This window comes from Artemia sp. Qi Xiang Cuo, chromosome 20, assembly GCF_049724085.1.
Source record: "Artemia sp. Qi Xiang Cuo chromosome 20, ASM4972408v1, whole genome shotgun sequence".
Taxonomy (NCBI): domain Eukaryota; kingdom Metazoa; phylum Arthropoda; class Branchiopoda; order Anostraca; family Artemiidae; genus Artemia; species Artemia sp. Qi Xiang Cuo.
This window is the reverse complement of record NC_142813.1, coordinates 30,108,061-30,169,202: the sequence shown is the minus strand read 5'-3', so window position 1 is coordinate 30,169,202 and position 61,142 is coordinate 30,108,061. Positions and strand designations below refer to the sequence as shown.

General features: G+C 34.5%; 2 protein-coding genes across 2 annotated transcripts; one reads left to right on the top strand and one right to left on the bottom strand.

The window, feature by feature from the left end:
* Positions 1-627: 627 nt before the first annotated feature.
* On the top strand, positions 628-28,068 carry LOC148940075 (protein-lysine N-methyltransferase SMYD4-like). The gene is made up of 5 exons (XM_089106069.1): positions 628-825; positions 19,275-19,516; positions 21,296-21,511; positions 24,319-24,449; positions 27,826-28,068. Exons 1-5 carry the CDS (start codon positions 628-630, stop codon positions 28,005-28,007), a joined length of 969 nt encoding a protein of 322 aa, XP_088962195.1. The 3' UTR covers positions 28,008-28,068.
* Positions 28,069-30,805: 2,737 nt separating this feature from the next.
* Positions 30,806-33,542, bottom strand: LOC148940074 (formimidoyltransferase-cyclodeaminase-like). The gene is made up of 2 exons (XM_089106262.1): positions 33,426-33,542; positions 30,806-31,201 (listed from the first exon to the last, which is right to left on the bottom strand). The coding sequence occupies exons 1-2, from the start codon at positions 33,486-33,488 to the stop codon at positions 31,004-31,006; spliced, it is 261 nt and encodes an 86-aa protein (XP_088962388.1). The 5' UTR covers positions 33,489-33,542; the 3' UTR covers positions 30,806-31,003.
* Positions 33,543-61,142: the final 27,600 nt, after the last annotated feature.

Genomic DNA, 61,142 nt, shown 5'->3' with positions numbered 1-61,142 from the left:
TTAATGCATTGGTCAGAAACTCCAGTCAATTCAATTTATCCAGTGACGTCACACATTCCACTAGGTTACAGATACTGAATAAATGTTTAAATAGTTTATGAGACGTAAAAGCGTTCTCACTATTTCGTAACTACTGAAAGAATTCAGTGTCAAAATAAATCAGAATAAAATCCTTTACCGACAACTAGTTCAAAACTGGGATTAATCCTTTTTAAAAGACGAGGTAAACAGCTTTAAAGGATTCATCCAGTTCAAATAGTTCAGTCTAAGGATTGCGTCTGGTTTATTTACGGGGTTGAGACACGCAAAATAGGTCACATTGACACAACGAGATTAGAGAGATAAGCTACGTAGTTTAGATGGTAACTCTGACTGATACGCGGAATGCGCTGCGTGTTTTTACAGTCAATAGCAGCATACTAAGCCAGCTAAAGGACATCGGCAGCCCAATACTCCATCACTACTGCACGGTAAACGGGTGTGCCTGCACCAACTCGCTGTTGGCTAGATATAGCTCTGATTTTGATTCTTGGGTAGGTGTTGAAGACATAAACAGTGTCCAATGATTTCTATGTGACATTCATGTCCAATGTATCCGATCCTCTCTAGGGAGATTTGAATAAAACAATGGATTTTTTGGTTAAACTTTCCCCTGCCATCAAATTTCAAGGTAGATATGAAGTTGCTCTCGTCAATTGTATTATCAATAAAACATATCATGTTATAAGAAAGGAGAACCCATCTGAGACTAAAGTAATAATCGTTGACTTCTGTGATGATGGTGGTGTGTTAACTTTGGACTCGGATGATAACCCTATTGCTACCGTACCTTACAGGGAATACAACAATATGCATGAGCCGTGTCGATTTATCAACAAAAAAATTCCAAGTCGAAAAAATGATGGTTTCATTTTCAAGTATTCGAAAGAACAAAGGAGAATATATATCACCAATCCTTTTGATAATAAAAGAAATTTAATCAGTGAGAATTTACTTGAGGCTCTTGGTTTTAAAGATCTTATTATTAAAGCAGAAAATTTCAGTGGCAAAAAACATGTTATCTATGCAGACTATGCACCTAGTTTCTCCTCTGATAGTTGTCTATTGATTTACAGTTAATATGTGGAACCGTCAAGAATTGATAACTCATATGTTCCCAATCTACGTGTTCTAGATAGAAAAGGTGTTGAAATCAATGCTCACCACTACAATATAAGACATCTCCGGTATGTTCTCGTAAACACTTCGTATTTGGAACTCTGTTAGTTTACTCTAAGAAGTGAACCCGGAGATCTTTTAGCTATAACAAAGAGTTTATGTGTCATTACAAGTCACTTTAGACCCGTTGTTTAAGATGAACAATAAAAGAATTCTATTTATCTGTCCTGACATTGATTGTTATGTTGGTGCTCTGAGTTCCCGTCAAATAGGTCATGGATTAGACTATTACGAGGAGCGTATTACAATGTCTGGCTGTGGTCTTGGTGGGTGGTTTGCTAGGCTATTTCGTTCTGCAATACCCTTTGCCAGAAAACATATTACCTACTGCAACAAATTTTGCTGCTTCAACACTACAGGACTGTGGCTCGGGTAAAAACGTCAATGACAGTCTGAACGAAAATATAAGATCTTCAGCAAGAGCTGTCTGAGAACAAATTAAAGCTCATTAAAATGGGAAGGAATTAAAGAGAATGCGTGATCGTCATTCACTCATCAATCTCACCCAGGTGGAAAGTGAAATAAATCAACAACGACCTTGAAGAAAAAAGAAAAAGAATAAGAAAAAAAGCTTGTTCAATCAAAGGAGGATTTCTTCTCTTAAGATGACCTGTATCCCCCACAAAGAATCCTATCCATCAAGTACCTCGTCGTTGAATCTATTCAATCATTAAAATTTTGATGTCAGTGTTAATCATGGCTACTATGAACAAGTTAATCCTCAACAACCCCTGTCTGAAAATTTATACTTTCAAATATTTTCCAGTGAAGATTTTTTCATCATATTATCATCAACATTTATTGATTTAAATATTGTGGTGAAGAAAAAGTCAGACAATCAATCTCCCATTGCTACCGACGGTCTATCCTATAAAAACTGTATCCTACACAACTTGCTCAAAAAAATTATTGTGACCATTAACGGAACATTGATTAGCACTAGCAATAATTTATCAAACTAAGCATGCTTCATACAATTTATGTTTATGACTTGAAAATCATACAAAGAGTTGAGAGGACAGGCACTGGGCTATGAATATAAATCGAATGTTGATACTGACGATGATTTAACTGCTGCAGTGACCCAAGATTATCATTTAGTTAGAAAATAAAATCATGAAATATTTAATATACCACAATGGTTGCCTCCCAATGTTAAGATTGACATAAAGTTACAACTAGCTCCAGCAAGATTCATTTTGTGAAAAACACTTGCTGCAGCACCTGATGCAATGTCAATATCACTTCAGCGATTCTTCATGTTTAAAACAACAGGTTATGAGCTCTGTTACATTGGCAGTGGAAAAACTGAGAGCCGGTGGTAACAATATCAAACTTTTTGTTCCCCCTACAGTCACCAATCAACGTCACATTGCCACTGACTCTCTTAATAGTAACAATCCATAATTTATAAATGTATAAATCTCCTAAAAACTCACTTTGGGTTTTTTGAATAGTAATTGAACAAAGGGGAAACGTCCAAAAAACATAAATTAGTCTTAATTAAAATCAAAACATCAGATTTAGCATATAAAAGAACCCCTGGTTAGAGGTTTAAAGCTCCTCTATACAATAATACGGAATTTGCAATTTTTTTCACAAAGATAAATTCCACATGCCTGTTCAGGTGCTTATTTTTTTTCGCAGGGGTGATTGTAACGAACCAGTTACTCTAAAACGTCAAAATAAGGCTTGTTTGATGAGAAATCAAAAGTTCTAGTGTCCTTTTTAAGTGACCAAAATATTGGAGGGCAGCTAGCCCTTCTCCCACCCCCCTTTTTCCCAATGCTGTATGATCATATTTTGAGATATTTGTTTTGTTTTGTATAGTTGAAAGATCGAGTAACTATGTCTAAGGATAACTGACTTTCCTCCGCAGAGGATGGGCTGCAAGCTTTGACCGTCCCACTTTATTACATATAGTGTAGGCTATTTTGGAGTCTAGAGATATTTTTCGGGGGAATCTTTAGGGCGGGGGGGGGGAGGTTTATATGATAGGATTTATTTTTGTCTATTTTTGGCTTAATATAGCTCTTTACTTTTCTTTGAAAAACGTATTTTGGGGGAACTCCTGAAGGAATTACAGGTTCAGCTATGGGTGGGCCTGGAAAAGGGTTCCAGAAAGAACAAATTGGAACTAGTGTTATTCAAAGAGACGATGTTGAAAGAAATCAATAAATTAAAAATGATTTATGGTGTTTAAAAAGTGCTTTATTGTTCTTTCCTGTTTTAATAAATTTTTGGCCAAAATTTTGTTTTGTAACCTCTGCCCTTTTCACCTAATTTTTACCATATACAAAAAGAAATTGGCATTTATCATATTGCATTAACTATTTGTTTTTTTTTCCTTTTTTATTTAAAAAGAATTCGTTGTCTCTGTTTTTGTTTCATATCGTCATTTGTGGATAAATTAAAAAGATATTTTTGATTTTAGTAAACAACTCTGGAGTGAAGTTTAGATAGTCAGGTTTTGTTTATATTCCTTGATATATTACGGCTATTTTAAATGATTAAGTGAAGCAATCGACTTTTGGACAAACTTTCTTTCGTATTTTAAAGATAAGCAGTTGAGCTACGTGAACTAGACTTGCAGGAATTTTCACGGCCTGATTTTTAAGTGGAATCTTCCAAGTTTCCATTAACCCAGCTTCAATATATTCTTCAAAACATCAAAGGAAGCTTTCCTGGAAAGGGGTTGTTTACCGTTTAACGTTTTGGAACTGTTTGAAAGACAGTTGATGTTGGCGAGTTTCCTTGCTTAAAAAACGGTGAAAGTCAGTCTATTTCAGATTACACTCCGGAGCAAAATTTCCCATGAACTCGGGAACTAAAATATGTAATTCTAATGTAGTTTATGATAGAAACTTGTTCAGAAAGTTCCCTTCACTAACTATTTTTTTACCCAAACTTCTTAAAACGTTTCGTCCAGCTTGTAACTTGATGGTTTTAGAAATTTAGAACAGAAAGATGGAAGAATGTTTTTTTTTAATTCACAAATTTACATATATATTAGTAGTATCTATATGCACAATTTCAACCGTACATTCAACTGTACATTCACGCCTATAAGAATATGGTCAAAAGTGTATACAATATGAACGGTACATGAAAAAATACATGGAAAACCCACGCGTGTGACATTAGAGCTAGACATGGAGATTTTATTCCTTGGCACCTTTTCAGAGATTGTACTCGTGGATACCTTTCCAAGCAACGTGATTAAACACGCTGTTACAATCGGAATTGTTTGATTGACATTTGCAAAAAAGGGGTAATTAGTGACTGGATAATTTTTAACATGAAATCTCTGAATAAAATATTTTTGGAGGGATGGGATGATGGGAGCGAGGTGTCATAGAGCACTTATAATGGTGTTATTTGGGGAGATTACGTTCCTTGGCACCTTTTCAGAGCATGTACTCATGAATACCTTTCCATGCAACGTGATTAAACACGCTTTTACAATCGGAATTGTTTGATTGACATTTGCAAAAAAGGGGTAGTTAGTGATTGGATAATTTTTTAACATGAAATCTCTGAATAAAATATTTTTGGAGGGATGGGATGATGGGACTGAGGTGTCTTAGAGTACTTATAATGGTGTTATTTGGGGAGATTACGTTCCTTGGAACATTTTCAGAGCATGTACTCGTGGATACCTTTCCAAGCAACGTGAGTAAACACGCTTTTACAATCTGAATTGCTTGATTGACATTTGCAAAAAGGGGTAATTAGTGATTGGATAATTTTTTAACTTGAAATCTCTGAATAAAATATTTTTGGAGGGATGGGATGATGGGAGCGAGGTGTCTTGGAGTACTTATAATGGTGTTATTTGGGGAGATTACGTTCCTTGACACATTTACAGAGAATGTACTCGTGGATTCCTTTCCAAGAAACATGATTAAATACGCTTTTACAATCGGAATTGTTTGATTGACATTTCTAAAAAAGGGGTAATTAGTGATTGGATAATGTTTTAACATGAAATCTCCGAATAAAATATTTTTGGAGGGTTGGGATGATGGGGGCGAGGTGTCTTAGAGTACTTATAATGGTGTTATTTGGGGAGATTACGTTCCTTGGCACCTTTTCAGAGTATGTACTCGTGGATACCTTTCCAAGAAACATGATTAAACACGCGGCATCAGTGTTGTTAGCAGAATTTCAAAAGGATTGTTTATAAGTGCTGGCATATCTTATGATATAATTTAGGTCGTATTATAAATTTAATTTATTTTTTATTGCTGTAGTTGTTCAGTAGGGACACACGATATCATAAAAGTGTTTAATTCAAAGTATTAAATTTACACTCGAGGTAGTTAACATAATTTAAGAAGTAGAGTTTATGAGTGCTGGCATCTCTTATGAAATAATTTAGGTCGTATGAACAATTTAATTTATTTTTTTTAATGCAGTAGTTTTTCAGTAAGGACACTCGATATCCTAAAAGTGTTTAATTCAAACTATTACCTTGAGAATTGATGTTGTTAGCAGAATTTCAAAAGGAGCGTTTATGAGTGTTGACGTATCTTATGAAATAATTTAGGTCGTATGATCAATTTAATTTATTTTTTAATGCAGTAGTTTCTCAGTAAGGACACTCGATATCCTAAAAGTGTTTAATTCAAACTATTACCTTGAGAATCGATGTTGTTAGCAGAATTTCAAAAGGACCGTTTATGAGTGCTGGCGTATCTGATGAAATAATTTAGGTCGTATGATCAATTTAATTTATTTTTTAATGCAGTAGTTTTTCAGTAAGGACACTCGATATCCTAAAAGTGTTTAATTCAAACTATTACCTTGAGAATCGATGTAGTTAGCAGAATTTCAAAAGGAGTGCTTATGAGTGCTGGCGTATCTGATGAAATAATTTAGGTCGTATGATCAATTTAAGTTATAATTTTAATTAAGTAGTTTTTCAGTAAGGACAATCGATATACTAAAAGTGTTTAATTCAAACTATTACCTTGAGAATCGATGTTGTTAGAAGAATTTCAAAAGGATCGTTTATGAGTGCTGGCGTATCTGATGAAATAATTTAGGTCGTATGATCAATTTAATTTATTCTTTTAATGCTGTAGTTTTTCAGTAAGGACACTCGATATCCTAAAAGTGTTTAATTCAAACTATTACCTTGAGAATCGATGTTGTTAGAAGAATTTCAAAAGGAGCGTTTATGAGTGCTGGCGTATCTGATGAAATAATTTAGGTCGTATGATCAATTTAATTTATACTTTTAATGCAGTAGTTTTTCAGTAAGGACACTCGATATCCTAAAAGTGTTTAATTTAAAATTTTACCTTGAGAATTGATGTTGTTAAAAGAATTTCAAAAGGATCGTTTATGAGTGCTGGCTTATCTGATGAAATAATTTAGGTCGTATGATCAATTTAATTTATACCTTTAATGCAGTAGTTTTTCAGTAGGAACACTCGATATCCTAAAAGTGTTTAATTTAAACTATTACCTTGAGAATCGATGTTGTTAGAAGAATTTCAAAAGGATCGTTTATGAGTGCTGGCGTATCTGATGAAATAATTTAGGTCGTATGATCAATTTAATTTATTCTTTTAATGCAGTAGTTTTTCAGTAAGGACACTCGATATCCTAAAAGTGTTTAATTCAAACTATTACCTTGAGAATCGATGTTGTTAGCAGAATTTCAAAAGGAGCGTTTATGAGTGCTGGCGTATCTGATGAAATAATTTAGGTCGTATGAAAAATTTAATTTATTTTTTTAATGCAGTATTTTTTCAGTAAGGACACTCGATATCCTAAAAGTGTTGGATTCAAACTTTTACCTTGAGCATCGATGTTGTTAGCAGAATTTCAAAAGGATCGTTTACGAGTGCTGGCGTATCTGATGAAATAATTTAGGTCGTATGATAAATTTAATTTATTTTTTTTAATTCAGTAGTTTTTCAGTAAGGACACTCGAGATCCTAGAAGTGTGTAATTCAAAATATTTCCTTGAAAATCGATCTAGTTATAAGAATTTCAAAAGGAGCGCTTGTGAGCGCTGGCGTATCTGATGAAATAATTTAAGTCGTATGATCAATTTAATTTATTTTTTAATGCAGTAGTTTTTCAGTAAGGACACTCGATATCCTAATAGTGTTTAATTCAAACTATTACCTTGAGAATCGATGTTGTTAACAGAATTTCAGAAGGAGCGTTTATGAGTGATGGCGTATCTGATGAAATAATTTATGTCGTATGATAAATTTAATTTATTCTTTTATTTATGTAGTTTTTCAGTAAGGACACTCTATATCCTAAAATTGTTTAATTCAAAGTATTACCTTGAGAATCGATGTAGTTAGCAGCATTTCAAAAGGATTGTTTATGAGTGCTGGCATATCTGATGAAATAATTTAGGTCGTATGATCAATTTAATTTATTTTTTAATGCAGTAGTTTTTCAGTAAGGACACTCGATATCCTAAAAGTGTTTAATTCAAACTATTACCTTGAGAATTGATGTTGTTAGAAGAATTTCAAAAGGATCGTTTATGAGTGCTGGCGTATCTGATGAAATAATTTAGGTCGTATGATCAATTTAATTTATTCTTTTAATGCTGTAGTTTTTCAGTAAGGACACTCGATATCCTAAAAGTGTTTAATTCAAACTATTACCTTGAGAATCGATGTTGTTAGCAGAAATTCAAAAGGATCATTTATGAGTGTTGACGTATCTTATGAAATAATTTAGGTCGTATGATCAATTTAATTTATTTTTTAATTCAGTATTTTTTCAGTAATGACAATCGATATCCTAGAAGTGTTTAATTCAAACTATTACCTTGAGAATCGATGTTGTTAGAAGAATTTCAAAAGGAGCGTTTATGAGTGCTGGCGTATCTGATGAAATAATTTAGGTCGTATGATCAATTTAATTTATTCTTTTAATGCAGTAGTTTTTCAGTAAGGACACTCGATATCCTAAAAGTGTTTAATTCAAACTATTACCTTGAGAATCGATGTTGTTAGAAGAATTTCAAAAGGATCGTTTATGAGTGCTGGCGTATCTGATGAAATAATTTAGGTCGTATGATAAATTTAATTCATTCTTTTAATGCAGTAGTTTTTCAGTAAGGACACTCGATATCCTAAAAGTGTTTAATTCAAACTATTACCTTGAGAATCGATGTTGTTAGCAGAATTTCAAAAGGAGCGTTCATGAGTGCTGGCATATCTGATGAAATAATTTAGGTCGTATGATCAATTTAATTTATTTTTTAATGCAGTAGTTTTTCAGTAAGGACACTCGATATCCTAAAAGTGATTAATTCAAACTATTACCTTGAGAATTGATGTTGTTAGAAGAATTTCAGAAGGATCGTTTATGAGTGCTGGCGTATCTGATGAAATAATTTAGGTCGTATGATCAATTTAATTCATTCTTTTAATTATGTATTTTTTCAGTAAGGACACTCGATATCCTAAAAGTGTTTAATTCAAAGTATTACCTTGAGAATCGATGTTGTTAGAAGAATTTCAAAAGGATCGTTTATGAGTGCTGGCGTATCTGATGAAATAATTTAGGTCGTATGAAAAATTTAATTTATTTTTTTTAATTCAGTAGTTTTTCAGTAAGGACACTCGATATCCTAAAAGTGTCTGATTAAAACTTTTACCTTGAGCATCGATGTTGTTAGCAGAATTTCAAAAGGATCATTTATGAGTGCTGGCGTATCTGATGAAATAATTTAGGTCGTATGAAAAATTTAATTTATTTTTTTTAATTCAGTAGTTTTTCATTAAGGACACTCGATATCCTAAAAGTGCTTCCACTTTGTTCCTACTAGATTTCTGCTCCGTCTTTTTGAAAATCCTGAAAATTCCGACACCCGACCACAGAAAATCCGACAATTTTTCCGACACTGTGGAAGTCCTAAATCCGACAAATGTTTGACTCGAACCGAAAAATCTGACAAAAGTCCGACTTCAAGAATGAAGCTTCTCATTTTCTACCTTATTTATAGACCTTCAGAACGGCTCAAAATGGTTTCTCAAACGCCTTCTTCTGCAAATGATTTTGGCAATTTCAGCTTGCTATTGTGTTAGGCTGAAAAGGATGCAGTGAGTCGCCTATTAGTTCCCCGATCCGATCCCACTACTCCCGCTTTCATCCTTTTTGCCCTTCTTTTAGCACGCAGCCGCGCTAGAAATTCCTTGCGCTGACGACGCAGCTATTTGCGGTTCAGACGTCGTGGACCATTAGCCAAGACACTATGTCTTCAAAACGCCGTCAACCGCTTCAAGAAGAAAATGTTTTCTTAGGTGTTGTCCTGGGGATAGCATGATTAGCTGTATTTATTAGTAAAGATGTCAAGGCTTCAGATGCACGGGAGTTGAGTTGCACGAGGGTTCAGTTGCACGGGGATTCAGTTACATGGTTACAGGTCGTCTGATCAATTTAATTTATTTTTTAATTCAGTAGTTTTTCAGTAAGGACACTCGATATCCTAAAAGTGTTTGATTCAAACTTTTACCTTGAGCATCGATGTTTTTAGCAGAATTTCAAAAAGGATCCTTTATGAGTGTTGGTGTATCTGATGAAATAATTTAGGTCGTATGATCAGTTTAATTTATTTTTTAATTCAGTAGTTTTTTCAGTAAGGACACTCGATATCCTAAAAGTGTTTGATTCAAAATTTTACCTTGTGCATCGATGTTGTTAGCAGAATTTCAAAATGGATCGTTTACGAGTGCTGGCGTATCTGATGAAATAATTTAGGTCGTATGATCAATTTATTTTATTTTTTAATTCAGTAGTTTTTCAGTAAGGACACTCTATATCCTAAAAGTGTTTGATTCAAACTTTTACCTTGAGAATCGTTGTTGTTTGCAGAATTTCAAAAAGGATCGTTTATGAGTGCTGACGTATCTGATGAAATAATTTAGGTCGTATGATCAATTTAATTTATTTTTTTTTAATTCAGTAGTTTTTCAGTAAGGACACCCGATATCCTAAAAGTGTTTGATTCAAACTTTTACCCTGAGCATCGATGTTGTTAGCAGAATTTCAAAAAGGATCGTTTATGAGTGCTGGCGTATCTGATGAAATAATTTAGGTCGTATGATCAATTTAATTTTTTTTTTTTTAATACAGTAGTTTTTTTTAGTAAGGACACTCAAGACAACACGCACACAGAGAGAACACACACACACAGATACGAAACACACATAGAGACGACACATGCATAGAGACAACACACACACACAAACACACAGACGACACCCATACAGAGACGACACACACACAGAGAAGACACGCACACAGAGACGACATACTCAAAGTGACGACTTACACATAAAGACGACACACACACACACACAGACGAGAGACGACAAACACACAGAGACGAGACACATAGAGAGACGAAACACACACACAGAGAGACGGCACACACACAGAGACAACACAAACACACAAAGAGAAGACACACACACACACAGAAACGACACACAAACAGGGACTACAAACGCACAGAGACGACACACACACACAGAGCCAACTCACGCACAGAGAGGACAAACACACAGAGACGACAGACACAAAGAGACGAATCACACACAGAGAGGACAAACACACATAAATGACACACACACAGAAACAACACACACACATAGAGACCACACAGACACAGAGACAAAACAGACAAAGAGACGACACAAACACAAATACGACACAAACACAGAGACGACACATACACAGAGTCGACACACACACATAGAGCCGACACACATACAGAGAAGACACAAAAACAGAGATAACACACCCACATAGAGACGACACACACACACAAAGACAACAAACACAGAGACAACACACGCACAGTTACGACACACGCACAGAGACGACAAACACACACACGTAAAGACAACATGCATAGAGACAACACACACACACAGAGACGACACCCACACAGAGACGACACAAACACAGAGACGACACACACACAGAGACGACATACTCAAAGTGATGACTTACACATAGAGACGATACACACACACACACACACACACACACACACAAACACATACACACACACACAAACACACACACACAGACGACAAACACACAGAGACGAGACACATAGAGAGACGATACACACACAGAGAGGACGACAAACACACAGAGACAACACACACACAAAGAGACGACACACACACACGAACATACACACACACAAACACAGATACGAAACACACAAAGAGACGACACACGCACAGAGACGACACACACACACAGAACCAACTCACGCACAGAGAGGACAAACACACAGAGACGACAGACACACATACACGACACACACACAAATACGACACACACACAGAAACTACACACACAGAGAGACAACACACACATAGAGACGACACATACACAGAGACGACACACAAACACAGAGACGAAACACACACACACAGACGACACATACACAGAGGCGACACACACATAGAGACGACAAACATACAGAGAAGACACAAAATCAGAGACGACAACCTCACATAGAGACGACACACACACACACACACACCCACACTCACACAAAGACAACAAACACAGAGAAGACGACACACACACAGAGACGACAAACATACAGAGAAGACACAAAAACAGAGACGACACACCCACAGAGATGACACACACATTGAGACGACACACGCACAGACACGACACACAAACAGAGTCATAGTGAGAGAGATATCCAAAAAGTTGGGTTGATCTACGTTCACTTAGAGTGGCGCGCCACTCTCACTATGACTGTGTTTGTGTGTCGTGTCTGTGCAAGTGTGTGTGTGTGTGTGTGTGTGTGTGTGTGTGTGTGTGTGTGTGTGTGTGTGTGTGTGTGTGTGTGTGTGTGTGTGTGTGTGTGTGTGTGTGTGTGTGTGTGTGTGTGTGTGTGTGTGTGTGTGTGTGTGTGTGTGTGTGTGTGTGTGTGTGTGTGTGTGTGTGTGTGTGTGTGTGTGTGTGTGTGTGTGTGTGTGTGTGTGTGTGTGTGTGTGTGTGTGTGTGTGTGTGTGTGTGTGTGTGTGTGTGTGTGTGTGTGTGTGTGTGTGTGTGTGTGTGTGTGTGTGTGTGTGTGTGTGTGTGTGTGTGTGTGTGTGTGTGTGTGTGTGTGTGTGTGTGTGTGTGTGTGTGTGTGTGTGTGTGTGTGTGTGTGTGTGTGTGTGTGTGTGTGTGTGTGTGTGTGTGTGTGTGTGTGTGTGTGTGTGTGTGTGTGTGTGTGTGTGTGTGTGTGTGTGTGTGTGTGTGTGTGTGTGTGTGTGTGTGTGTGTGTGTGTGTGTGTGTGTGTGTGTGTGTGTGTGTGTGTGTGTGTGTGTGTGTGTGTGTGTGTGTGTGTGTGTGTGTGTGTGTGTGTGTGTGTGTGTGTGTGTGTGTGTGTGTGTGTGTGTGTGTGTGTGTGTGTGTGTGTGTGTGTGTGTGTTGTGTGTGTGTGTGTGTGTGTGTGTGTGTGTGTGTCTCATTTCTCCGTATGAGTCATCTCCTTGTGCCTTTCCTCTCTGTGTATTTGTGGCCTCTGTACATATCTTTCTTCTGTGTGTGTGTCGTTTGTGTGTGTGTGTCGTCTCTTTGTGTTTGATTTATCTGTGTGTGTGTGTGTCGTCTCTTTGTGTGTGTGCATTGTGTCTGTGTTTTTCATATCTGTGTGTGTGTGTGTCATCTATAGATTTTTCTCGTCTCTGTGCTTTTGTCGTCTGTCTGTGTGTGTGTGTGTGTGTCGTTTCTATGTGTAAGTCGTGACTGTGAGTATGTCGCCTCTGTGTGTGTGTCGTCTCTGTGTGTGTGTCGTCTCTGTATGGGTGTCGTCTCTGTGTGTGTGTGTGTTGTCTCTATTCATGTGTCGTCTCTATATGTGTTTCGTATCTGTGTGTGTGTGTTTTCTCAGTGTGCGTGTTGTCTTGAGTGTCCTTACTAAAAAAAAAACTACTGTATAAAAAAAAAATTAAATTGATCATACGACCTAAATTATTTCATCAGGTACGCCAGCACTCATAAACGATCCTTTTTGAAATTCTGCTAACAACATCGATGCTCAAGGTAAAAGTTTGAATCAAACACTTTTAGGATATCGGGTGTCCTTACTGAAAAACTACTGAATGAAAAAAAAAATTAAATTGATCATACGACCTAAATTATTTCATCAGATACGTCAGCACTCATAAACGATCCTTTTTGAAATTCTGCAAACAACATCGATTCTCAAGGTAAATTTTGAATCAAACACTTTTAGGATATCGAGTGTCCTTACTGAAAAACTACTGAATTAAAAAATAAATTAAATTGATCATACGACCTAAATTATTTCATCAGGTACGCCAGCAATCATATACGATCCTTTTTGAAATTTTGCTAACAACATCGATGCTCAAGGTAAAAGTTTGAATCAAACACTTTTAGGATATCGGGTGTCCTTACTGAAAAACTACTGAATTAAAAAAAAAAAATTAAATTGATCACACGACCTAAATTATTTCATCAGATACGTCAGCACTCATAAACGATCCTTTTTGAAATTCTGCTAACAACATTGATTCTCAAGGTAAAAGTTTGAATCAAACACTTTTAGGATATCGAGTGTCCTTACTGAAAAACTACTTAATTAAAAAATAAATTAAATTTATAATACAGCCTAAATTATTTAATCAGATACACCAGCACTCATAAAGAATCATTTTTAAGATTCTGCTAAAAACATCGATTCACAAGGTAAAAGTTTGAATCAAAAACTTTTAGGATATCTAGTGTCCTTAATGAAAAACTACTGAATTAAAAAATAAATTAAATTGATCATACGACCTAAATTATTTCATTAGATACGCCAGCACTCATAAACAATCCTTTTTGAAATTCTGCTAACAACATCGATGCACAAGGTAAAAGTTTGAAGCAAACACTTTTAGGATATCGAGTGTCCTTACTGAAAAACCACTGAATTAAAAAATAAATTAAATTGATCATACGACCTAAATTATTTCATCAGATACACCAACACTCATAAACGATCCTTTTTGATATTCTGCTAACAACATCGATGCACAAGGTAAAAGTTTGAATCAAACACTTTTAGGATATCGAGTGTCCTTACTGAAAAACTACTGAATTAAAAAATAAATTAAATTGATCATACGACCTAAATTATTTCATCAGATACGCCAGCACTCATAAACGATCCTTTTGAAGTTCTTCTAACAACATCGATTCTCAAGGTAAAAGTTTGAATCAAACACTTTTAGGATATCGAGTGTCCTTACTGAAAAACTACTGAATTAAAAAAAAAAATTAAATTGATCATACGACCTAAATTATTTCATCAGATTTTCTCAAGCTTTTGGCTTTTGATTGACAACACTAAAGTTAATGAATCCTAGATCTTTGGAATCAGCATAAGAAACCCATTCTTTTGATGAGCCTATTGATTACAACTGAACCCTTACTTACAATTTTTTCATAATTTCTTGAATGAAATTTCTGCATTGTGTATTCAAGAGGTGAAGAAACTTTTTTTTTATAATTTAATTTCTGATCGCAGGGGGCGGCCCATGGTTGAAGTTGTTTTCACGTAAAAATACCCGAATGAAATTTCTGCATTGTGTATTCAAGAGGTGAAGAAACTTTTTATAATTTAATTTAATTTCTGATCGCAGGGGCGGGCCATGGTCAGAGTTGTTTTCACGTAAAAATACCCTCCCCTTTTTCCATGGAAAATTTCCCCCAAAACAATTCCATTCCTGTCGACTTTTGGAGGGTGTTTCCCCATTTTTCAAAAATTAGTCAATTTTCTCAAGCTCATAGCTTTTGATTGGCAACACTAAAGTTAATGAATCCTAAATCTTTGGAATCAGCATAAGAAACCCATTCTTTTGATGAGCCTATTGATTACAACTGAACCCTTACTTACAATTTTTTCATAATTTCTTGAATGAAATTTCTGCATTGTGTATTCAAGAGGTGAAGAAACTCTTTTTTTATAATTTAATTTCTGATTGCGGGGGGCGGCCCATGGTTGAAGTTGCTTTCACGTAAAAATACCCGAATGTAATTTCTGCATTGTGCATTCAAGAGGTGAAGAAACTTTTTATAATTTAATTTCTGATCGCAGGGGGCGGGCCATGGTTGAAGTTGTTTTCACGTAAAAATACCCTCCCCTTTTCCATGGAAAATCCCCCCGCAAGACAATTCCATTCCTGTCGACTTTTGGAGGGTGTTTCCCCATTTTTCGATAATTAGGCAATTTTCTCAAGCTCATAGCTTTTGATTGGCAACACTAAAGTTAATGAACCCTAGATCTTTGGAATCAGCATAAGAAACCCATTCTTTTGATGAGCCTATTGATTACAACTGAACCCTTACTTACAATTTTTTTATAATTTCGTGAATCAAATTTCTGCATTGTGTATTCAAGAGGTGAAGAAACTTTTTATAATTTAATTTAATTTCTGATCGCAGGGGCGGGCCATGGTCGGAGTTGTTTTCACGTAAAAATACCCTCCCCCTTTTCCATAGAAAATTCCCCCCAAAACAATTCCATTCCTGTCGACTTTTGGAGGGTGTTTCCCCATTTTTCGATAATTAGGCAATTTTCTCAAGCTCATAGCTTTTGATTGGCAACACTAAAGTTAATGAATCCTAGATCTTTGGAATCAGCACAAGAAACCCATTCTTTTGATGAGCCTATTGATTACAACTGAACCCTTACTTACAATTTTTTCATAATTTCTTGAATGAAATTTCTGTATTGTGTATTCAAGAGGTGAAGAAACTTTTTTTTTTATAATTTAATTTCTGATTGCAGGGGGCGGCCCATGGTTGAAGTTGCTTTCAAGTAAAAATACCCGAATGAAATTTCTGCACTGTGTATTCAAGAGGTGAAGGAACTTTTTATAATTTAATTTCTGATCGCAGGGGGCGGGCCATGGTTGAAGTTGCTTTCACGTAAAAATACACGAATGAAATTTCTGCATTGTGTATTCAAGAGGTGAAGAAACTTTTTATAATTTAATTTCTGATCGCAAGGGGCGGGCCATGGTTGAAGTTGTTTTCACGTAAAAATACCCTCCCCTTTTCCATGGAAAATCCCCCCGCAAGACAATTCCATTCCTGTCGACTTTTGGAGGATGTTTCCCCATTTTTGGATAATTAGGCAATTTTCTCAAGCTCATAGCTTTTGATTGGCAACACTAAAGTTAATGAATCCTAGACTTTGGAATCAGCATAAGAAACCCATTCTTTTGATGAGCCTATTGATTACAACTGAACCCTTACTTACAATTTTTTCATAATTTTTTGAACGAAATTTCTGCATTGTGTATTCAAGAGGTGAAGAAACTTTTTTTTTATAATTAAATTTCTGATTGCAGGGGGCGGCCCATGGTTGAAGTTGTTTTCACGTAAAAATACCCGAATGAAATTTCTGCATTGTGTATTCAAGAGGTGAAAAAACTGTTTATAATTTAATTTAATTTCTGATCACAGGGGGCGGGCCATGGTCGGAGTTGTTTTCACGTAAAAATACCCTCCTCCTTTTCCATGGAAAATTCCCCCCAAGACAATTCCATCCCTGTCGAGTTTTGGAGGGTGTTTCTCCATTTTTCGATAATTAGGCAATTTTCTCAAGCTCATAGCTTTTGATTGGCAACACTAAAGTTAATGAATCCTAGATCTTTGGAATCAGCATAAGAAACCCATTCTTTTGATGAGCCTATTGATTACAACTGAACCCTTACTCACAATTTTTTCATAATTTCTCTTTGGAAACAACCTCTATTAAAAACTTTGCCAAGATGTCTCGAGTTACGCATTAATCTCTAAGATAACACAAGCGTGCGATGCCCTTTTTTCCAAAAGGGAGCATTTCTCTAATTACAAAGATAGATTCCTTTTATTTACATCGGAAAATATTTTTGAAGGAAATAACTATTTCTATCGTTTTTTTTTTAATGAGCACCAAGTAAAGAAAAAACACACGGAACCAGGCAACAGAGTCTCTCAAACCCCGTAAAAATGACTCAAACCCCAGTGCAACTGAACCCCCTTTAACTGAACCCTCGTGCAACTCAACCCCCCCCCCGTGCAACTCAACCACATTTAACTAAACCCGTGTAACTGAATCCGCATGTAACTGAACCCCCGTGCAACTGAACTCCCGTGCAACTCAACTCCCGTGCAACTCAACCCCATTTAACTCAACCCCCGTACAACTGTCCCCCCCATGTAACTGAACCCCTGGACAACCGACCCTCTTGCCCCCTGACCTTTCAGACGACTGACCCCCTGTACTACTAACCATGAGTGAACATCGACCCGATTTAACTAAACCCTCGGGCAACTATAACCCCTGTAATGGACCCCTCGCGCAACTCAATCCTCCGTGGAACTCAACTCCCGTGCAACTCAACTCCCTAGTGTTAGACTTTGACTTTTCATCCCAATTTAATTAAAAAAATAAGCATTTTCAACTAGAAATAAGGAGCACCACTTGTGTGGGGAATCCCCGTTCATACTGCTATCTTTTTTGCAATGTTTAGGAACAGGTGGGGAATCCCCGCTCGTTTGGAATGGTACCAACAGGGCATAAGCAAATAGCATGTAGTTTCATAACGTGTTTAATCACGTGTAGAGGTCCCATAGAATAACAATGGAAGGGACATAGAATAGCATGGAAGGAACATAAGCCAAGCAAATAACATGGGAATTGCTATGGGCGTACGCAATATGGTAGGTACTACTCTAATCATAATAGGTATCCACAGAATAGATAAAATCAAGTATACTTAAGTCTTCCTGTCAATTGAAATTTGACTAAGCAGTCCAAGCTAGAAACATGACATTTTTCGGAACAGCCATGGAAGCATGAAATGTGTTATAAGAAAACAAATCACCAAAAAACATAAAAAAAATCGTAATTTGTAAGAATCACAAAAATTTTGTTGACTTAAGGTGCTTTTGCTTGGTTTTGGACAAAGATGTAACATTTATTAATGTTAAATTGCTCTCTTTTGGACATGATTTTTTGACTATTGGATTGAATTCATTGTTTTGTCCTAGGTGATTGGATATATGAATAAGGTCTGGACCTTGTCCAAGTGCTCATTTATCTCCGTTACTAAATTAGGAAGACAGTTTTATTTTATTTTTTTTTAACAAAGTAATTACCTGTAAAATACTATAATGGAAAAATCAGGAAGAGATGGCTTTGAATGATTATAAGATTTCTATAGTGAAAACTGTTGGTAAATTGGAATAGATCAAAACAGGCCTGATCCGGGAGACAAAGGAAGCGGAATTTCAGTGTAAACGAAGATAATTTTATTGCTGATCAGTATTATTGACACCTATGCATGTTCAATTATGACTATTAATGGCAATATATTATAATTAGTGTTATGTGAAGCGACATTAACCGAAAGTAAGGAGCAACATTAAAAGTTAAAACGAACAGAAATTATTACGCATATGATGGGGTTGCCCCCAACTCAACTACTCGCTGTTTACGCTAAAGTTTGAATTTTGTCCTAATTCTTTAAGATCGATTCCTGAAATACGAGGCTCATCTAATTGGAAGAATCATAAGCTTTTTTAAAAGTGCTACAAAAATTTAGCGTGAAGAGTGAGGTGTCGAGGAGGGGGTAATCCCCATCATATGCGTAATAATTTCTGTTTGTTTTAAGTTTTAATGTTGCTCCTCACTTTCAGTTGAAAAAACTTGTTTTTTATTTTACACATACCTAAAACTAGTGCTAAAATTATAAATATTTATTACAGTGAGCTTTACATCGAAATCCGATGTTTTAAATTTCTAAACTAGTTTTCCTTTTACTTTTTGAATTTTGTTTGTCTTTTTATAAATGTGACTTTCTTTTATTATGTTGATTCGAATTCGTTATGATTTTCATTACCTGTTTTACCTGAGACTATCAAAATAGTCAATTAAATAAATTTAACTTAATATCCTGCCAAAAATAACGAAGTTTGGATAAATGTTGATTTTGTAGAAGTCAATGTAATGGAAAACTCAGTTATATACTTTCTACTTGAACAGACTTCAATTTTATTTGTTTCCCATTTTTTCACAGAAGTGCCTGATTTAGATGAAGATGAACTCCTTATCAGCTCACTACTTCTTAGAAATCTACAGATTCTTCAATTCAACGCCCACGAGATCACTGATCTTGTTTTTATAAATGGCAAAGGACTTAATAATGCAAAGACACATTCAGTTGGACTTGCGATCTACCAGATAGCTTCATTGCTAAATCATTCCTGTTATCCTAACGTTGCAAGGTAGATCGATGTTTTTTCTTTTTTTTTTTTTGCAGCGATGTGACAGATTTTGAGACATTACCTATTCGATATGTAGGTACCATTGATCTTAATGTGTTTTCAACGAAGTAGATCAACCAGGATTTATTTGTAATAATGATGAAATTGTAGTTTAAATGAGGTATGATATACCACCGTAGACATAGGGATAGATCAATGGTAACCCATCAAGGATGGAAAGACCTCGTTAAACAAGGTCACCTTCTAGATTCGTGTCTAGACACGAATACCGTCACTCTCCAAACCAAAGGGCATATTGCACGTTTTATTATTTTATGGGATAACGAAAAACGCCGTAATTATTAAGTCAACAACTAGTAACGATAAATAATTATTTGTGTTTATTTGCGTTCAAAAAAGAACAGATAACGCAAAATTATAAGCTACCTATATTATTATTAGGTGCAGAAATACTTAAATTTATCCCCCTTTCATGTATTATAATCTTTTTAGGCATTAAACTTGTTAAATGCCATTTTAGGTAGAGGATAATAAATAATAATTAACGGTTATTAATGATAGTTGAGTCCTGGAACACAGCTTAAATAAAAGTAAATGTGGCGAAAATTACAAACAAAAACTGAATTTTGTATCTGAATTATGCAGAAAGTATAAGAAATTAGAAATACACTGTAAAGTCATCAGATTTGGGGGAGAACCCACCCCCCCCCACCTCCTTACTTAGATATTTATCTTGCCTAAGAGAGCACTGTATTTATTTTGGGATTTTAATTTATTTATTTTTCTGAGCAAACTTCGTGCAATTTTGAATATCCTAAGTGTTTCAGTTTTTTGTCTGTAAAGTGGTATGAAAAATGATAAAAGTAGTTCTTCCCTAGTTTGGACTTATAAATATTTGAATTGAGGATATAGGCACGAATGCAAGAATTTATTTCAGAGAAAAGTCAGGATTTGAGGGAGAAGACTATTTGTGAAAAATACAAATACCGATCGATTGCATAGCAAGTAAGAGAATTTTGGGAAAAGAGTGTAAAATTCAAGATTCCTGGAAAGAGAGTATCCAAAGATCAATCCTCTGGCGTACTCACATGCACCAAAACTGATATCATGTTGCAAAGCTTAAACATAAAACTGAACCCTTTTGGTTTTCTAGCGTATTGGGGCAAGAAAACTTGCTGAGTTTTACGGTAGTGCATGAGAGCTTTTTAGTTTTATCGGTTTTATAAAATGGATCTCTAAAATATAGAGGATCGTTGGTAGTACCTTCGGCTAGCAGGTCTAGTCATAAAGGGGGGAAAAAATGAGAAGATTAGCGATTGCTTCTCGACTCCTTTTTTATTTGCTATAGATGCTATGAAACTGTGGTAGAAAATTATTTTCCTGTGTGTAATTATTTGCCTAAGTCATTAACTCCGAAATCAAACTATAGAACTTTTTTTTAGAAAAGGGGGGGGGGTTTCATAACACCAAATAGTTTTTTGCTGAAACGATAGTATGTTTTTAATAAAGAGACAAAAAACAATCCCAAATGTTTCAGGATTCGTTCTTAAAGAATCGGGACTGAATTCAAACTTTAGCGTAAAGAGCGAGGTGTTCAGGAGGCGGCACCCCCTTCATGTACGTAATAATTTCTGTTCGTTTGAAGTTTTAATGTTGCCCCTTACTGTCAGTTGAAAAAACTTCTTGTTTCATTTAATTTTTGATCGTTTTTTAAATAATGCCAGGAAATCTGGCCCCATGAACAATCCAATGTTGCATGACCAACTTTCCTTTACTTAGGTATTTCTCCGGCACAAAGCTTGTCATTAGAGCACTTAGAAAAATTCCGTCAAAAGAGCCAATCCTAGATAACTACGGTCCTCTTTTTACTCATAAATCTTTGAAGGAGAGAAAAAGAACTACAAATGGAAGATATTGGTTTGACTGCCAATGTGACGCCTGCTACCATAATTGGCCAACTTACAGAGAGCTGGAAGTAGAAATTCGAAGAATTAGGTTTGTATAATGTATTAAAGGTAATTATTTGGTTAAAAAAAGAAGAAGAAGAAAACAACTGTTTTCCTACTTTATCAATTGAGATAAACAAGCACTTGAACAAGGTCTTGACCTTACTCATCTATCCAATCACCTAGGAAAAGCAGTATAGCCCAACAGCCAGCAAAATAGAAATGTTTGTATGTAAGACTGTTTATTTTGCTGAAAAAGAACTCAACTAAAATCCACTGAAGCTAGTTTCAAGTTTAAAGTTCAACTGAAGACTTTTTTGGATTAAAAATAGACTAATTAAGTTCTTCAAGTTCATTTAGTTCTTCCATTTAGTTCTTCTTGCTTTGTAGGGGATGAACCTTGTGGAAGTTTAATTTTTCTTCTTGTGCGATATTCGTTTAGTACATCTGGCGTTCCATTCCATGTCTAAATTTGTATTCTATTGTTTGAATTGTCAAATAATCCAAGTGAATTTGACTTCAAGTATTGTATTTTCTTTTTCTTTTACATAAAATATCCTCTTAATATGATTTGGCTCTTGGGTATCCTTTATATTTGTATTTTGTATATCCTTCTTTTTCTATTTCCTTCGTTTAAAATGATCTAACCTGATACTGAACGTTTGTTTAGTTTTGCAATGCAAAATTAATCATAGGGAAAATTGGGGATGCCCGCAGGCAGCGATTCGTGTTTCTTCTCCTTGCAAAAACCTTCCATAAATATCAATCAGGCCTAATATAGAGCGTTTTGCTTTAAAAAAAAGCAATTAGTCCTCCTTTGATGTAGTAAGCCACTCTATACTGTGAAAAATAGCTGTGAAAAAACTCAATCGTTCCCAGGAAGACTACCTTTTCCATCATTCGAAATAACCAAAAAAACATATTCAATTATTTACCTTGGGATTCCGAAAAAACATAGGGATTTTAAATAAAAGTTCCATTACTTGGAGATAAAAAGGGTCGTTTGGTTTTAATCATACTCTGTATGAATTTCTTTGTCTTAAACTATAATCTTCGGCTATTATCTCAATATCAACTCCCAACAAACGTGGTTTCATAAGTATTTTTCCCAGGGAAGAGGAGGGGGGCAAAGGCTTGGAAAAGTAATTTTTGAAAAAATAAATATTGTAAAAAGTTGTCTTTTTAATTTTTACATTTTGCATTCAAGGGGGTGGGGTACCAACCTAAACTACTGGCTTAAGGAAAACAGTTTTAAGTATAGTATTAAATAAAAAAACTAGTTTTTTCAACTGAAAGTTAGGAGCAACATTAAAACTTAAAACTAACTGAAATTATTATTTATATGAAGGGGGATGCCTCCTCCTCAACACCTCGCTATTTACACTAAAGTGTTTTTAATATTTTTAAAAAAGCTTCTTACTGTTCTAATTAAACGACCATTGTGTTTCAGGAGTCGCTCTTAAAGAATTGGGACATAATACAAACTTTCACGTAGAGAAGGAGGTGTTAAGGAGGGGGCAACCCCCTTCATGCACGCAATAATTTCTGTTCGTTTGAAATTTTTATGTTGCTGCTGACTCTCAGCTGAAAAAACTTGTTTTTTCATTTATTTTCTGATCGTTCTTAAATAAGGCCAGAAAATATGGCCGCAGCTTCACGAAAAAATCCCCCTACCCACGGAAATATCCTCTAGACAATTAAATCTCAGTGAAAATTTACCCCGGACAATTACCCTTAACAACTCCACGCGTCAAATTGAGACGGAAAAGAGAAAGCAAGACTTCTACAAAGAATTTCGTATAGGAATTCTGGCAAATTCCCCCAGCATAAAATTTCCCCTCTGAATTTCACCCACTGGAAAATTCCCTCCCCATTGGAAAATTCCCCCCTGGAAAATCCCCAGCAGAAAATTCGTCCCCCACCCGAAAATGCATGCATACTTCCCAATAACAAATACTATGCGTAAACATTGGGCAAATTTTATAAAATAGACCCTTCCCCTGGAGCTGTGCGGGGGTGGGGGGGCATGTTACATCCAAAGGCACAGCTATTGGGCCTTTCAATGATGCTGAACAAAATGACTATCTCAAAATTTTGATCGGGCGATTTTGGAAAAAAGGGCGGGAGGAGGCTTAGTTGCCCTCCAATCCTTTTGGTCACTTAAAAAGGGTGCTACAACTTTTAATTTTCGTTCTAATGAGCCCTAACCCGATATCCCCGGTGATCTTTCTTCCGGAAAAATTAGAAAATTCCACATTTTTGCAGATAGGGGGTTGAAACCTCTGAAATAAGGTTCTCTGATACGTTGAATCTGATGGTGTGATTTTCGTTAAGATTCTTTGTATTTTAGGGGGTGTTTCCCCCTTTTTTGGAAAATCAGGCAAATTTTCTCAGGCTCGTAGCCTTTGATCTGTGATACTAAACTTAATGAAACTTATATATTTGGAATCAGCAAAACTATTAAGCCGCGTCATTCCTTACTTACAGTTCGTTACCACAAACTCTTTGATTATCGGCAGTTGAACATATAGGACGATAAACCAGTCGTAACAGTCATAGTTACTGCAAAAATTGAAGAAAAAGTGATTCACACACGAAACTTTAACTGGTACTTGAGAAAGTGCTTCTTTTCTTTTATTTTGTGTTTCGAGGCATGTTTTTGTATTTGCTCTTGGACTTTAGCTACTTTTTGGTCTTCTTTTAGCACTGAGGATGGCTAAGCGGAACTCTCGACGACAATATTTGGGCTTTCTTCTTTTCCACTGGCTGTGGATTACCATATTTTTCTTTAATGTGTTACGTTTTCTCATTTTGTCTTACTCAGCCTGTGTGGTCCCATGAATTCTTTACTTCTAGCTGCTCAAAGTGCAGAAACATAATTTGTGGAAAGGATACTGAGGCAACAATCAAGTGTACAAGGTGCGGAGAATCAAATAATTTGAAGGAAAAACTCGAACAAATCAATCAAGCCAAGATTCTGTATCAAGGTACTAATCATAAAAATTTCACTTTTTCAGCTCAAATACTGGACTTTTCTAAGTCAGCCATTTTGTAAGAAGCTTACTTTTGTGCCATATTTGTCTGCCAGCTTTTCTAAATTTTCAACTTTTGTTTTGCTTACATAAGAAGTTTAACCAAATCTCCTTAATAACCCAGATTAAATATCTTCACAAATGTTATTTTATGCGTCATCAGTTTACTGAAGTAATTAAATCGGTTTTGAAGTAAAACTGTTCAAACACTGAAGTTCGAGAGTTTTTCTTGTATTTGCCCACCTTGATTTCTGATCTCGGATACTCGTTAGTCACTATTTTTAAGAGCAAGATTTTTAGTACCCTGGGGCACATATTATGCTATTTTAGGCAGAAAAAACCCTTATGAATGCATACTAGAAACTAAAAAGAGAACAAACAGAAACATACTACATACTACATAGAAACAACATAGAAACATACTACAAACTAACATAAAACATACTACAACATATAATACTACAACAACATATAATACTACAATATAAAACATACTACATAGAAACGAATACTATCAGAAACAAACACAAATAGAAACATAAGAAACCATATTACTGAATGAACAACGGAAAAATAGTTACTTCAACATCCATTTGTATAGCCGCACACGATTGTTTTGAGATAAGTAATTGGCCGGGAGTAACCGGGGCATTACAGATTATATAGGTATATTCTTAAATCCGTAAGCAGACACCAAATAAACATTGAAAACATTTCAAAATGTGATACCTGTATTCAGATCAGGACCAGCAATGAATCTTCTTTCGGGATTTTCTTCGTTATTTCTTTTATGCAGTTATTCATACTAGATTCAGAATGGCTCGCAAAAAAACATTATAAAGACAAGACATACCCTATGCCGCTGCACTGAAGAATAAACTAGTAACCTATATTCACAGCGATCAAGACGCGCATGAGGATATACTCCCCTCCCCCCGCCTTGTGAGGTCAGTCAGTCACTAAAAGAAAAAAATACAAAATGAAAACTTCTAATTTTGACGAGTGAGCGATTTAACCAATTTTGCTGTGTTTTATCAATTCTTACCGAAGTTTTGATTCTGCTTCACAATTTGCGTCAAGATTTTTTTTTATTCTGCGCCAAAGTTTGCGTTCAGATTTTGGGATCTAAACACAGGATTTGATGGCGGAAAAAAAATTTAAGAAAAAAATTGTAGAATTCTTGCTATCAAAACCCGTATCAGACACTAACAGACTTAAAAAAAATCATCACAAGGGATAGATATAATGACGCCACCTTCCCACCAAGTGATCTCGTGTTGAAACAAGCGAATCATAAATATTGCAGGAAATTTGGTATTTTGATATATTTGACTGTCTATTTTGAACGTTTTTGCAAAGTAAATGTTGGTAAAATCACTAATTTGCTGACTTTAAACAACGTTAGTAAGTAATGTACTGCGCTTTGAATAGAGTAATAGTAGGTAATAGAGAAGATATGGCGACTTCAAGATTACTGAAGTCGTTAAGATACTGCGGATTTTTTTCATTCTGTTTTCCCTGAATCATACGACAACTCCTATATCCGGCATTTGATGGTCCTATAGCGAAGGTATATTTTTTTACCTCTTATTTTAGTTGCAGGTATATTGAATAGGTAGTACTTTTCTCAACCATTTGTATTTTTTTTAATAAAGCTATTGTTAGCTTTTAGTTTTCAAGCTGTTGACACATTTAAAACCCCAATGAATTTTGACTATCATTATTATGGTTATTCTGAGTTGTTTAAAATATAATAGACTGCCAAGTCAAAAGACTCCAAAATAGATGTGCAAAACATTAACATATACTCTGGAGTCTTGGGAGCCTTTGGGCTATTGGTAAATCCTTTTCTTTAGAAGATTTACACAAATCAGACTGAGCTGTTTTAACCTCCTGAGACTAGGTGTCCACGTCTGTGGCTCCCTTACAGAGACTTTTTTGTTGCAAAGGATGTCTAACCGAGTTTTGAGTGCCTTAATGTGTGTTCTTTGTACCTGAAATATTATCTACAATTTTTTCAGAAGACTTCTGTGCCTTTAAGTGCCTATTTCCCTAACTTAAAAACCCTCAATTTGGAGATTAAAAAAAGCGAGGAAAAAGATAAAAAAAAAAAAAATGGAAATGTAATGAATAAGTAATAACAAAAATAATGTGTTGTATTTAAACTAGACTTCACATAGACAGCTTTGAACAGATGGCTCTTGTGGAGCCTCAAAAATCACCCTGTCCTCGTTTGCAGACACTGAGTTCCAAGCGAGTAATCTAGAAAGCTAAAACTAATTGGCTTCGGAGCCTGCTGAATTTTCGTTTTAGTTAAATATAATAATGATTGGTCGCTTAATTACTTTTGTAAGCTTTTTCTGCATAAATTTTTAATTGAAATTTGCTCTTAATTAGAAAAGTAGATTTCAAAACAATCTTCTGATTTCAAAACAAACTATCGTTTCAAGATATGTACAAAAAAGTGGACTGTGAGTCTGTTTCATCATTTTGTAGATGCCGCACTAGAAAATGCGCTCTACGAATTGAAGTGTAATGACCCATAAGTTTCTGGTAATATAAACAGCTCATCGAACTTTGTTTCTGTGTTGTCGAGTTTCTGCTCAATTCTGGAAGGGTCATGAGGTCAAGATTATAAAGTGGAAGAATTCCCAGGTGAAACTGGTAATCGTGTCTTGAGCATGAAAAACAGAAAAGTCCCTCCACCACAAGGAAAAGCAGCATTGTGCTTACAGGAATTCTGTGGCTTGAAAATGCCACTCCCCGCAGACGGCCAGAATGTTGTAAAAAGTTAAGATGGTTGGGTTCACAGTGCACAACTAGTCTTTGATTAAAAAAAGACAGCATTTACTTAAAAAAATAATGAGGAAGAGGGAAGTTTTATTTGACAAATCTTTTTTAATGCACGATTTTTTTTTGTTTCTATACTTTCAATTAGATAGGAACCGAATGTCCACACCTGTGGACTTCCTTCAGGGCTGTAATTATAGGGCCAGACTTTTTTCAGCTTATTAGCATTAATGATGATTTTTTTTAAATTTCATTACAAAGAAATCCACAAAACAAGAAAAGTGCTTCTGTGTTCAAGTCTCAGGAGGTTAACGATGGAGTCTAGCATTGCCAGTTCAGTCTAACAACTTTCAGATTAGGGTAGAGTCGGGCTTAGGTAATGATTTATTCCGTTATACTAATGCTTCTATTAATACACCGAAGTCAGTTTATATTTCCGGAAATAAAAACAGACCTAGAGTTTCAGTTTCCCGATCAACTGTTCTACCTAACATATTCAAAGTGTCCCGGCTAAATATTTTGAGAGACAATATAATTTCAGATGCTTTTAAAGAGATGGACGCAAAGAACATTAAAAAAGCAATACCACTACTCCAAGAAGCAATAACGCTGTTGGAAGCAAATGTTTGTCCTCCAGTTAAAATTCTGCATTTGGCCCAAGACAAACTTAGATTGTGTTTTAGTGCACTTGGATCTACATGGAATTACACTGCTAAGAAATAGATTATACTGGTTCTTGAATAAAAGAGTGTTTTCAGCTATTTTGTTACTAGGAAGGTTTAAATAAGTAGCCAATGAATGTACTAAAACGTTCCTGATGGATGCACAAAGAAATTGCCATTTAATTTGTTTATTACAGAATAATCGAAAAGGGATAAGAATAATAAAAAAATTGTTGGTGCTTGGAAACTGCAACTTCTTAAAATATTATCTGATTTGAGTTGATTAAGAAAAAAAATTCTAAAATATATGTATATGTAAAACATATAGTACGATAAGTGTTGTGGCTGTTGTTAAGCCTTCAAATATTTTTTCAAGATGTTTTATTTACTAATTGAAAAGATGGTTTCCTTACAAATTTCCTTTTTGATTTAATTAGAAATTTGATCATGTCGAAAAAGTACAACCGAAAACTGATTTATTATTTTTTTTTTTATAGAATAATATTCTATGGCACGTGCGTAGATATAAAACCCGAGTTCATTTTCAGTGACACATGTTGACGACTTGTAGAAAAAAAAAACAGGGAAAAAACGAAAGAAACATCTTCAAAGCTTTAGCCTACGAATACTTTTATTAATAAAATAAAAATAATGACCATCGTGTGACAAGCACCATAGTTCATATGTCTCAAAAGCTCACCATCGTTGTGACATATAAAATTGAATTTTGAAAATGGAAACAAAAATGAACTGAACTGGAAACTCCATAGATCTTGGTTTGAATGCACCATGCTTGGCAATATGCTCTAGCACTTTAATCACATACCGCTACAAAAAGATAAATATATAATCAAATAGAAAAAGTACAGATATAAATTGTTGCAATGAAAAGCACTCTAGCTATTTCTCAGTGAACCAAATCATTTCAAAGGGTGGTATCTTAAAGATATTAAATAAAAAAAACAAGTTTTTTAAACTGAAAGTAAGGAGCGACATTAAAACTTAAAACGAACAGAAATTATTCCGTATATGAAAGGGGATGTCCCCTCCTCAACGCCTCGCTCTTTACGCTAAAGTTTTTTATTGTTTTAAAAAATAATGTTGTGAGAAAGTAAAACTTTAGCGTAAAGAGCGAGGCGTTGAGGAGGGGACAGCCCCTTTCATATACGGAATAATTTCTGTTCGTTTTGAGTGTTAATGTCGCTCCTTACTTTCAGTTTAAAAAACTTGTTTTTTTTATTTAATTTCTGATCGTTTTTTAGTTAATGCAGCTTTTATTTTGGCTCGCCGTCATTGAATAAGTAAACAAAATTTGCATAAAAATTTTACTTTTCTTTTGCTAAATGGCTGTCTCTAAATTTGGTTCTGACGTAATTTACAAATTAACTTACGTAACGAACTTCTATATTCGTATATTTTTCTTATGGAAAAAAATACAAATTTGCAGATTTTTGCAGATATGAGCTTGAAACCTATGTTATAGGGTTTTCTGATACGTTGAATCTGACAGTGATTTTCATTATTTATTTTTCACTTTTAGGGGATGTTTACCCCCTCTTTAAAAAATCAGGTAAGTTTTCTCATGCTCGTAGCCTTTGATGAGTAATACTAAACTTAACAAAATTTGTATATTTAGAATCAGCATTATAAGCCCATTCTTTTGATGTATTTATTGACATCAAAGTTCCGTTTTTAAAAGTTTCGCTTACTATTGAGCCGTATCGCTTGTTTTTTTTTATTGTTTTTTTTTTTATTACGTATATTTTATTACGTATATGATGGGGTTATCCCCTTAGTCAATACCAAGCTCTTTATGTTAAAATTTAAAAAAAAATTTAATTAACACACCCCTGAATCACAAAGGCCGTTTAATTAGAATAGATAGCTCTTTGAAAGCACTAAAAAACACTGTAGCGTAAAGAGCAAGGTATTGACTTGGGGGAGAACCCGCTCATATACTTAATAATTTCTGTTCGTTTTAAGTTCTAATGTTGCTTCTTACTTTCAGTTGAAAAAACTTGTTTTTTTTAATTTAATTTCTGATCGTTTTTTAAATATTGCTGGGAAATTCGGCGCCCCCTTCATACAAATGTCCCTTACCCCAAGGAAACATCCACCACGCAAAGATTCTCCCGATTAACCCCCTCCTCCAGCCCCCGCCCCCCCCCCACCAAAAAAAAATTCTTCCTGAAAATGTCTGTATACTTCCCAAAAACCAATACAAAATGCAAGCAATGGGCAAAGTTCATAACTTGCAGCCCTTCCCCTGGGAACTGTGGGGGATTAAGTCATCGTAAAAGACATATTTATTAGATTTTCGACTATGCTAAAGAAAATGGCTATCTCAAAATTTTAATTGGTTGACTTTGAGAAAAAAATTAGCGTGGGAGGGGGCCTAGTTGCACTCCATTTTTTTGGTCACTTAAAAAGAGCACTAAAACTTTTAATTTCCGTTCCAATGAGCCCTTTTACGATACTCTAGGACCACTGGGTCAATACGATTACCCCTGGGGGGAAAAAAACAAAACAAACAAACAAATAAACACGCACCCGTGATCTTTCTTCTGGCAAAAAATGCAAAATTCCACATTTTTGTAGATAGGAGCTTGAAACCTCTACAGTAGGGTTCTCTGATACGCTGAATATGATGGTGTGAATTTCATTAAGGTTCTATAACTTTTAGGGGGTCGTTCCCCCTTTTTTCGAAAATCAGCCAAATTTTCTCGGGCGCGTAACTTTTGATGGATAAGATTAAACTTGATGAAACTTGTATATTTGAAATCAAAATTAAAATCTGATTCTTTTGATGTATCTATTGGTACCAAAATTCCGGTTTTTAGAGTTTCGGTTACCATTGAGCCGGGTCGCTCCTTACTTACAGTTCGTTACCACGAACTGTTTGAAAGAGATTACACATGAGTGAAATTTGTTTATTCTTGGATTAAAAAAAAGAAAAAAGAAAGCAAAATCTAAGCTAACAAGGAAAGAGTATTAAACAATAACAATTCTCAATTACGCCATCAAGCTATTTAACAAACACAGTACCAAGGAAGAAACTTAAGGAGATCCCAATTCGGGTCGTCTTGATTCGAGGATGTCCAACACTTTTTGACGTTCTTCAGTGACGGCATCAACGATCCCTTGAATCTCTTTTTCAGCAGCTTTACGCTTCTCTTCATCTTTAAGACTTCCAAGGTTCGTCAAGACGTTGTAATATGCACCCAAAATAGCAGCCTCTAGACACCGGACACCAACCTATAGTTATAGAACCGATAAATTCTAAGAACACCATGTACATTTGTTATGCAGTGCTTTACTTAAGTAAAACCCTGTCAAGGGGTTCTTCATTAAGATTTACCCAAGGTGTTCCTTCCCAATCCAGGAATTTAATTTAAAAGTATATAGAAATACATATATTATCCCGAGACTTTGGCCTAAAAAGGAAATTACCTTTAACCACCAGCCGCCAGTACTTCCACCCCTATTTGAACCCTTTCCACTAACTTTTGACAATATGAACCTATAATGAGCAGTTTCTTTTTTTTTCTTTTTCTTCTTCATTCGACTGCTTATTCCAACTGAGATAGATTTTGTTGAAGATATTACTCCCACTGCCACTTACTAAGTAGATGTACAACATGACTTGAATGAACTAGCAGAAAAGTTTCACGCCAAGGGCCGGTAAATAAATCTTGAGAAAACAAAATATGTCAAATTATGTATGCCAAATAAAATTGCAGCTGTTTTGGTAGAACGAACCCAGTCAAATGGCATGGATGTTGAAGAGCTCATACAATTCAGGTATTAAAATGACCCAAGATGGAAACTATGGCAGAGAGCTCATCATGCAAATAGTGTATGCAGATTTAGTTCTCGTAGCTCTGCGTCTCCAATGTTTAAAGATGCAGAAATTATTCTCAAAATTCAGAATCACGTTCATTTAGAAGTATTATTCACTCTGTACTCATGTATGCATGTGAATCATGGAGTCTAGCAAATGATGCAGATTAAACACTGCGTCGATTATGAGAGTTCCAAATGTAGTAAGAAGAATGGTCAAAACCTTTCCTTTGTCAACAAGTTTCTGGACACAAAACAGCCAAATGCAACCAATGAAATCAAAATTAGAAGACAAAGATAGAGGCATGGGTGTCCCGAGGGGGAGGAGGAGCCCCCCGAACTTTTTTGGCATTCGGTAAAATTTTCGCCGAAGGCAAAAAATTCGGCCAAAATTTAGCAAAATTTTTAATTTTTGCAGAAAGTTCGGCACAAATCAGGTAGCGATTCGGTAAAATTTACGAAGATCGCCCCCCAATAAAATGAGCCTCAGGATGTCCCTGGATACAGGGACTATATGTCCCATATTAACAAAGGAAACCTCCCTCAGGATTTATAGTGTTCAGTTTCACTGGGCCTGCCAAGAATTGGAAGACAACGCAACACACTACGTCTATTCCTGCAGAAAAAAGTGATAAGACATGAAAGTCTACTGAATGTGCAATGGCCTTTGAGTTGGGATTGATCAAAGTATAAGTCAACCGTCACTCTTCTTTGTGCCTTCAGCCCCAGGCGCATCCAAGTCTAAGTAAGTGTGATAAATCTCGCTCATTTATCCTTTTTCCTAATACAATACTGTTAAAATGGTAACAGGTATAGAGCCACATAAATGTACAAAAATAAAAAAAAGAAAGGCAACAGATACCGAGAGTACAACTAAGGAGGGGCGTGGAGCCAAAATTTATCCACCTCCTCAACCTCTACAAAAGTAATAATTGTGGAAAACATGATTATTGTGTAATAACTAATGAGGAGGGGGTGAGCTGAAAAAAATGGATTAATGTGATCTTCAACTTTTTTATATAAAGACGCCCTTTTTAAAATACCAGACTCCTTATCCTATTGCTTTGCAAACATGTAATGTTCGATCTTGTTCAAGATGGGGAATTCCAAACTTATATTTTAACTAAAGAAATTCATATGTTTTATGCTTCTGTTTTGAATTTCTTTAATTTTCTGCTCAAAATGTATCATTAATTTTTTCCCAAAATCATTCTGATTTATCAGAGCAATTCACTAACAAATTTATGCAAGCTGAAGGACCTAATATTAGTAAAATCGTTGCTAATTAGTTTTGGTTAAGGACGGCAATAAAAACCTACAATTCAAGAAGCAGAGAAATATCAGTTTATTTGTGGCATTGGAAACACAAATAACACATGGAATAAATACTTCCTTTTTCGTTTTGTTTAAGAATTGAACAACAAATTTGCTCTCATTTAAATAACAATATTCTTCTTTTGATAGTTGCTTCAAGGACACATTAATGAACAACTGCTCTACAGTATTTCATCTTCAACCTTTCGTCGTTAAGATTGAACGACTGAAAAGCAAGATTTTTATTGTTATAAACCTTGAATTTATTAAATATAACATTTTTGAACATTAGAACAATATGAAAATAACTATCGAAAATAATTACCTGTATATCTGAGATACAGTTGATATTTCCAAATTTTGCTAGCTCTTGCAAAAGCGGCCACATACCGTTAGTAGTTCTTCCGATATTAGTATAGACGCCTTATTGACTCGTGACGGGCACCATATATGGGCATAGAGTCATTAGGGAGAATGATTGTGTAATCGGTAAATGACCTCTTTCTCCAGGTGTGTTTTTGGCCAAGTGCCCGTTAGGGAAGAATGTTATGATCTAGGAAAGAGTATTTGGTGTTGTATGCTAGGGACGAATGTTATGATGTCAGGACAGATTATTTGTTTTTGTAAGCTCGAGGCAAATGTTATGATCCAGGAAAGAGTATTTGCTGTTTCCGTGGAAGTTAATTAATGTCTGACAGATGACGTCAAGTTAATTAATGTCTTTGGAGTTCGACCAGAATTGTTTCCGGGGCAAAGTTTGGATCACACGTGACAGATGATGTCATCATTGATTAATTTGACACGAAAGGGGAATTAATTTGTTGTTTCTAAGGGGAATTATTGATTCACGAAAGGGAAATGAATTTGTTTTTTCTAAAGAGAATTGTTTCCGAGCGAATGTCTATCAATGTCTTAGGAGTTCTACCAAGAGAATTGTTTCCGGGTGAATGTTTTGATCTTAGAGATGAATTGTTTTAGCGCGGGAATCAGGTTTCTTAGTAATTTGAAATGTGAGAGCGCAAAAAACAAAGGAACATGAAACATGAGAGATGCCAAAAACAAAGGAACATGCTTAAATTACGTTTAGGGATTATTTGGGCGAAAGCGTCTTAGACATTTTATGGAATTATTTCGGCGAAACAGTTAGAGACATTTTAAAAGATGATTTAATAGATGATTTTAGAAGAGAATTTGAGGGCGAAACTCTGTGATCGTTATAATACACAAGTTCCAGTTGAACAGTGTTGTGAGGTCCTCTACCCCAACCCCAAAGGGTCCTCATACCCCACCCCAACCCCGAAGGAAGCCCCCGGTACCCAAAGATCCCCCCGGCTCCCAAAAGGTCCCCCGATCCCCAAATGCCCTCCCCGGGCCCCCCAAAGAGTCCCCTCTCCATTTTTAATGCTTTTTTATGGTTTTATTATATCTTTTCAGAACAAATTCCTTTCATAATGTCATTCCTAAACCCATTTTCCAACTTGAAGTACCAATCCTTTCGTCCACAACTTTACTTTACAGATTTTGGTTACCTCAACACCAAGAAATATTTTTCAAAAGTCATTTCAGAGCAAGTTCCTTTCTTAATGTTCATTCTAAACCCATTTTCCAACTTGAAGCATCCATTCTTTTCACCCACAACTATACTTTACAGCTTTTTGGATAAATCAACACCAAGAAATATTTTTCAAAGTCCATTTCAGAGCAAGTTTCTTTCTTAATTTCCCTCCTAAACCCATTTTCCAACTTGAATTACCCTTCCCTTCCAACCACAACTTAGTTATAGGTAAGATTTTGAATTTTTACCTTAGACCCTTAGCTAAGAGTTTTAATTTGGTTTACTTTTAGTTAAAAGTATAGAGTTTTTTATCTTAGAGTCTTAGTTTAGAGTTTTGTTCAGAGTTCTAATTTATTTTAGTTTTAGTTAAGAGTTTTGTTTTTTACATTAAAGTCTTAGATTAGAGTTTTTTTTATGGTTGAAGTTTCGTGTATTTTAGTTATAGTTAATAGTTTTTAGTTTTAGCTTAGAGTCTTAGATTATAGTTTTAGTTAGAGTTATTGTTTAGTTTAGTTTTAGTTAAGAGTTTAGAGTTTTACCTTAGTCTTAGCTTAGAGTTTTAGTTAGAGTTGAAGTTTAGTTTAGTTACAGTTAAGAATTTAGAGTTTTAGCTTAGAGTCATAGACCAGAGTTTTACTTAAAGTTATAGTTTGACTAAGTTTTAGTTAAGAGTTTTGAGTTTTAGCTTAGAGTCTTAGCTTAGAGTTTTTTTGTTAGAGTTCTAGTTTAATTTAATTTTAGTTAAGAGTTTGATGTTTTACCTTTGAGTTTCCGTTAGAGTTCTAGTTTAGTTTAGTTTTAGTTAAGAGTTTGATGTTTTACCTTACAGTCTTAGATTAGAGTTTTAGTTAGAGTTCTAGTTTAGTATAGTTTTAGTTAAGAGTTTAGAATTTTAGCTCAGAGTTTTCGTTAGAGTTCTACTTTATTTTAGTTTTAGTTAAGAGTTTAGAGTTTTTAGATTAGAGTCTTAGTTTAGAGTCTTCGTTGTAGTTCACGTTCAGTTTAGTTTTATTTATTAGTTTAAAGTTGTAGCTCAGAGTTTTTGTTAGAGTTAAAGTTTAGTTTAGTACTATTTAAGAGTTTGGAGTCTTAGCTTTGAGACTTATCTTAGAGTTTTTTTGCTGCAGTTATAGTTTAGTTTAATTTTAGTTAAGAGTTTGATGTTTTACCTTTGAGTTTCAGTTAAAGTTCTAGTTTAGTTTAGTTTTAGTTAAGAGTTTGGTGTCTTACCTTAGAGTCTTAGCTTAGAGTCCTAGTTAGAGTTCTAGTTTAGTATAGTTTTATTTAAGAGTTTAGAATTTTAGCTTAGAGTTTTTGTTAGAGTTATACTTTATTTTAGTTTTAGTTAAGAGCTTAGAGTTTTTAGATGAGAGTCATAACTTAGAGTTTTTATTGAAGTTCTTGTTTAGTTTAGTTTTAGTTAATATTTTAGAGTTTTAGCTTAGAGTTTTTGTTAGACTTGAAGTTTAGTTTATTTATAGTTAAGAGTTTATAGTCTTAGCATAGAGAATTAGATTATAGTTTTATTCAGAGTTCTAGTTTAGTTTAGTTTTAGTTAAGAGTTTAGTGTTTTACCTTAGAGTCTTAGATTAGACTTTTAGTTAGGGTTGAAGTTTCATTTAGTTTAGTTATAGTTAAGAGTTTATAGTTTAAGCTTAGAGTCTTAGCTTAGAGTTTTAGTTAGAGTTATTGTTTATTTTAGTTTTAGTTAAGAGTTTAGAGTTTTACCTTAGTCTTAGCTTAGAGTTTAGTTTGAGTGGAAGTTCAGTTTAGTTACAGTTAAGTGTTGATAGTTTTAGCTTGGAGTAATAGCCTAGAGTTTTGCCTAAAGTTATTATATTAATAAGTTTTAGCTAAGAGTTTATAGTTTTATCTTATAATTTTATCTTAGAGTTTTTTTTGTTAGAGTTCTAGTCTAGTTTAATCTTAGTTAAGAGTTTGATGTTTTACCTTTGAGTTTCCGTTAGAGTTCTAGTTTAGTTTAGCTTTAGTTAAGAGTTTGATGTTTTACCTTACAGTCTTAGCTTAGAGTTTTAGTTAGAGTTCTAGTTTAGTATAGTTTTAGTTAAGAGTTTAGAATTTTAGCTCAGAGTTTTCGTTAGAGTTCTACTTTATTTTAGTTTTAGTTAAGAGTTTAGAGTTTTTAGATTAGAGTCTTAGGTTAGAGTTTTCGTTGAAGTTAAAGTTTAGTTTAGTTTTAGTTATTAGTTTAAAGTTTTAGCACAGAGTTTTTGTTAGAGTTAAAGTTTAGTTTAGTACTAGTTAAGGGTTTAGAGTCTTAGCTTTGAGAATTAGCTAAGAGTTTTTTTGTTGGATTTCTAGTTTATTTTAGTTTTATTTAAGAGTTTGATGTTTTACCTTTGAGTTTCAGTTAAAGTTATAGTTTAGTTTAGTTTTAGTTAAGAGTTTAGAGTCTTATCTTAGAGTCTTAGCTTAGAGACCTAGTTAGAGTTCTAGTTTAGTATAGTTTTAGTTAAGAGTTTAGAATTTTAGCTCAGAGTTTTTGTTAGAGCTCTACTTTATTTTAGTTTTAGTTAAGAGTTTAGAGTTTTTAGCTTAGAGTCTTAGCTTAGAGTTTATATTGAAGTTCTAGTTTAGTTTAGTTTTAGTTAATAGATTAGAGTTTTAGCTTAGAGTTTTTGTTAGAGTTGAAGTTTAGTTTAGTAATAGTTAAGAGTTTAGAGTTTTAGCTTAGAGTCTTAGCTTAGAGTTTTTTTGTTAGAGTTCTAGTTTAGTTTAATTTTAGTTAAGAGTTTGGTTTTTTACTTTAGAGTCTTAGCTTAGAGTTCTAGTTAGAGTTCTAGTTTAGTTTAGTTTTAATTAAGAGTTTATAGTTTTAGCTTAGATTCTTAGCTTAGAGTTTTTGTTAAAGTTGAAGTTTAGTTTAGTAATAGTTAAGAGTTTAGAGTTTTAGCTTGGAGTCTTAGCTTAGAGTTTTTGTTAAAGTTATAGTTTAGTTTACATATAGTTAAGAGTTTGGAGTTTTACCTTAGAGACCTAGCTTAGAGTTTTAGTTTAGTTTAGTTTTAGTTAAGAGTTTAGAGTTTTTTAGCTTAGAGTCTTAGTTTAGAGTTTTTGTTGGAGTTTTAGTTTAGTTTTAGTTAAGAGTTTGGTGTTTTACCTTAGAGTCTTAGCTTAGAGTTTTAGTTAGAGTTCTAGTTAAGTTTTAGTTAAGAGTTTATAATTTTGGCTTAAAGTCTTAGCTTAGAGTTTTTGTAAGATTTATAGTTTTTTTTATTTTTGAGTTATTGTTTAGTTTAAACATAGTTAAGAGTTTGGACTTTTAACTTACTTAAATATCATAGAGTTTTAGTTTAGTTTAGTTTTAGTTAAGAGTTTAGAGTTTTAGCTTAGAGTCTTAGCTTAGAGTTTTTTGTTAGAGTTCTAGTTTATTTTAGTTTTAGTTAAGAGTTTAGAGTTTTTAGCTGAGATTCATAGCTTAGAGTTTTTGTTGAAGTTCTAGTTTAGTTTAGTTTTAGTTAATAGTTTAGAGTTTTAGCTTAGAATCTTAGCTTCTCCACGTTTCTCCACGCTTAAGTTAGGTTAGATTAGGTTAGCTTATCATGAGCGCTCATGATTAGCTAAACTAATCTAATCTAACTTAAACGTGGAGAAACCTAACTTTTAACCTAACCTGACCTAACCTAACCTATGGTTTTGGTATTTCTATGCAATATTGTGTAATTTTGTGGTTATGCTAGTTTAGAATAAAATTCAACTCTAACTTAATCTCTAAGCTAAGATTCTAGGTTAAAGCTATAACTCTTAACTAAAACTAAACTAAACAATAACTCTAACTAAAACTCTAAGCTAAGACTCTAAGCTAAAACTATAAACTCTTAACTATAAATAAACGAAACGAAATTTCATCCCTAACTAAAACTCTAATCTAAGACTTTAAGGTAAAACTCAAAACTCTTAACTAAAACTAAACTAAACTAGAACTCTAAATAAAACTCTAAGCTAAGACTTTAAGGTAAAACTCTAAACTCTTAACGAAAACTAAACTAAGCTAAAACTCTAACTAAAACTCTAAGCTAAGACTCCAAGCTAAAACTCTAAACCCTTAACTATAAATAAACTAAACTTCAACTCTAAGTAAAACTCTAAGCTAAGACTCTAAGATAAAAACTCTAAATTCTTAACTATGACTAAACTAAACTTCAACTTCAACAAAAACTCTAACCTATGACTCTATGATAAAACTCTAAATTCTTAACTTAACTAAAATAGAACTCTACCTATAAGTCTAAGCGACGACTCTAAGATAAAAACTCTAAATTCTTAACTATAACTAAACTAAACTTCAACTCTAGATTTAACTCTAATCTAAGACTCTAAGACAAAATTATAAACTCCTAACTAAAAATAAAATAAAATAAAACTCTAACAAAATCTCTAAGCTAAAAATATAAACTCTTAACTAAAACTAAAATAAACTATAGCTTCAACAAAAGCTCTAAGCTAAGACTCTAAGCTAAAAACTCTAAACTCTTAACTAGAACTAAACTAAACTAGAACTCTAACTAAAACTATAAGCTAAGAGTCTAAGCTCAGATTCTAAACTCTTAACTAAAACTAAACTAGAACTCTAACAAAAACTCTAATCTATGACTCTAAGGTAAAACACCAAACTCTTAACTAAAACTAAACTAGAACTCTAACAAAAACTCTAAGCTAAGACTCTAAGTTAAAAACTTTAAGCTCTTAACTAAAACTAACTTTGACTTATTGACTTATGTCTCCTGCCGGGCGTTGCTCGGCGTAGAAGGTGACGTCTGCCTCCTCCATCCACTTCGGTCCATGGCAAGAGTTTGCACATCGCTCAACCTGATATTTGCCATCGCCAGGAACTCGGACAGGCTGTCAGACCATCGTTTCTTTGGTCAGCCGCGAGGTTTCTTCCAACCGGCTTTGACAGGGTCGAAGTCATGGATCGTTTTCGCAGGTATGTGTGGAGGCATTCGAATTAGGTGTCCGAACCATCGTAGTGTTCGCTCGGCTGCTTGGGTCGGAAACCGAGACTGCTTGGTGAGCTGCAGCAGCTTCTCATTGCTGACAAAGTCGAACCATCGTAGACCTTCGATCCTCCTCAGGCTCTTCGACTGAAAGACATCAATTGCCTTGAGGGTTGCGGCTGAAGCTTGCCACGTCTCAGCTCCATAGAGCATCACAGAGCCGACGAGGGCGTTGAAAATCCGCAGCTTCGTTGTGCGACTGAGTTTCGGTTTTCGCCAGAGGTAACGGTTCAGTCTGCCCATGGCAGAAGACGCTTTGGATATTCTCGCTTGTAGTTCAGAAAGAAGCGAGCCATCTGAAGAAATTATGGAGCCCAGGTAGGTGAACCTTTGGACAACTTCGATACTAGTGGTGCTATCCAGGCTAACTGAAGGATAAGACGGGTTTCTGTGAGACCTGCAATCGCCACTTTATTCTTACGAAGTTCTTGAGAAAGTAGGTTCTTTGATGCAGGTGCATTCAGGGTCAAAACATTCCAGGTGGCTATTCGAAGCCCCCTTTTGTCTAGAAGGTTCAGTCTGTCAGTCTTTCTGACGTCGTCAGCATGTTCGTTGACGCGCGTAGGTCGAGATCTTAAAAGGAGGTCTGGATCCGAGGCTATGTAGTCACTTTGCGTAGCACTTAATTTTCAGGTGGAGGGTCGCTAGCCCAACCGACCCTAGGCCTGGAATCTGATTAGAGCTAGGTTTAACCTAGATGCTGAGATTCCCGGGGTGGGCTCCACCCGCCACATGAGGTTGCAGCAACCCTGATCGGAGTGTTTAGTTAGGGGATGACCCCAAATCCAGAGGCACGTGGTCAGCAGACAAGGTCTGCATCATTCCGTCTGCATAACTGCATAACTAAAATTAAACTAAGCTAAGAAAACTAACTAAGCTAACTCTAAGCTAAGTTTCGAAGATAAAACTCAAAACGCTTAACTATATCTAAACTAAACTAGAACTCTAAAAACTCTAAGCTAAGATTCTAAGCTAAAACTCTAAACTCTTAACTAAAACTAAACTAAACTAAAACTCTAAGCTAAGTTTCTAAGGTAAAACTCCAAACGCTTAACTATATCTAAACTAAACTAGAACTCTAAAAAACTCTAAGCTAAGATTCTAAGCTAAAACTCTAAACTCTTAACTATTACTAAACTAAATTTCAACTTTAACAAAAACTCTAAGCTAAAATTCCAAACTATTAACTAAAACTAAACTAGAACTTCAACAAAAACTCTTAGCTAAGACTCTAAGCCAAAAACTCTAAACTCTTAACTAAAACTAAAATAAACTTAAACTCTAACAAAAACTCTAAGCTAAGACTCTAAGCTAAAATTCTAAACTCTTAACTAAAACAAAACTAAACTAAAACTCTAACTAAAACTCTAAGCTAAGACTCTAAGTTAAAACACTAAACTAATAACTAAAAGTAAACTAAACTAGAACTCTAACTTAAACTCAAATTTAAAACATAAAATTCTTAACTAAAATTAAACTAAACTAGAACTTTAACAAACACTCTAAGCTATGACTCTAAGCTAAAACTCTAAATTCTTAACTAAAATTAGACTAAAATTTAACCCTAACAAAAACTCTAAGATATTACTTTAAGATAAAACTCTTAACTATTAGATAACTAAACTAGGACTTTAACTAAAACGATAAGAAGGTGCTAAAACTATTAACTAAAGATAAACAAAAATGGAAATTCAACAAAAGATCTAAACTAAGACTCTAAGCTAAAAACACTAAACTCTTAACTAAAAATAAACTAAACTAGAACTCTAGCAAAAAACTCTAAGCTGAGACTCTAATCTAAAACTCTAAACTCTTAAATAAAACTAAACTGAACTAAAACTCTAAGCTAAGTATCTAAGGTAAAACTCAAAACTCTTAACTATAACTAAACTAAACTAAAACTCTAACAAAAACTCTAAGGTAAGACTCTAAGCTAAAACTCTAAACTATTAAATAAAACTAAACTTATCTAGAACTGTAACAAAAACTCTAATCTAAGACTCTAAGCTAAAAAACTCAAAACTCTTAACTAAAACTAAACTAAACTAAAAATAATAGATAATTCTCTAAGGTAATAATCAAAAATCTAAACTAATTCTAAACTAAACTAGAACTCTAACAAAAACTCTAAGCTAAGACTCTAAGCTAAAACTCTAAACTCTTAACTAAAACTAAACTAAACTAGAACTCTAACAAAAACTCTAAGCTACCACTCTAATATAAAACTATAAACTCTTAACTAAAACTAAAATAAAATAATACTATAATAAAAAATATAACTATAATATAAAACTATAAAATAAACTAGAAATTAAAAAAAAAACACAAAACTAATAATCTAATCTAAAAACTCTAAACTCTTAACTAAAACTAAACTAAACTAGAACTCTAACAAAAACTCTGAGATAAGACTCTAGGCTAAAACTCTAAACTCTTAACTAAAACTAAACTAAACTAGAACTCTAACAAAAACTCTATGCTAAGACTCTAAGCTAAAACTCTAAAATCATAACCAGCAATAAGCTACACAAACAAACTACTAAAAGTAACTATGGTCAAACACAAAACTCTTAGCTATAACTAAACTAAACTAGAATTCTAACAAAACTATATGATAAGACTCTGAGCTAAAATTAACAACTTAAATGAATTGACCAACAAAAACAAAACTTAAATCAATGACTATAAGGGAAAACACTAAACTCTTAACTAAAACTAAACTAAACTAGAACTCTAACAAAAACTCTAAGCTAAGACTCTAAGCTAAAAAACTCTAAACTCTTAACTAAACTAAACTAAAACTCTAAGCTAAGTCTCTAGGCTAAAACTCCAAACTCTTAACTATATCTAAACTAAACTAGAACTCTAACAAAAACTCTAAGCTAAGACTCTAAACTAAAACTCTAAACTCTTAACTATTACTAAACTAAACTTCAACTCTAACAAAAACTCTAAGCTAAGACTCTAAGCTAAAACTCCAAACTATTAACTAAAACTTAACTAAACTAGAACTTCAACAAAAACTCTAAGCTATGACTGTCAGCTATAAAATCGAAACTCTTAAATAAAACTAAAATAAACTACAAAACTAACATAAAACTCTAAGCTAGTACTCTAAGCTTAAATTATAAACTCTTAACTAAAACTAAACTATAACTCTAACTAAAACTCTAAGCTAAGACTCGAAGGTAAAACACCGAACTCTTTAACAAAAAATAAAATAAACTAGAACTCTAACAAAAACTCTAAGCTAAGACTCTAAGCTAAAAAACTCTAAACTCTTAACTAAAACTAAACTAAACTAAAACTCTAAGCTAGGTATCTAAGGTAAAACTCCAAACTCTTAACTATATGTAAACTAAACTAGAACTCTAACAAAAACTCTAAGCTAAGACTCTATGCTAAGACTCGAAACTATTAAGTAAAACTAAACTAAAACTTCAAAAAAAACTCTAAGCTATGACTCTCAGCTAAAAACTCTAAACTCTTAACTAAAACTAAAACAAACTAGAACTCTAACATAAAACTCCAAGCTAAGACTCTATGTTAAAACTCTAAACTCTTAACTATTACTAAACTAAACTAGAACTCTAACTAAAAACTCTAAGCTAAGACTCTAAGGTAAAACACCAAACTCTTAACTAAAACTAAATTAGAACTCTAAAAAAACTCTAAACTAAGACTCTAAGCTAAAAAACTCTAAACTCTTAACTAAAACTAAACTAAAATAAAATTCTAATATAGGTCTCTAAGTTAAAACTCTTAACTATATGTAAAATAAACTAGAACTATAACAAAAACTCTAAGCTAAGACTCTATGCTAAAACTCTAAACTCTTAACTATTACTAAACTATAATTCAACTCTAACAAAAACTTTAAGATAAGACTCTAAGCTAAAACTCTAAACTATTAACTAAAACTAAACTAGAACTTCAACAAAAACTCTAAGCTATGACTCTCAGCTAAAAATTCTAAGCTCTTAACTAGAACTAAAATAAATTATAACTCTTACATAAAAATCTAAGCTAAGACTCTAAGCTAAAATTATAAACTCTTAACTAAAACTAAACTAGAACTCTAACTAAAACTATAATCTAAGACTATAAGTTAAAACACCAAACTCTTAACTAAAACTAAATTAGAACTCTAAAAAAACTCTAAACTAAGACTCTAAGCTAAAAAACTCTAAACTCTTAACTAAAACTAAACTAAACTAAAACTCTAAGCTAGGTCTCTAAGGTAAAACTCTTAACTATATGTAAACTAAACTAGATTTCTAACAAAAACTCTAAGCTAAGACTCTATGCTAAAACTCTAAACTCTTAACTATTACTAAACTAAACTAGAACTTCAACAAAAACTCTAAGCTAAGACTCTAAGCTAAAAACTCTAAACTCTTAACTAAAACTAAAACTAAACTAGAACTCTAACTAAAACTCTAAGATAAGACTATAATTTAATACATAAAACTCTTAAATAAAAGTAAACTATGACTCTAACAAAAACTATAAGCTATGGCTATAAGCTAAAAAACTCTAAACTATGAACTAACAATAAACTAAACTAAAGTTCTAAGATAGGTCTCTAGGTTAAAACTCCAAACTCTTAACTATATGTAAACTAAACTAGATTTATAACAAAAACTTTAAGATAATACTCTATGCTAAAACTCTAAACTCTTAACTATTACTAAACTAAACTAGAACTCTAACTAAAAACTCTAAGCTAAGACTTTAAGGTAAAACACCAAACTCTTAACTAAAACTAAACTAGAACTCTAACTGAAACTCAAAGGTAAAAAATCAAACTCTTAACTAAAATTAAACTAAACTAGAACTCCAACAAAAAAAACTCTAAGCTAAGACTCTAAGCTAAAAACTCTAAACTCTAAACTAAAACTAAAATAAACTAGAACTCTAACAAAAACTCTAAGCTAAGACTCTAAGGTAAAACACCAAACTCTTAACTAAAAGTAAACTAAAACTCTAACTAAAAACTGTAAGCTAAGACTCTAAGGTAAAACACCAAACTCTTAACTAAAACTAAACTAGAACTCTAACTTAAACTCAAAGGTAAAAAATCAAACTCTTAACTAAAATTAAACTAAACTATAACTCTAACAAAAAAACTCTAAGCTAAGACTCTAAGCTAAAATTCTAAACTCTTAACTAAAACTAAACTAAACTAGTACTCTAACTAAAACTCTCAGCTAAGACTCTAAAGTAAAACACCAAACTCTTAACTAAAAGTAAACTAGAACTATAACTGAAACTCCAAGGTAAAAAATCAAACTCATAACAAAAATTAAACTAAACTAGAACTCTAACAAAAAAACTCTAAGCTAAGACTCTAAGCTAAAACTCTAAACTCTTAACTATTACTAAACTAAACTTCAACTCTAACAAAAACTCTAAGCTAAGACTCTAAGCTAAAACTCTAAACTATTAGCTAAAACTAAACTAGAACTTCAACAAAAACTCTAAGCTAAGACTCTAAGCTAAAAACTCTAAACTCATAACTAAAACTAAAATAAAGTAGAACTCTAACAAAAACTCTAAGCTAAAATTCTAAACTCTTAACTAAAACTATACTAAACTAGAACTCTAACTAGAACTCTAAGCTAAGACTCTAAGGTAAGACACCAAACTCTTAACTAAAACTAAACTAAACTATAACTTTAACTGAAACTCAAAGGTAAAACATCAAACTCTTAACTAAAACTAAACTAAACTATAACTCTAACAAAAACTCTAAGGTAAGACTATAAGATAAAACTATAAACTCTTAACTATTACTAAACTAAACTTCAACTCTAACAAAAACTCTAAGCTAAAACTCTAAACTATTAACTAAAACTAAACTAAACTAGAACTTCAACGAAGACTCTAAGCTAAGACTCTAATCTAAAAACTCTAAACTCTTAGCTAAAACTAAAATAAAGTAGAACTCTAACAAAAACACTTAGCTAAAATTCTAAACTCTTAACTAAAACTAAACTAAACTAGAACTCTAACTAAAACTCTAAGCTAAAACTCAAAGGTAAAATAACAAACTCTTAACTAAAACTAAACAAAAATAGAACTATAAAAAAAAAACTCCAAGCTAAGACTCAAAGCTAAAACTCGAAACTCTTAACTAAAACTTAGCCAAACTATAACTTTAAGTAAAACTCTAGGCTATGACTCTAAGATAAAACTCTAAATTCTTAACTGTAACTAAACTAAACTTAAACTCTAACTAAAATCTAAGCTAAGACTCTAAGGTAAAACTCTAAACTCTTAACTAAAAATAAACTAAACAATAACTCTAACTAAAACTCTAAGCTAAGACTCTAAGCTAAAACTATAAACTAATAACTATAACTAAACTAAACGAAACTTCAAACCTAACTAAAACTATAATATAAGACTTTAAGGTAAAACTCAAAAATATTAAATAAAACTAAAATAAACTAGAACTCTGAATAAAACTCTAAACTAAGACTCTAAGCTAAAAAACTAAACTTTTAACTAAAACTAAACCAAACTAAAACTCTAAGCTAAGTCTCTAAGGTAAAACTTCAAACTCTTACCTATAACTAAGTTGTGGGTGAAAAGGATGGGTACTTCAACTTGTAAAATGGGTGTAGGAGGAACACTAAGAAAGGAACTTGCTCTGAAATGGTCTTTGAAAAATATTTCTTGGTGTTGATTTATCCGAAAAGCTGTAAAGTATAGTTGTGGGTGAAAAGAATGGATGCTTCAAGTTGGAAAATGGGTTTAGAATGAACATTAAGAAAGGAACTTACTCTGAAATGAATTTGAAAAGTATTTCTTGGTGTTGAGGTAACCAAAATCTGTAAAGTATTGTTGTGGGTGAAAGGATTGGTACTTCAAGTTGCAAAATGGGTTTAGGAATGACATTATGGAAGGAACTTGTTCTGAAACGATATAATAAAGCCACAAAAAAGTATTAAAAAATGGAGAGCTCTTTGGGGGGCCCGGGGAGGGCGTTTGGGGATCCGGGGACCCTTTGGGAGCCCGGGGGATCTTTGGGGACTGGGGGCTTCCTTCGGGGTGGGGGTGGGATATGAGGACCCTTTGGGGTTGGGGTAGAGGACCTAACAATACTGTTCAAATGGAACTTGTGTATTATAACGATCACAGAGTTTCACCCTCAAATTCTCTTCTAAAATCATCTATTAAATCATCTTTTAAAATGTCTCTAACTGTTTCGCCGAAATAATTCCATAAAATGTCTAAGACGCTTTCGCCTAAATAATTCCTAAACGCAATTTCAGCGTGTTCCTTTGTTTTTGGCATCTCTGCGCTGTCACATTTCAAATTACTACGAAACCTTATTCCCGCGCTAAAACAATTCATCTCTAAGATCGAAACATTCACCCGGAAACAATTCTCTTGGTAGAACTCCAAAGACATTCATAGACATTCGCTCGGAAACAATTCTCTTTAGAAACAACAAATTAATTCCCCTTTCGTGAATCAATAATTCCCCTTAGAAACAACAAATTAATTCCCTTTTCGTGTCAAATTAATCAATCATGACATCATCTGTCACGTGTGATCTAAACTTCGCCCCGGAAACAATTCTGGTCGAACTCCAAAGACATTAATTAACTTGACGTCATCTGTCACGTGTGATCTAAACTTTCCCCCGGAAAAAATTCCGGTCGAACTCCAAAGACATTAATTAACTTGACGTCATCTGTCAGACATTAATTAACTTCCACGGAAACAACAAATACTCTTTCCTGGATCATAACATTTGCCTCGAGCTTACAACAACAAATACTGTTTCCTGACATCATAACATTCTTCCCTAGCATACAACAACAAATACTCTTTCCTAGATCATAGCATTCTTCCCTAGCGGGCACTTGGCCAAAAACATACCTGGAGAAAGAGGTCATTGACCGATTACGCAATCATTCTCCCTAATGACTCTATGCCCATATTTGGTGCCCCGTCACGAGTCAATAAGGCATCTCTACTGATGTTCAAGGGAGAATTCACAGTTTTTAAGACAGCGTTTTCAATTTCTTCATTATGCTTTCTTAGTTCTTCGTCTGTCCCACGCGGAAGTCTTGTTGCACTCTATAGAAAAAGTCAGTCAATCTTAAAAATATAGGATTCGAATTCCTAGGAATGGACAGTAGGAACTAAGCATCAAGGTTGCAATGAAATATTTTTATATATATTAGACTATTAGTATTTTTTTTTGGAAACCCAGCTTTCCAGAGCCCTGCCGACTCTTATTTCAACCCTCCCATTTTTCAACACATATTATGCATTTTTAACGGTCTTGACCTAAACGAACTATTGCAGCTGAGCTCACTAAATTGATTGGTAAAGTTTGCTGAGTGACTAGATGTCCTCTTCTTTATTAGCCTAAGCACAAAGGCATTACGTACATACTATATATTGAAGATTAAGGATTTTAATTTTCATGTTTAAGTTACATGATTAAGGATGATATTCCCTATGGCACATGCGATTTTGTGACAATTCTGCAGCTGCAACTTGAACCGAAAGGACTATCTATCCATTTACTGAGTCAGAATTGTGATGTAACTTAGACTTTTTCTTAGAGAAAAATCAAAACCTACTTAAGGAATAGGAGAGTTTTTTTGTTTAATTAATACTCAATCTAAATGTTACACTTATCATAACATAAGAAAATCCACAGCAAATTTCAAAAATGTAATTCGTTAGATGGAAAAACTTGGATCTCAGCTTATGAGTGAGAGAGAAACGGTCATCTTATGTGAAAACATCAAAATTATGGAACTGCAGAAAAACAGCACAGCAATAAAATTCCACAGAGGATGTAAGCCTTAATGTAATATATGTTGGTTTCTTCCTTACAAGAAGTAGTTAAACGCATTACCCACTATATTCATTCTCTCAATTACTTTTTGTTGCCTCTGTCACACTACCACAGACGTTCAATACAATTGGAATTAAGCTTTTGCAAGATAATGATTCAAAGTGGTAGGGGGTGAAAATATACATATAAATGTTGGAGTAAATTGAGATTAAATGTAATATGTATTTTTGGAATATTTGGGTTTCTTTAGCCATAGCTTCTTCATTATGCCAGAAACATAATTTTACTTCTATAGAGTGGGGGAGGGAATATGCAGCAATCTAATTCCAATTCTGCTTTGATTTATTTGTCTTATTGGTGGCGTGGATAACAAAACTAAACAGGCACATTATTTCTGTAGATTCTATGTTTTGTACCTTTTCTTGATATGTCTTCTGAATCTGAGGATACGGCGCAATCCCACTGAGCCGTTGCTACTTTCTAATACTGTCTGTTTTACTAGAAACTGTTTTTCTACTTCGGTAACGCTAACATTAAGCCTCTTTCATTAGTAAGTGTAGATAGATAGATAGATTTATTCACGCTAAATTCCTATTTGGCCATGGTGAAACACAACAAACAAGCGAAAAAAAACAACACACACACACAAAAAACCTCAAAAAGCAAACTGGCAAAACACTAGAAGTGACTATTCAAAAAAATTTTCACGATGTTTCATGCCTACCAGGACGAACATTTCAACAATTTTTATATCTAAATAACACCTACTTTCCAAAATTTCCAAAATCCATTCTCTCCCCCAACCTCCCAATCAAAAATCTCCACCCGCTACTCCCTCAATTCCTTACAATCTTTCAAAAATGATACAAAGACTCATCCGTATCACCACACATAGGGCAGCTGTAAGGACAATCCCTCAATCTAGCCCTCCCTAAATATTTCCTTCGTTCTCCAAGAGGCATAAAAATCCTCCTTACAGACATTATCCATTTAAGATTAAAATGGACTTAATCCTATTGTTAGATGAATTCTTCGTCCAAGTTCTCCTTGACCTCCGCTTATACCCCAGGGACGGCGAGGTGGCCTACTCAGCTTGCCAAATCTAAGGATCCTGAGATTCTAGTCTGGTTGCAACTAACCTAGATATAGTCCTTACCATCTCTCCTACCCTCTTTACCTAATTCCAACAATTACCTAGTCCTGCATGGTCTAATATATTCTTCACTTGATTTTGCCATGAACCCTTCCTCCTATCCTGAAGCATCATTAAGAATGCTTGTTTAACTAGCCTATTATCTTGTATAGATGGCATCCTTTCCCAATATTTAACCGTACTAATTATTCTAGTATGTCTCATACACTTTACTCCTATATCCTCTCTCAGCACTAGCCCATTAAACTTATTATCAAGGCCTAACATACGCTTAAAAAACCTCAACTGGATTCTTTCTAAATATGTCTGGTTATTGAAATCCCCAAGCTACACCCCATAATGCAAAGCGGATCAAACCCTAGCATTGAAAAAATACCTCAGCAATCTTACGTCCCTAATTTCCTTAATACTACTTTTACTTAACGTTCCTAGTAGACTATTCCCCTTACTTTCTACAATTCTAAGATGTTTGCTCAACCTTTGGCCAGATATTTCGACCCACCAGAAGCCAAGCTTCTGGGGCTTAGTAACCGCCTTACGTTTGTAATTTTTTAGTATTAATAAAATGATTTGAATAATATTAGCATCTTCTAAAATAAGAAGATGCAAGATATAACAGTTGCTGCAAACGTTCTTTACTTTCTGCTACTAGTGCTATGTCGTTTGCAAAAAGTGATGCAAGAACACTTGCATTTTAAAGCTTAATTACTGGGGTGCCTTTACCTATCAAATGTTCTCCAAATTCATCAATATACAATGAAAATAGTCTTGAGGAAATTTTACACCCCTGCTTAACACCAAGTCTACTCCTAATAACCCTAGAAAAATTCTTACCTACCCGTACTAAAATATTAACAATATTATACATAGATTCTATAATATTAACAAATACGCTTGGTAGCCCTGATCCTAACAACAAATTTATCATTAAGCTTCTATCCCCTCCATCAAGCGTCTCTTTTAAATCCAAAAATACAACAAGTAGCCCGCCCTTGTTATCAACCCCTCATACCCTCTCTCTGTATTTAACGAGAGCCATAGCATATTCCTGGAAACAATTTTTCTCAACTAAAATAAACCCCACAATAAAAGCGGCCCTACATTCTGAGCTGCCCACCATACAAGCGGCACTACATTCCGAGTGGTACCCCATTACAAGCGGCCCCATAGGGATTACTCTTTTCTTCCTAAGCGGCTTGAGATCATGAAGAAAGTTTAATGGCAATTCTCCCAATGCTGTCATCTACATAACCAAATTCATACATGGTGTTATTGTTAACCACAATTATAGATGGTGACATGTTTTTTCAGATGACACATTTTTGAGCTTCTAATCAACATCCCATTGATTTTATGAAGTTTGTGTTTGATGTACTAATCGAACGTGAGACCCACAATTTCCTATGGTAAAAGAACGACACGTTACTCGACTGAGCCAAGAAGTCATTGAAAATATTATGTCCTTAGAAACACATTCTAAGGCCGGGACGTTGGCCAACTGATGTTAAGCGTCACTACATCGTAACAAGTTATTTGGGCAATCGATTTCTCAATTGGATCAGTGATTTGTTTCCAGGTACAATTTTTTGGCATCATTTCGATAATATGCATACCATGGTGATTTGAGATGCATGCTGGACAGATATATTCTTTTGATGGTTAAAGTTTTGCTCTCCAAAAATTGTAATATGTCCAATGACACCCATTGAATTTATATTGAAACTATGTTATATATGTTTGTATATCATATATCATCTTTGGTTTAAAAAAATACCCCTCCCTAATAGCCATGCTTGAACTATACTATTGTAAACCTCGTCCACCTGTCCAGTGGCCGCTCGGCGGATCTGGATCCTCGTCTCAGCGATCGTCCCCACACCCCAGCCGACCTACGCAATTGTACTAAAGAACCTCCCTCAAGACTTGAGGAACCCAGAAATGAGAAAGGAGTACTTGGATAAGGTATGTGGCGACAAGTCCTCTAGTATTGTAACTGCGAACATTGAAGAGTGGGTGGCGGGTAATACTAGCTTATAAAGAGTCTGCTAATGCAGTTGGCATAACGCGTTAGCACATAACGCAGGCGCTATGCACTAAAGTTAGATCCGTTGAGGCAAAAGTGAAACAACCATCTTTCTACGGAATAGCACGCCACGTTCCCGCAGATAAGAGCGATGTGGAACTCAGCGAAATTATTCCGAACTGTTCGAGAGCTTTGCAGTCGGGTAATTCAAGGTCGTTCAAACTTCAGTTCTCCTCCAAAGTGGACTTTAAAAAGGCAATTAAATCGCCCCCAGTAATTCATTACGAACACATCCCAATCTCTGAATATCTGTTTCTTCCAATGAGATGTTTCAATTGTCAAGCATTTGGTCACGCGGCCAAATTCTGCTAGAACGAATCCAAGTGTTCTAGATGTGGGGATAACCGAAGTAGCACTAGGGACAAACCTTGCAGCAAACCTATTAAATGTGTACTTTGTGGTTCAGACAAAAATCCATACTACTGTTTCAGCTGTCCAAAAGTGCAAAAGTTACATGTAGTTAATAGATGATTCGCGAATTAAGTTTGAATACATGGAACAGTAATGGAAATGTAATCAACAAACTGCCAATCCTCGAAAACCTAATTCGCCGTCATAACGTTGCATGTCTCCAGGAACATTTGCTGACAAAAGAAGGGACTGAACTGTTAAATATCGGTGATTCAATAGATCTTTTTCCTGTTGGTGCGAAATCGAGATGCAGAGGCCGGCTATCAGGCGGTATCGTAATCCTTGCTTCAAAGTCTTTACGTGCGACAGTTTTCCAAGTATCCGATAATTTTCTTGCGATCATGAGTGAACGGACAATAATCTTCTCAGTTTATATGCCTACGGACTACAAATCATCTAGATCAGATTCCAGATTCGATAGTGCTTGTCAGAAATTAGCAAACGCTATTGCCAATTGTCGCACCCAAGATTTGTCATACCTTGTTGCCGGAGATGTGAACTGTGATTTGATGAATCCGAAAAGCCCTAGATCCCTAGACTGCATGCTCTGGTCTAAACATGATACAAAATGATCTTGATTTCACGTATGTGCATAACTCTGGAGTGACTTCGTCTCTTGATTTTATAATGTGTTCGCATCAACCAGTTCCCCTTTGCCAGTCATATGTGTATACATCTATCAGTGCATATGACCACTTACCAGTTGGCTATGTTTTCCCACCTAATACATATTCGAAATCCCACCCTGATCTACCCAGTGGAAGAAAATAGGATAAGAATGCTATGTGGGCTCAAATTAATACCCCATTGTACCAGAATGTATTTGACGATATTTTAGCAAGAATTCGCGTCCCTTACAATCTACATCATAAATCTTCTTCAGTTGTAGCAAGTGATAAACAAGTACTGATCAATATACACTGTGGCGAAATAGTTCATGCCCTGCAGTTTGCGGAAAGGCTGTAGTACCAATTTGTCGTGTTCGGATTGGCTCGGAAATACCCCACTGGTCCGATAATTCGGATCTTGTAGATGCGTATGCTGACGCAAAATTCTGGTTACGCATGTGGATAGATAAAAGCCGACCAAGGCATGGTATAGTGAACTCCATCCGATTATATACTAAGCGAAGATTCGAAAAAACCTTCGCTACACACCGTGCTCTAATTATTGAACGTGATAGTAAATCTGTAAAGCAAGACCCCAATCGCATGTGGAAATTCCTAGAAAAGAAAAAAAGTAAAGAATCAGTTGATGTTCTGCCAAGTGAGAGTGAGTGGGTAAAATATTTAACGCAGGAGTTTTCATTACCTAATGCTGATCTGGAACATTTTCTTTTGAGCTCGATGCGAGTCTTGCAGAATGTGAACAGGAAGTTGGTTTTGTTTTGTCTAATTCGTCAGTCAGTGAAGCACTCTCGAAACTGAAGAAGTTGTCGAGGGGTGTGGATAACGTGTGCGGATTGCGTCTGCAAGCGGGAAGTCAGAACTTTGTCGAGCACCTTTGTCTCCTGTACCAAATGATTTTTAATGCTGGGATTGTTCCAGACCTATTCTGCACGTGACTTCAGGAAAGAGTTTGTTACTTGCTTACAATTTTTTCATAATTTATTGAACGAAATTTCCGCATTGTATATCCAAGAGGTGAAAACATTAAAGAGTCTGTTACTTACTTGCGATTTTTTCATAATTTCTTGAATGAAGTATCTGTACTGTATATCCAAGAGGTGAAATCAATAAAGAGTTTGTTACTTACTTACAAATATTTTCATAATTTCTTGAATGAAATTTCCGTATTGTGTATCCAAGAATTGACTTTAAGAAAGAAATTGTTACTTACTGAGAATTTTTTTAATAATTTCTTGATATAATTTCTACATCATGTATCTAAGTCGTGAAAACAATAAAGAGTTTGTTACTTACTTAGAATTTTGTCATAATTTCTTGAACGAAATGTCTTTTTGTTTATCCAGCAGGTGATTTCAAGAAAGAATTTGCTACTTACTTACAATTTCGTCATAATTTCTTGAACGAAATGTCCTTTTGTTTATCCAGCATGCGAATTCATGAATGAATTTGCTGCTTACTTACAATTTTTCATAATTTCTTTTATGAAATTTTTGTAATGTGTATCCAAGAGGTGACTTCAAGAACGAATCTATTGTTTACTTACTTACAATTTTTTCATAGTTTATTTAATAAAGTTTCTGCATTGTGTATCCCAGAGGTGACTTCAAGAAAGAGTTTGTTACTTACTTAGAATTTTGTCATAATTTCTTTAATGAAATATCTTTTTCGTTTATCCAGGAGGTGAATTCAAGAAAGAATTTGCTACTTACTTACATTTTTTGATAATTTCTTAAATGAAATTTCTGCATTGTGTATCCAAGAGGTGACTTCAAGAAAGAGTTTGTTACTTACAATTTTTTTTCATAATTTCCTTAATTAAATTTCTGTATTGTGTATCCAAGAGGTGAATTCAAGAAAGAGTTTGTTACTTACTCACTTACAATTTTTTCATAATGACATATCCAATAACGGATGTTGATAAATAATTTATTCATTCTGATACCAAGATTTTGTCAATGTTATCCCATGTGTCTGACAATAGATGCATCAATAGTCGTTCTTTTCCATGCTATTAAAAAAAATGTACCATTGTTGCATCTCTGACCAATGAAAAATCTCAAAAATTCCTCTGGTCTTGATTTCACCTCTTAACTTAAACAGCGAGACATTCAACAGTCGTTCTTTTCCATGCTATTGAAAAACAGTACCATTGTTGCATCTCTGACCGATGAAAAGTCATCGCTCCATCCCCCAAAAAAACACTTTTCAGACATTTCTTGTTAAAACTTTATTTTCAACTAATTCATTTGGGTTTTTCTCAAGCATTTCATACCACAGTACAGCACTATCACTAGTCTGAGACATCCAATCTGTCATCGCTCCATCCCCCCAAAAAATACTTTTCAGACATTTCTAGTTAAAAATTTATTTTCAACTAATTCATCCGGGTTTTCGAAAGCAATTCATGTTAGAGTACAGCATTATAACTAGTATAAGACATCCACTCTGTCATCGCCCCCCCCCCCCAAAAAAAAAAGAATACTTTTCAGACATTTCTTGTTAAAACTCTATTTTCAACTAATTCATCCGGGTTTTCGAAAGCAATTCATGCCACAGTACAGCACTATCACTAGTCTGAGACGTCCAATCTGTCATCGCCCCCACCCCCTCGAGGAGGTATCATTAGCAATAAACTATTTCTAATGAAGCATTTCAGGTCACCTGTTTATCGGGTACTAAATAACTACCATCTTCACCCCTCTCAAAACTTAATTTATCCCACACGTACCATTTTTCCGCACCAGCCACAAAACTCAATTCATCCTGGAATTATTTAAACTAAATACTTACCCCCCCCCCCCCGCCTCTCAAAGAAAGTTCAGAAAGACACAATAGCCTTATTTATAGTCGAATGTTCTAATAATTCAACATTTTTTTGAATTATTTAAACTAAATACTTACCCCCGTCTCTCACAGAAAGTTCAGAAAGACGCAATAGCCTTATTTATAGTCGAATGTTTACCCGAATATTTAACACGTACCATTTGTCCATACCATCCCACAAAAATCAATTCCTCCACAGAAATGGGGGAAGGAGGGGGCGCTGAGCCTTCCCCTTGAGGCAGATCATGCCTTATTTTCGATTCTGAGCATTTTTTGTTTTCCCTCCAAAATTGACCCCCCTCCCCTGCCCTCAGAAATGGGGGAACGAAGGGCTTCTGAGCCTTCCCCTTGAGGCAGATCCCATTGACAACACATTGAAGTATTTACAAATGCTAAACCCTTTTTCTTTTTTTTCTCCACCTTCATAGGATCAAATTCACAAATCCTACACACCAATTTGCAAATCTCATTACTCCTTTTTGAATGTCAAAAAAATAATTCTGATTATAGTGTTCAATTTTTTAATAACAAAAAAAACCTGTCTGCTTTTCAAAATATTCGTATTTGGAACTCTGTCAGTTAAGCCTAAGAAGTGAATGGGGTAATCCCCTTGCAATAACAAAAGGCTTAGCAGTGATTACAACTCATTTTCGACCCATTGTCGGCGTTAATTCAATCAGAGCAGAGTTGTGCAAATGGAATACCTTTTCGCAAATTGAGTTAGCTTAATGCAAATGAGATATCATTTTGATATCTCTAATAGTGTTTGCGATACTGGGGCGAGATCTCAGATACCTTTAAGCTACAGGCTATTAACCGGATTCCATAGCTACAATATTCTCTTTGAAAAGAAGTAATGTCTTTGCTTTAAATTATATTATTACGATCAAACTCTCAAAAACATGCTTGACTACATTATACACTGCCAATTAACTAGTTTGGTAATCTGCCATGGAAAGGTGCTATGGAACGTAAAGGCCCAGAAACTTGTCTGGTTGGCCCAAAAACATGTCTGGTTGGCCCAGAAACATGTCTGGTTGGCCCGGAAACCTGTCTGGTAGGTTTTGTATAATTCCATATTCAATTGACATAATCAGTCTGGTAATCAACCATGGAAAGCTGCCATGGAATGTCTAGGCAAATAACATGGAGATTGCTATACCCCCGTCAGATTTCCATATGCACAATCTACTTCTGCCATGCCTGGTATACCTCCAGTACACCTTGTCTTTTTGCATGCCCTTTTGCACACTATTGTTGAGAGTGGCAATCATCGAAATTTTTTACATGAAATGCGTTTCTTTCAGGTCAACCCGAAGGGCCCGCTTTCAAAAGTCATGTACACCAGGCGATGGAAAGTGGGTGACCCCTCAATTCAATTCGGAACTGAAATCCGTATTTTCTGTGGTGAAATAACCTTTAGCTTTAAATTTTAGTGTCACCTTGGGGGCTAATGACTTAGAATTTTGCTCTTCGAACTGCCCAAAAAAAAGGAACACAAATCCCCACCCCAGTCAGGTAGTATAATTTGATAGGCCTTTCTACCCAGGTATCTTGTAATGGATTCGTTCGTTACAACCGCTTCAGTCCACCAAAACTGGGATGAGGATGTGTTTGAATTTGTGATAATTTATACCGGGACGTTAAAAGAAACTGGCGGGCACACTGGAAAAAAAATTGGTTGGCTTTTCCTAATTAGCGTAATTAAGAATTATGATCACAATTTTATAGTTATGCTTGTTGTCCACTTGTTTTATTATTATTTTTATCACCGCGAAAAAACTTGGGACCTCCGCTTTCCTTGGCTAGTTTCCACACGAGATGCTTGACTTTAAATTAGTGTTTGACCTGGACCAGGAACAAACACAGAGGAAGGAAGGGTTTTTGGCCCCCCTCAAAATTAATGTTCTTAATGTTCTTAATTATTATATAAAATAGGGAAATGCACGATTTGTCTCTAATTTATAATGTTTTTCATATGGTTCGCCTTTAGTGGGTTTAAGCTGCCCTCTCCTGGAAAGAATCAGCTTATATGCATGGGTGCTGATTGAGGGGGGGGGCAACCGTTGTGTTGATATTGAGTTAAGGGCTTTTTGGTGTTTTCCCTAGGTATCAACAAAGGGTCTATTTTCAGGAACTGGCATATGTGTATATATATCTTATTTAGATCCACCCTCTGTAATAGTCATATTTTATTTTCATATAGCTATTTTGATTCGATAAATTTCACCCTGCTCTCTTCGAAAAGATCAGTACCTTGTACATGCCTTGACTCTATGCCTTGTCAGCTGTTGCTTGGGTAATGAAGACTAAAGGTTCCCCCCTAAGTTTTCATCGAATTCATTTTTGTAATATAAAACCGGATTTAGGAGCCTTGTGAACTCTTAATGTGCTTCTAAACATGTAACTTTTGAACATTTAATTACTCTGAAAACCTATTGCTTAGTTGAACCCTCCCCTCGTAGAGATATACCCTTTTGAAATAGAAATCCGGATACGCCCCCGAATAGATTTTTCATTACCTCGGGAATTCAAATATCGAATTTATAAAATACGAAATTACGAATTTTATGATCGTCATAAATAAATTAATAAATCATTTCCAGTAGAAAAATTTGCGTTAAGAATGTCGAAAATATGATTAGGACAGAATATTTTTTATGGATAATTGGACACATCTGAAAAGTCTTTTTAGACTTAAATATATAATTCGTTCAGAGTAGGTCCTTTATAACTGTCTTCGGCGAGTGGATTTATTCTTGATTTAATATTTATGTTGTTGTTACGTAGCCTGTTTAATATTGTTACGCAAAGGAGAGAAATTTTTCGGATCTCTTTTCCTAAAAATGTTTGGGTTTAAAAATTTTCTCTTTATTTTAGTATAGTTGAAGCATTATCCGTCTTTTAAGAGTTATTAAATAAAAAAAAACAAGTTTTTTAAACTGAAAGTAAGGAGCGACATTAAAACTTAAAACGAGCAGAAATTATTCCGTATATGAAAGGGACTGTCCCCTCCTCAACGCCTCGCTCTTTACGCTAAAGTTTTTTATTGTTTTAAAAAATAGAGTTATGAGAAAGAGTCACACTTTAGCGTAAAGAACGAGGCATTGAGGGGGGACAGTCCCTTTCACAGAGGGAATAATTTCTGTTCATTTTAAGTTTTAATGTCGCTCCTTACTTTCAGTTTAGAAAACTTGTTTTTTTTTATTTAATTTTTGAACGTTTTTGAATAAATGCAGGTTTTGATCTTGGAGCACCGTACATGAATAATTAAAACAAAATTTTCATATTAATTTACTTTTATTTAGTTAAATGGCTTTCTCGAAACTTGTGTAATTTGGTTTACGAACTTTTTTATTAGTAATAAATATACGTAACTTACGAATTAACTTACGTAACGAACTTCTATATTCATATATTTTTTGTTTATTCATATATTTATTTGTTTATTAGGGGGTTCGCCCTCTAGTCAATACCTAGCTCTTTAAGCGAAAGTTCGAATTTTGTTCCAATTCTTTAAAAACGACCGCTTAATCACAAAGGTCATTAATTAGAATAAATAGCTATTATTAAAGTATTAAAAAATCTTTGGCTTAAAGAGCAATGTATTGACTACGGGGTGAACCCAATCATATATGTAATATTTTCTGTTCGTTTGAAGTTTCGATGTTGCTGCTGTTGCAGTTGAAATACTTGTTTTTTTTATTAAATTTCTGATCTTTTTTTAAATAATGCTGGGAAGCCCGGCGTCCCGTTCATAGCAATGTCCCTTCCCCCATGAAAACTTCCTTCATGGAAAGATCCTCCCACATAACCCCCGACCCACCCACTCCCCCACTACCAGGAAAAATCTCCCCTGAAAACGTCTGTATACTTCCAAATAACCAATGCTATATGTTAACATTGGGTAAAATTCATAACTTTCAGCCCTCCCCCCGGGAACTTCGGGGGATTAAGTCATCCTAAAAGATATACTTATGTTATTTTCGAACATGCTGAACAAAATCGTTATCTCAAAATTTTGATCGGTTGACTTTGGAAAAAAAAGAGCGTGGGAGGGGGCCTAGTTGCCCTCGATTTGTTTGGTCACCTAAAAATGCTGCTAGAAATTTTAATTTGCATTCGAATGAGCCCTCCCACGATATTCTAGGACAACTGGGTCAATACGATCACCCCTGGAAAAAAAAAAACAAACAAACAAACAAATAAACACGCACCCGTGATCTTTCTTCTGGCAAAAAATACAAAATTCCACATTTTTGTAGATGGAAGCTTGAAACCTCTACATTAGGGTTCTCTGATACGCTGAATATGATGTTGTGATTTTCATTAAGGTTCTATAACTTTTATTGCGTCTTTTTTCTTTTTTTCGAATATAAGCCAAATTTTCTCAGGCGCGTTACCTTTGATAGGTAGAATTAAACTTGATTAAACTTATATATTTGAAATCAGCATTAAAATACGATTCTTTTGATGTATCTATTGGTATCAAAATACTGTGTTCTAGAGTTTCGGTTACCATTGAGCCGGGTCGCTCCTTACTTACAGTTCGTTAAGTAGTCCTTACTTACCACGAACTGTTTGATTTTACAAACTTGACCTACTCTTCCTGGGTATATGTCTGATCTGGCACCAAAATTGTAAATCAGACTCTGCTTCTTTTATAGTCCTAAATTTCTCAAATTTTCCAATGTAGGTTCTTCGTGCCAATCCTGCTTCCAAAAATTTTCAAATTTTTCAAAAAATCTTTCTTGATTTTCATAGATTGTCCGATTATTCCCCTTTTAAAGTTTTATTTTCACCAAGTTTTTCATCCCCTGAGCAATGAATTCCTCGGTACATACCTGATCTGACACCAACATTATAGACTAAACTAGTTTCTTGACTTCTCAAAGTTGTCAACTATAACGAAAAGGAAAATGGGATAATTTGCAGAGGCACCCGATCAGGGGTGGCAATCTCGCCCATCCCCACCTAGTACCAAGGTCAGAAAAATGCAAAAATTTCAAAATTTTAACCCAGGCATCCCGTAGCATCGTAGATTTTGAAAAATACAATTTTGTCATTTTCGTTGAAAAAAAAAATCATTTCATATTCAAAAAAATGAAAACAACTTATTACCGCTTATATTCTGGTCAGTTGGTGCCCCTGACCACTGAGCAAGCATTTGGTTGACCACTGAGCAAGCATCTTTCTTCTATAACATAGTAGAAGATGGAGGACGCTGATAATATGGAGGAACGCTTTTACTGAAATGAATTAAGTCTAGTTTTTATTAAGAAGTACTTTCCAAATCATTTATGAAGTCAAGTTTAAAAAATAATTAATGAATTAAACTTAGTTTTTGTGCCTTATTTGAGAATCATTTTTACTACTCGTTTTGAGAGTCAGTGCTGTAGCATTGACATTGAAAATAGAGAGGGATGAGTCCTCCATATGTTTTCTTTTTTTGGCTCACCACTTCATCTACCGCGAATTGTCCAAGAAACTATGATGTCTGGTGCTCTTTTAAAGATTTAAAGTAATAGGAAGGCTAGCAGCCC

What these genes read in the sequence shown, in the direction of transcription:
- LOC148940075 (XM_089106069.1), top strand. Translation starts at nt 628, where the DNA reads ATGGATTTTTTGGTTAAACTTTCCCCTGCCATCAAATTTCAAGGTAGA. An exon ending in ATGATAACCCTATTGCTACC is followed by an intron (nt 826 to 19,274) that starts GTACCTTACAGG and finishes CTACTTGAACAG; the next exon opens with ACTTCAATTTTATTTGTTTC. An exon ending in AGCCAAGATTCTGTATCAAG is followed by an intron (nt 24,450 to 27,825) that starts GTACTAATCATA and finishes ATATAATTTCAG; the next exon opens with ATGCTTTTAAAGAGATGGAC.
- LOC148940074 (XM_089106262.1), bottom strand. Translation starts at nt 33,488, where the DNA reads ATGTGGCCGCTTTTGCAAGAGCTAGCAAAATTTGGAAATATCAACTGT. An exon ending in ACTGTATCTCAGATATACAG is followed by an intron (nt 31,202 to 33,425) that starts GTAATTATTTTC and finishes CTATAACTATAG; the next exon opens with GTTGGTGTCCGGTGTCTAGA.